We start from the raw sequence: 72,089 nt of genomic DNA, 5'->3' as shown, positions 1-72,089 counted from the left end.
TACTCTTAATTGTTGTACTCTTTTTCCTTGCTCCTTATTTCTCTACTAGTAGACAAACTCTCTTGTTCAGATATGACACCTTTCCTTGCTTGCTTCTCTGGTGCTATCTTAGATTATCCCTTTTCTTGTACTAGTCGACCTTATATACATACCATATCATCTCCTTTTAATTCTTTGGTCGGACTCCTTAATTCCTTACAATATCATCATATTCATATTTGAACTTTTCCTTCAATTTCTTCTCCTCCAATCTTAACATAATCACAATATAACTCATAAACATGGGACTAAGGTAAAATCTTACTTAATCATAGCTTCCTTTCAATACGAGTATGCTTCCCTTATTAAGTCCTTGGTTCTCTTATACCAGTGATTATTTAAGACTTAAATTAGCCTTCATTCTCCTTGGCCCCTTATCGTCGTACTTGCACCATTCTACTGGCCGTTTCATTACGGCGGTTGTTTATATGGTTCTATGTCATACACTCTCACAATTGATATAACTGGCGACTTGGAACATCACAACTTACGAGGTACTTTCTAATCTCAGGCAGTACTGCTGTCTTGTTATCCATAGGCACATTATCTTCCTTTCCTTTGAAGATCATTGAACTTCCTATAAATATTCCTCTTTTAAAGCTTTCATCTCTTCTAATGCTACAAGTTCTTGTTAGTAGTCCCGATTGTCCCTTATACTTATTCCTAGTCAGCTTGCAGGCCCTTCTTACTCCTCCTATTACCTTTTAGAGTATGTTATTGCATATTTAGTTGTAACCAAAATTTCTCCGATGTGAGTGATTCGAATCATCCCCCGGAACACAACGTATCGCGTTCTGAAACTTATTCTCTTTGATTCGCTGAACCTTCATCATCTTGTCATGCCTCCTTTTCCACATTTGTCTCATAATATACTTGCATTAGTCCATTCTCACTTTTCTTTAGCGCGTTCTTGATATATCGGTTCATCTCGAATTTTGGCTCCTTCAAGCCAGTACATTTCCCTCTTTTGAACTTGGGAATATTGTAGTTCATCTTAGAACTGAATTTGTTCTTCCCCCCTTTTAAAGGATGTACTCATATACCAGTAACATTCGAGTATTAACCGTCTTTGGTAGTCATCTGGCCGACCTTAGCGATCCTTCAACTCCTCTATTCCATATAATGCCAGAATTCTTTTCATCGAATGGTTTAACTTATTTCCTTTTTGCTAACTGGATTCTTGTACTAAGTCAAATTTTTACACATATTGGATATAATTCAGATGGTTTCTTTATTGATCACCCCTTCCTTTCATAACTAACAGTCCCCTAGGCTAATGAATCAATGACGAAACCAGAATTCGTTAGACTCCTTATGGAGTGTCCAACCTCCAGCCCTAATCTTCCTTCATAACTATCTTTTTACTAATATCCTTGAGATTCTTCTCGCTCTTAGTTCCCAATTCCGATTTATATCTATACTATACCATTAGAAGTTGGTACTCTCTACCATTCATTCCCACGACTCATCCTTTTATTAGCTTAGCTCATATTGTCCCGTAGTTCTCTTAACTACTTGTTTACATCATAGACATGCATCATAGTCCTTCTAATATTCTGCCGGTTCCTGTTCTTATCATGAAATCTTCACGAAGCACACCTTTTTCTTTCTCCTTGCGTCGAGTCCTCATCTCCCTTATGATACTACAACTTGTTCGTATTTATGCATACCCCCCCCCCCCCGGCGTAAATTCATCCTGTTTCCTTTATGGTCGAATTTCTGTACTCCTTATCAAGACACTTATCCCATGTTACCGATGTTTTGCCTCTTGGCAGACTTGTTAGCTTATTATCTTTCCTCTTGTCCTTATGGCTACACAACTTCCTTTGCCAATTCATTAGTCCACTTTTCTTACTTTTGCCCTTAGGGTCTTTCTTGACTTCCCTTGCTCATAAAGCGCTCTTCCCCATTTGCCATTCTACAGCATTGGCCCTGGAATTCGTAGAATATTATATTAGACTTACGAATCCTTTCTATTCCTAAGATCGCCTTTTGGGGGGAGGGGGGCTTTTCCGCTTTCTAAGTGAATGTATCAATATGGCTTCATATTTATCCTCTCGGATGTACCTTAAGAGTCAAAAATCCCTTGACACTTTTCATAAAATCTGATTATTCCCTCTCAGGTTATATCCATGTCCATCGTTATTATACTTCAATCCTGTTTATCAAGATCTGTTTCGGAATCTTCGCATTCGTCTTTTATTCCATATTGCCATACTCTATCCTTCCTGCTTACTTACTTTAGAAATTTATCCGGATGGCTCTTCGCCTCACGAGTCTCTAAACCCTTTTCTTGGAAACCTTACTTGACCCTTACTAGCAACATGCTTCCTTGCTTACCCTTCTCCTCTTCTCTGACATCATAATCTTCTTACTCTTATATACACATATTCTTCTTCTCCCCGATATTATTACATCATGATTATCCTACTTTAACATTCGGAGAAAACAATATCAACCTGCCCTGTTGCATTTGCTACCTTAACTTCAATACCCAACTCAATCAATACCTTTAACATATCGTAAGATCGATCATAAGGGCATGCATAATATTTAATGTGACCACTCATGAGTTATCGTTTACATCGCTTATTAATACCTCACTTACGAAATATCCCAATACTATTTAAGATTGTCCTATTTCCTTTGTAATCGTATCTCTATTTCAAGTCCATTGTCTTATGATATCAATGTCTACCTTTGGCCAACCTTACTAATTTATTAGACTTCCTCTTATCGTCGATGGTCACATAACTTCCTTTAACCAATTCATTAACGTAATTTCTCTTACTTTTGTCCTCAAGGTCCTTTTTGATTTCCTTTGCTCTTAAAGTACTCTTTTCCCTTTTTCCATTTTATATTATGCCTAGAAATCTGTAGAACATTCCACTATAAGTACAAACCCGTCATCAACCCGTCTTGATCTTATGTATATATATATATAAACTTCTAGAGTAAAACTTTCCCCTACTCGTTAACTTCCTTTCCCATGTCAATATCTCCTCATTATCTCTTACTCACCAATCTATAAATTGTAATATTGCATTTGAGTTCTTAATGTCAACGTTCCCTATATCTTTAATAAATCTCAATTCTCCGAAATCTCGAATGCAACTCATTCCAGTTCCTTTAATTACTAATCATTTTTGCCGTCCAAGGTTCTTCCCTTAAATTAAATTGAAATCATTCTAAAACTTATTTTTGAAAGCATCTCATAATTTTTCATTCAATCATGACTTACCAAACATCCGATTGTCACATTTTTCCTTCATTCTTTCTCTATAGCATAGACATTCAAACAATTCAATTTGTAAAAATTTCGGCAGAGTTTCCTCTATATTTCTTCGCCTCATTCCCTTACACAAATTTTAAAACACATCCAATGCCTCACAGGGCGATCACAAATACCCGTAACATTTAGCTCATATTCTTATATCAAAGTCTATCAATATCAATAAGGCAGGAATACCTTTCGAAGTAACAACTTCAATTCTCATCAATTACCTCATAGCGGCATAGTCAACTGCTTATCCACAATCAAAACATTAGGGTTAAAAGCAGGGACATCATAATACTATAATTTAGCTCTACGGTACGATCTAAGATGAGAAGGAGGGGTCAATGGTTCCTAAATGCCTTGCAGCCTCTTGTTTATAAGTGTGGCGCGCTTCACACCCATAAACAAGACTCTACTGGACACAGCTCGTAGACATTCCCTAGGACGAACTGCTCTGATACCACTTTTGTCACGACCTAACTCGAGGGCCATGACGAGCACCCGACGCTAACATACCGAGCACCTCTAAGCATACATCTCATAATCATTTTTGGGTGGAACATAAAGATAGCTCATGGATATCATAACCTGTAAGGACATATATCGCAACATAACAGCACATCTCTATATAATCCTCAACAACTATGCCCTTCATCACCAACCGACAAGGCTACTAAAATATTATGCAACAATATGAACTGGTAGGGTTATGAAATGTCTAACTATACACACATGTCTACAAGCCTCTACATAGGATACAAGTGACCATAAAGACCAATACCAACAGACTACAGCTCCGAAGTAAGTGGAGTGCTCCTGAGAATCTGTTGATAAAGCACCTACGGATCTGATCTGTTTCCCTGCCTACCTATAGGCATGAGCGTAGCGTCCACAAGACAGGACGTCAGTATGAATAATGTACTGAGTATGTAAGGCATGAATAACAACATAACAAGAAATATGGAATATAACAAGAGTTAAAGAGATAACTTGTACATTTGATTGCCTCTTGAGGCGAATATTATGCATGCTTAGCTTTTGTTTTAAAAAAAAAAATTCATACATATATAACCGAATAGTCTTTGTGGAACGTGAAGCCCGATATATATATCATATCATCATTACATATGTTGCCGCGGAACGAACAGCCCAATCCATTTATCCATATATCCCGCATTCGGGCATCTCGCATCCGGGACGATGTCATAGTATACTAGCTGATCAGGTGGTTATGCGTATATAATGCCTCACCTTTCCCCATACCCCATATATACACATCTAATGTACATATATAATATAAGTAGCATGCATGAGAGCCCAAATAAAAGCTATTACTTTATCGGAGTGACGTAAGGTCGGTAACCTCCGATTTGTATTATGGAACAATCATTATCGCTATATCTCACCTTGAAGGAACAAGTAACATAAGGTGAGATCAACAACAATGAATAAAATCAAGAAAATCATGAAATAAACTCAATAATCTCATAATAGCATCAAAACCATAAGCTTTGGAATTTCCAAAAATGGAATCATAATTATCATCATAGAAAACATCCATTTTAAACATCACAAGAACTTGAGAATCATGAACTTTTAGCTTTTTAGAAATAAGGACGTTATGGAAAACATGTATGGGTTCATAAGAAAAGAGTCATGCCTTTAGAAAAAAAGGGACTAGCCTTAACATACCTTTTCAGTCGCCTTACTTAACGCTTATCCTCCCAAGCTCGTAAATCTACATTCAAAAGATTTCATAATATTGTTAGGCTTATCGTCACATGCTTGTCTTAAGCCTTCAAATTAAATCCTCTTAGAATCTCCCGAAATTCGGGCAGCATCTCCCCTGTATTATTTAATTCCTCCAAATTCCAAAACAACTCCCAAACATCATTAACAACATCAACTATAACGTAATCAAGATACTACATGACAAACGTATACAAATCCATCCGAAACTTCCTTCGAAAATCAATCCATAAGCCAACAACATCAACATATCTATCTACGACCTTTATGCCATGTTTTCCCTTGCTTTAAACCATTAAAATCCTCAAAAGAAACGACTTAATATCAAACTCAAGATGAACATCATACCTTATAACTTGAATATCTTTACCTCACACCATTCACCCAAAATCTTATCCACCACAACATCAATTAGAAGTACGAACAAGCTCCTTCCATGAACTAGTTAAGGATTTTATGGTTGATCTTCTCTTGATTTGATTTGGAATCATTTGGAATGTTGGAGAGAGCTCATAGGGTCTACAAGGTTTGATTTTTTGTGAAAATATAAGCCCCAAATTCGTGGCCCTTCTTTGATTCGTCGAGATTCGTTTTTAATTTTACAAACCCGAGCTTAATTTGATGTAGGAACTCCTAAATTTGCTATATCTGGGGGTAAGAATGTTGGATGAATGTTGTGGGAGCTTCTAGAGAAGTGTGAAGATGAGAAATGGTGAAAAATAAGGTGATTTAGATGACTTAAGAGGGTATATATAGTAGTCCAATTCGGTTTGGGCTGATGGGCCGAAATTGGTGGGCCTTTTTAAGTGGCTTCTAGAATTTCCGCATAGGTTCGCGGGCTTCTGGCAATCCATTTTAAAATGCCCATAACTCCTACTCCGATGTTGTATTGACGAACGGTTTGTTGCGTTGGAAACTACACTCGACGAACTTCATTTTAGGCTCTTGAAACACCTCAAAACTCCTCATATACCAGGAGATATACCTCTCTGAAGTTGACCTAAAATTCTGCCAAATTCTTTTCCAAATTTTCGACAAACTTATTTTCTTCGATTTTCTTGATCCCGGAATCTTCCAAAACTTTCCATACATGATTTTTATCATTAATTATGCTTGATAAGGGTCGTATCCTTTGGTTCCAAGGTTGTCCTTTCCGGTTATGACTTACGAGATCGTAATTCATCCTTTACTTCATTGTTACGTACTTCCCATGGCTTGCACCTTCAGGACGTCTCCGATGCTCCATTAATACGGTGAAATACGTGGCGTGCTCATGCTCTAAAAGTGCGAGATGTAACATTTCTTCCTCAATAAGAATGTTCTGTATAAAAGGACCCTAGATTTGGGTTTGCTCAGATGTGTTGACTCTATTAGAACCATAAGATTGATTGAAGAAGTGCATGCTGGAACCTGTGGGCCTCACATGAATGGGTTCGTGTTAGCGAAGAAAATCTTAAAAACAGGTTATTACTGGATGACCATGGAGAACGATTGTAGCAAATTCGTCCAGAAATGCCACAAGTGTTAAATTCATGGAAACTTGACAAAGGTCCTTCCAACAGAACTGAATGCTATGACGTCGCCTTGTCCATTCGCCGCTTGGGGCATGGATGTCATAAGACCAATTGAGCTAGCTGCGTCGAACAAGCATTGTTTTATTTTGGTCGCCATAGGCTACTTCACCACGTCAGTGGAAGTGGCGTCTTATGCGTCAGTAACAAAGAAAGTAGTAACGGATTTTGTGCGCAATAACATCATATGCCGATTCGGCATCCCAGAATCGATCATAACAGACATTGGGGCTAATTTGAACAGCCACTTGATGAAAGAAATGTGTGCGCAATTCCAAATCACTCACCGGAATTCGACCGCATACTGGCCACAAATGAATAGAGCTGTGGAAGCCACCAACAAAAACATCAAGAAGATCCTCAGAAAGATGATTGATAACTACAAAGACTAGCATGAACAACTGCCATATGCATTACTGGGATATCGCACAACCGCCAGAACTTTAACCGGAGCCACCCCATATCTGTTGGTCTATGGCACTGAGGCGGTGATACCAGCCGAAGTAGAAATCCCTTCTCTTCGAATCATACAAGAAGTAGAATTGGATGATGCGGAATGGATCCGTAAAAGGCATGAGCAACTAGCTCTGATAGATGAAAAGAGGATGATCGCTGTTTGCCATGGTCAGTTGTACCAACAAAGAATGGCGCGAGCTTTCAACAAACATGTGAGAACTAGACTTTTCCAAGTAGGGCAATTGGTGCTCAAGCGGATATTCCCAAATCAAGAAGAATACAAAGAAAAGTTTGCACCAAACTGGCAAGGGCCCTATATGGTGCGGAAAGTATTATCAGGAGGAGCAGTTGTCCTCGCTGAAATGGATGGTCAAGAGTGGCCAAGAGCAATAAATTCAGACGCCATCAAGAGATACTACGTTTGAGAAGAAAACGACTTCAGAGATTCGTAGCTTTAGTTTTATTTGCTTGTAATTGCATTTCCATTCCTTGTAATTTTGCATTTTTTAGTAGAAAACCAAAAACCAAATCTTATGTACGAACTACGCGAGGACCTGATTCCCTATACTTATAAGGGGATACGTAGGCGCTTTTCCAAGCTCGGTCGCTTTAACCCAAAAATCCAAAATTATGTATTCTGAACTACGTTTATGATTCCCATTAGGCGCCATTGTGGAACTACGTTATGACTTGATTCCCATTTGCGATACGTAGGCGCTCTTTGAGTTCAGTCTCACCAATAAAATTCCAATATATTTATCTCGCACTACGTTTTGACCTGATTCCCATTTGGGATACGTAGGCGCTCTCCCGAGCTCAGTCATTCCAAACAAAATTCCCAATAAACCTTAAGCAAACCTCATAAATGCTTTGGCAAAAGAAAGACAAAGATAACCCCACATGGAAACTGGGGAAAAATTTTTTGAGAGGACCTCAAAAATTCTTTTGATATACAAGTTCAAAGGAACGAACTGATTAGAACTTCTACACTGGGGCAGAATTTTTGAGAAGGATCCCAAAAATTCCTTCGACGCAATAAGATCCAGAATCAACTAGTACACCCTTACACTGGGGCAGAATTTTTGAGAAGGTCTCAAAAATTCCTTCGACATGGCGAAATCCGATTTTGTACAAAGATGTATATAAACTGGGGCAAAATTTTCGAAAGGGATTCGAAAATTTTAGTGCAAGACAAGATCAAGACGAAGAAGAAGTGATAGAGGACTTTGTTCGAGTAACCAATGTCATGACATTAAAAGGTCGATATAAAATATATCATTTTCAAATATATATATATATATATATATATATATATATATATATATATATATATACACACACACACACACTACTACTAATAGATTTATTACTACAAATATATATGTTTTCAAAAATCATCGCCCAAAGAATTTCCTCTTGCGAAAACAAAAGATTTTCAAGGAAAATGAGCATTCTTTCCTGCCAAAGTGTGAACGGTAGAAATCCACATGCAGGAAGAGCGGTCGACCATATAGGAAACTCACAAATTTTTCTGTGGATGCAGGAACAAACAAGCAAGGATATTTACACTAACTTGTTTGCTAGAAATGTTTGAAACAGGGATAACAATGACAAAACAAAAACAGAGAAGAAATTTCAAGAAAAATGATGAAAAAAGGGTATACACAAAAAGGGTAACAAAATCCTCCCTAAGTAAAATTGTTTTACGCTAACAAGTTTTTCATTTTGCAAAGCACAAAGATTTCTATAAAATTTATTTTAAGACTACTGAAAGATATAATCACGGCTTACCAAAGCCTGGTCTCCACTAAACAGTATTGTGTCAAGGTATTGAGACCCCGACCTAGACGTCGCATGGCTTGCCTTGATACATTGACTGATTAGATGTTTTAAATTTGGTAAGCACAGTTCTCACCTGAAATTAGGTGACATAATTCTGACATCAAATTTAAGATCGTCGACATAGAGTGTCAGCAAAAGATGGATTAATCCTGGCCCGAAGGGTGGTTACAGTTTTTTTTCATCTTGACAATCTATGATTTGAAGACAAAGAGTTGACATCGGCATTGTAGTGTCGTATTCACTGAGAAAGAGTCTAGTCCTTTTGGAAGATGTGAACCCTGTCGACGGGCGGGTATTCTTCCCCGGAGTCAAAAAAGGAAAGTGTCAGTCTTACCACCGAGGTAAGCTTCGTTCCTCAAAATGACGATATGGATTAAACGACTTCGTGCCGAAGGGGCTATAGTCACCGTATATATATAGCCAAAAATAGGTAGCATAATTCCGAGGTTGATGTCCACAATCGTTGAAATACGAATGTGATTCCTACATCAAGATTTGCGGTCGCTACTGCAGTTTATCTCAAGTTAATGTAATTCTGGTTCAGGGATAGCGGTTGTCATGAGAAAAGGCCCGCACTTGAGTATGCAGTCGTTAACTTGAATATTCTGACTAAATGTTGTAATTCTGGACACAGAGGTTAGTAGTCATCATGAAAGGAATATGATACTGCACTTTGACGTGCAGTCTTCATTTGGGTATTTTTGTCTATAAATGATGTAGTCCCGAACTGGTATACCACAGACTTCGTATGAGGATAACGATGCAATGAAAATGACACCCAAATTTTGCGGATGTCATGAGAAACAAAAATAACGCAGACCGCAGTATGTGAAAATGATGTGATCCAAATTTTCCCAAATTTTCAATGGTAGCGGATGTCATAAGAAACAAAAATGACCCCGCACTTGAAAACATGGTCTTCATTAATAGCATCCTGCTTACGAAAATAAAAAATCAGACTGGGGTGTGAAGGTTTCGCAAGAATGCGGTATAGCCCGACCCAGATCCTAATGGAAGTTCTTGTTGAACAATAAAAACATCTTAAAATAATGAGAAAAGAGCCGGCCAAAGTGTCGTGATCATTATCCAAAGTAGTCATAAAGTTATTTTTCAAAAATAAACAAAAAGCACATACACGAAAGAAGAAAGAAAACGGACAAGCATTTACGAAAAGACGGACATAATATCGGAGGATGACAAGTCAACATCAACAAAATGGCAAAATGCCGCTCAGGTATGACTACGTTAAGATCAAATTTTCAATTAACTAACACGCAGGACTCAGCATTTGGAGACAAGCTAGAAGCTACCGAGGACGGAAGCAAAAAGCCGGATTCAGAACATGCGGAGCATACGTGGAACTTTTTCTTGGGCAACCGGTCAAAAACCGTGTACGAGAGTCAAGCTTTCTACACCAGGGATTGAAAAATCACTTCAAGCACCAACACTAATAAATCCTTTTCAAAAACCGCCTCCGGTTTGGATTTTCAACCGGAAATAGCCAAAGGGATTCCCACATAAAGGGATATTCCTTTTCGGGCTATCGAGTCGAACTACAATTGGCCTAATTCCCAAAGTCAGGGATATGTAGGCTACTCAAGTTTCGAGGATCGGCCATATTCCTATAATTATCTCGGGACACCTCGAGATAGTTTAACGAAAATTCCTTACTTTATAGTCCTCATAGAGTCAGAACTACAAACGGCCTGAATTCTCATGTAACCTGAGATATGTAGGAAGCCCAGAAACCGGGGTCCGGCCATACTTTCGAAATCTTGCGCAAAGAAAGCTGTAATTTCTATTATTCGATAAAAATTAGGTTTGTCAAATTCGTAGCTCAAGGATGGCTTTGCCATCCTCGAACTCTGAAGGGGCAGTTGTTGACACTTAATTTTCACCTCATAAGATGCGTATTTTAATTTTCAAAATTCCCAAGTCCAAAATAGAGTAAGGATACACCCTTAAAAATTAAAATTTTAAAAATCCCGAGAAAATTGCAAAAACTGACATTTAATTATTATTTCATAAAAAATTGACAATTACGAGTTATTTACTTTCACAAATATGATTTGAAAAGAAGATATGTATCCCCTCCCGTCTAACTCATGAAAATTATTAATTAAAACAACGTATGAATTGCGGCTCATTTTGACTGCATTTTTCGTATTTTTTAAATATTGCTCGGAACTATGTCAATATTGGGATCGTTTTAAAGCTTGCATTTTAACTTTACGAGTTTTAATTTTTTTTAGTTTTTTTAAATAATTATTATATTTAGCTATATATACATTGCCTTTATATTATTAAGTTAATATTTTGATTTTTTCAAAAAAAAGTGGAGGGGGGGATTTATAAAAAAAAAGGGTGTGGGGGGGTGGGGGGATGAAAGTTTATTAAAATAAACTTTCCCCCCCCCCATCTTCATTTTCATCACCCCCACCCTTTTCTCTGGAAGAAGGCGATTTGGGGCGTTTTCTAGGGTTTGGCGCCAACCCATGACTATCCACAGCCATTTTTGTCCAGATTTGAGAGGGCTTTTGTGCCCTACGATGAGTTCTCATGATTTTCAGATTCAATTTCATGTAAATTTTTAATTATTTGTCCCAAATTGAGTCATTTTTGGGGATGTTACTTGGGTTGTCTCAAGTATATGGTTGCCATGGGCGGGATCTAGAGCCCTTAGCCAACTTGTGCACCATATGCACTTAATGAGAGAACCTAAGGAAATTTCCTAGAAGGTTCTTTGGGTGAGTACTAATGTTGGGGATTTTATCTTGTTTGTACGATTTAGCTACTATTGTACTGTTGGAATGTGATAAATTTGTTATTTGATGACGAGGCGTACTATCCTAGTATTTTTTTATTTTTGTTTGTATTTTTTGGGTACAATTAGTTGGCATTTTAGTTGTCTTATATGATTATTGTGAGATTTTTGTTGGATAAGGTACAAATTGGTACAATTTGCTGAAATTCGTTTTTGTCCTTTACTAAATTTGAATTTATTTAGGATAGGGTTTTTGGAATTGGGGGGAAATTCGGTTAAGTGACCTAAAATCTTTCCATTTCTATCCCTAGCATCATTTTGTGCTATAAATAGAAGAGTTGATTGTCATTCGAAAGGGGCTTTTTCCGAATTTTTTTTTTGGAAAATTTCTAAGAATTGAAAAGGTTCTAAACTCTCATTACTAAAATACTAGCAATATATCGAATATACTATATATACTATAAAAAATACTACAATATACCAATATACTATATTATTATTCAAAAATACTACAATATATTAGAAAAATCAAAAACAAAGGCTTATTTTTAAAGGATCTTGGGTGTTGGTGTTGAAGTCCGTGATGATCCAATTCCTCCCATTTGATCTTTTGGTTGCCCCATAAAAAGGTATTATCCTATTCTAGTGCATTTTTATCTATTTAACTTATTTGATGTATTATCTTGCCTATGTTTGATTTTAAAGCTATTTCAAGTTTGCTATTTGAAGAACCTAGTATTTATACATGTTTTAAGGTTATTATGTTAATAGAAACCTTGTTTGGCTATTGTTTATTAAAGTTTTAAGTTTTAGCTATGATATAATGAAAGTAGAATGAAGTTTAAAATAGAGGTTTTAAGCATTTCTTATTAGGTTAAGACTATTAATAAAGATTTTAAGAGATAGAATGTTGTTTTTTTTACTAAAAAATAAAGATTTAAGAGAAGTATGTTGGTTTCTTTTTTTTCCTGATAAAGTTTGTTGTTTCATTGAAGTTCTAAGGCTGCTATGAGGACCCTTAAGTGTTAACTAGTAGGTTTAATGTAAAAATGAAGTTGGTATTAATTTGGTTTTTGGGGTTGTTTCATTTAAAGTGGTTTTGGGGGCGGGGGTGTCCTTTCATTTTGGAACTACTTGGACATTTAAGTTCATTTTTGGTTTGTTAAATAGTTTGTTTTTTATATTAAATAAGTCCTTGTTGATTGGTTTGACCGTTTTGACTTGATTTATGAGGTTTAACTTGGTTATCATCTAAAACTATGTCCAAAAATCTTAAAAAATAAGTTTGTGTCCTCATATTTTTTCATAATAGTTGGGACCTAGTCTAAAAGACATCTTAAAAGGACTCAAAAAATTGTTAAGTGATCTTTAAATAGGAACTGGCCTTAAAATGAACTTAAATATTTATTTCCTATTAAAAGTGACCTATAGTTGTGATCTCTCTGTCTTGATTTGCCTTATTTAAACTTGAATCTCTAGGATTACTTTGGTTTAAAAAATGACTTTGAAACCATAGAATATGATGCTTATTCTTTTATTTTTTGAATATTTGAACTTAGACACTAAAATCTCTATTGGCTTTGTGTTCTATGTACTTGGAACTTGTTTTCACTCTTTTTGAATTAGTTTTTTCTTTCAAAATCCCGTAAGAAATGGTTTCAAATCCCCCCCCCACCCCCACCCCCCCGAATCTCCTATTTTGAAACTAAATGGTTGTTAAGACCATAAAAAGGGATTTTTACTTGTTTTAGTAACTATTCTTCCTACTTATATGTGTTTGTCATGTTTGAACCATGTAAGCATTTCAAAAGGGTGAAAATGACTTGTGTTCTTGAACTCGAAATTGCTAAAAATGGCCTGAAATTCTGAAATTAAGCATAATGATAATTCATGTCTTTCATTCCTTCCTTCTCTGGGTTCTTAGTCTTGAAACTTGCATGTCTTATTCCCTACCCATTATCTGAACCATATGTGCTCTTTGATACATCATCATTCAACTTAGGATTAGGTATTATGTACCTTGTTTCCTTGATTATAGCCTTAACAGATCACCTTTCCCCGCTTGAATTCTCAATTGTTGTGACCTGTATTTACACTTTACCTTTTCATTTAGATTGTTTGGGCATTATGGAGAACCAACTTCTAACTAAAACAATGTTTTGACCCTTCCTTGTGTCATGTTTAAACTGATTAACTGTTAAGCCATCTTAGGTTGGTTTTGGAATCAAACTTGTAGGATTTAGAACCTGAGGATCTGTTGTACTTACAGAACTTACATCCTATCTATCATTTTGACCTTCCTAGTTTTAAAACTGAACTTTTGATTAAATCTTCCTGCCTGAGGCTATAATGTGAAAGTTAGATCTTAAATGAATTTAGCATAATGTAAAATTTGAAGCTAAGTGGCCTTTAAGGAAACAGATATAGCACTTGCATACTTGTGCCCATCTTGTAGTTTGATTGGGAATTTCTGAGGTTCTCCTATATGTGATTCCTACTCTTGCCGACCTGCTTGACTCTCTTTTGCTTGACCTAAGATATGTGGTATGAGCCTTTTCTAGTTATGATTTAGATTTTCATGGACCTATAACTTTTCTTATATATGTTTCATGCCATTAGTGACTTGATATGACTGCATTTGAATCATATTTGCACCTAGGGTAGTATCATGTTCCCTTCATCTTATTGTGGACTTGTTGAGGGTCTTGCAATCTCCGTAGATCCTTATACTTGTATAAGACTTCTATGTTTAAACTTTGAGAGTAATATTATGTGTATGCTATCATTTTGAGGTTCTAACAATGCCCTCCCATGAGGTTGCTTACTCAGAAAATCTCTTTGTGATTAACTGAACCCTTTTGACCTATGAGTGAACCTTAAACTAGTGTTTGCGAACCTATGGATCATCTGCAAAACCTGCACTCTGAATATGCTTGATACTTAGACTATTTTGAGCTAAAATTGACACAAAAAAAAGAATCCTAAAACTTGCTTGTGACCCTTCAAAGTAGTGAATGTTAGAAATGTTTTCTAGCCTTGTTTCCTTTACTCTTGGTCCTAAAAATGAATTCTTTGACTAGATAATGCATCACTATTGTTTCTTTATTTACTAACTCTCTTAAAACAACTAGAAACTAAATTCTTGGGTATGAATTCGTGACTTTTGCCTTTGTCTTTCTCACTTGTTTGCCTTGACTCTGCTTTTGCTTTATTTTCCTTATTCTCCCATTGTGGTTGTAGTTTGTTTAGCCATTTGAGACTTGCTATGTTCCTTTTGATTGTGCTATGGTTGTGCTTTGTACCACTTTGCTTGAAATCTGTAGAATCACTGATTGTTTCTACTAGTTTTCTCTAAAGTTTTGAGTATGTTAAAACTAGTTAGAAATCAAAGATTAGCTAAAAAATGAGATGTTGAGGGATTGTGGTTAGAGTTTTGGTTCTTCTTGAAGTAACGATTAATTGAGAATAAGTATATATATTAGGTATATTTGAGGGTATACAAAAATGTTGACTTACCTTTCCATTAGGTGGATAAAGGGTATGCCCTTCATGGAGTTTTGCTCTTTGTCTTGGTAGGTATATTAGTGGTATATCATGTATACCGCAACTTTGACACTTAGAAAAGTTGAGAAAAAATTGAGTAGTATACTAATAGTATGTCATGCATATCACACTTTGACCCTTAGAAAAACTTGAGGAGAAGAATAAGTTTCGGGCCTGTTACTCGTTTTTTGGCACCCGAGGTGTTAGCGTTATTGTCTTGGGCCTATCTCACATCTGGGCCATCTCGTTACCTGTTGTTGCTAGTTACAATATATGGGCTTGGCCCAATAATGTTGTAATTCATTTTTAGCTATGTAATAATTATTGTAGGCTTTAATTTTGTATTAGCTTAATTTGTGAAAGTATTCTAATGTCATGTATACTCGTTTGTGTTTTTGTCCACCCAACCCCGTTGGTGGGCCTAACTTTTCTAGATCGAGTCAACCTCAACCATGGACGAGCCTAGCATTGGACCAAAAAAAATATTGGAGCGGAATAAGTCAATTGCATTATTTTATTTTTCTGTTGGGCTTGGTCGGCCCAATTTCCCATCTCTTTGTTACTTATGCCTTTGAATTCTTATTTGCGTATTTATTTATAAATTGGAACCCTCAAGATTATCTCACATTCAAAATCGCATAAACTTGATTTTAAAACTGTACAAAATCGATTTTGAAAACTTTAATATAACTTGTGACTTTAAACGGACTGATTTAGTGTAATTGTGACTAAAAATGATCAATTTCATAAATCATGGGGCTGATTTGAACATTTTGAAACCTGTGGACTGATATGAACATGTGGACTATATGGACTGATTTAAAGACTTTATGGATTGTTTTAACCATCTTAATAACTTGGACTATTTTGGACTAAAATTGGCTAAAAAACTAAAAAAATATAAAATATGGTTAAAATATGGATAATAATAGTATGTCAAAAATGGTTTTATAAAACTTAAACTGAAAAACCTTTTTCTAAACTCAGGTGGGCTTACGTAGTTTTCTACTTAGGTTAACGCCTTTGGGTTTTAACCTAGGTGTTCTAGTCTGAAACCCAAAACGCCTAATTTTGTGCAAACTCTACCATTTTCATTTCTTGAAAGGTGAGTATTTTTGCCTAAATGATACATCTTGATTTGCGAAAGTATAAACAAAAGCAGTTTTTATCATAAACAATTTATATTCACAAGGCATACTATTAGAACCCGTAGGTCAACCATATTTTACAAATCCTTAATACCGGGGTGCCTAACACATTCCCCGGGGGATCACCAGAACCCTTACCCAAACTTTGGTACATATTGGTTTCTTTTAAAACTTAACCGTTTTAAATGAACCCTTTCGAACTGGTTTTCCTAACTTACCTATAAGCTAGGTGGCGACCCTAAAAAATAATGTCCATTTAGAGTACCATCCACGTAGAAGTATATTTTTTCCTTTTTCCCGGTAGATTGACAACCGTACTTCCCCGAGACACTTTCCTTTTTAAATGAGGCAAGTGCAAATCCGAATCGAAAAAAATACGAACAAGCTACAATGATACTTCATCAGAGTTATGGCATAGAAGTATGAGTCATATGAGCGAGAAGGGGATTGATAATTTGGCTAAGAAGAATTTGCTTTCTGGAATGAAACAAGCAAAGTTAAAGAGATGTGTTCATTGTTTAGCCAGGAAACGGAAAAGAGTTTCCTTTTAAAGTCATTCGCCTTCAAGAAAGCTTGATTTACTGGAGTTGGTACATTTTGATTTGTGTGTTCCTTTTAAGGTAAGCTTTCGTGGTGGTGTACTTTATTTTGTGACTTTTATTGATGATCATTCTCGCAAACTCTGGGTATTTCCTTCGAAGTCCAAGGATCAAGTACTTGATGTGTTCAAGACTTTTCATGCCTTTGGTGAGAGACAGATAGGGAAAAAAACTAAAATGTATCCGCTCAGACAACGGTGGTGAATACATTGGTCTTTTTGATAATTATTGTAGACAGCAGGGTATTCGGCATCAGAAAATTCCTCCAAAGACTCCTCAATTAAATGGTTTAGCAGAGAGAATGAACAAAACTCTAGTTGAGAGAGTTAGATGTTTGCTTTCAGATACTAAGTTGCCAGATTCATTTTGGGCAGAAGCACTTAATACTGCTGCTTATGTTATCAATTTATCTCCTACTATTGGTTTGGATGGTGATGTCCCTGATAGAGTTTGGTTTGGTAACGATGTATCTTATGCTCATCTGAGAGTCTTCGGGTGTAAGGCCTTTGTACTTTCCTAAGGATGAGAGGTCAAAGTGGAAGTTAAAACTAGGTAGTGTATCTTCATTGGTTATGGTCAAGTCGAATTTGGCTATCATTTCTATGATCCAGTTGAGAAGAAACTTGATAGAAGTCATGATGTTGTGTTCTTTGAAGACCAGTGTTACATATCAAAAATTTTCCGTTAACGTACAGTGAATAGACTAACGAAGCGTACGACGTATACGATGTTTTGATAAGTAAGAAATAACATTTGATGATTCTAAACGAGATTTCAAAGACATTTAAGGTAGGAGACAAAAGTTGTTAAGGAAAGTAAGGTATATGTTGTGTGTCGGGTAAGATTTACGATTATCGAATTAATGATAGCTTAAAGATGTTTTGGAGAAGAGTTATAATGTCCCTTAGATTGTTAACGAGGTGTTAAACAAGTGTTAAGAAGGTTCCATAAGGATTGGAGACCAAACGAACGACGGAGATCATTTCAGCGAAATGGGGTTATACGACCGACTTATACGGTCCGTATAACATTACACGGTCCGTATAAGGGTCCGTATAACACCCAACAGGAAGATGTTTTCCCTGATGGTGAACCACGGACACTTATACGGACCGTACAATGTTATACGGACCGTATAAGTGGTCCGTATAATGCCCGACGGGCTGATTAAGTTGCAAATATAAATACATGTTCCCACTTCACTAATTTCATTTCCCACACTTCTTCATCTCTCTCAAGACCTCTAGAAGGTTCTACATACTTCATCTACAAGAATACAAAGGAAAGCAAAGATCAATATCAAGAATTCAAGTGAATCAAGTGCATGAAGCTTACTAGGGTCCATCCAAGTCAAGAATTCTCTTGGAAGTGAAGCTAGGATTTTGGCTCAAGTGAAGTATTTCAACTCAAGGCTTAGTCCTACACTATCTAAGGTAAGTTTATGGTATTTTCATATTGTTTAAGGTATTGAGAAGTTGAAACACTTGGATTGTAGAAGAACATAAAAAATAGGTCATGAATGTAAGAGTGGTGACATTTTGAGTAGTAGTTTGGAGTGAGCCATGAATATTGACATGTTGTGATTGTAAGTATGTTATAAGTGGCATTTAGAATATGGGATAAGCATTATATGTGAGAAAACGCAATAGTGAACTATGACCATAATTATGGAGGGATTGAAGTGAAATTGTGGAATGTGGATGGTGTAGATGAATGTTGCTTATAATATTGTGAATGATGTTATGGATATTTGGGAGTTGATATGTAAGATAAGGAAAGTTATATAAACAAAGGAAATGCTGCCCAATTTTCTCTAACTTTAGTAAGCACGTTCGTATAATCGATTAGCTAATGTTAATACGAATTCTCTTGAAGGTAGAACGTGGGCATTGAAGGAGAACGAGCAAGCGATAGAATAGTTAAACGAAAAAGGTATGTGAGGCTAGTCCTTCCTTTCTAAGGCATGAATCTTATAGCACGATTTTCCCTCCCTTTCCATGAATCTCCTACATTCTGGAAATTAAGAGTCTATGTTCATGAATAGCCATATGAGATAAAGATAAGAGATACATTATGAGCACGTTAATGATGATGATGAGCTTAAGTACAAAGATTCTAGAATTCATGATATGATGTTCCTATAAAGCTAATGATGTTGTTTATTGTACACACTCACCTTATATGCTAATTTCTTCAAGGTGAGGCAGAATGCTTATGAACGTCCCATAATGGAATCGGGGGTTCACGACCTTATGTCACCCTGATAAAGTATAGTTGTCCTTGAGTTTCTATGCATGCATTATGATGAGTACATGATGATGATATTACACCGCGCCTATATGGCCGGTCAGACACCGCTAAGGCGGGCAGCGTATACACCATGTCTAGATGGCATGGGCAGACACCACTAGTGGGCGGCATGAGATGGTACCCGGACGCGGGAGGCCTGGACGCAGGCTAATGATTATCACACCGTACCTATATGGTCGGGCAGCTTACACATACATGCATACATGATATGATGATGATTATGAAGTAAGCCAGCATGCATTGTTTCTTTTATGATTGACAGTCAGTTACAGGTTGCTCCTTATATGATGCTTCCTCATTTCATTGATGTATTATTATTGTTAATGCCTTACATACTCAGTACAATGTTCGTACTGACGTCCGTTTTCTTTGGATGCTATGTTCATGCCCACAGGTAGACAGGGAGGTGATCCAGACTCGTAGAAGCTATTAGCTGACTTGAGAGCACTCCATTGTTCCGGAGGTGCCATTGATTATTCTTTTGTGTGTGTGTGTGTGTATATATGTGTGTGTGTATATATATATATATATATATGTTTTGGGCATGATGGGGTCCTGTCCCGTCTTTATGTCTAGTACTCTAGTAGAGGCTCGTAGATGCGTATGTGAGGGTAGGATGGTCTCACAGTTTCTCATTCGTATGTATATACGTTATGTTGATTTTAATAGCCGAAGGGCTTATGTATATAAAGTAAATATGTATCAAATGAAAAATGGTTTTACTATGATTTAAGTATAAGATTAACGAATGAATGCTTGATGTGTATGATGAGTAATAGAATGAGTGGTGCTCGGTGGTTAGCCCCGGGTACCCGTCATGGCCCGTAGGCGGGTCGTGACAAAAGTGGTATCAGCCGATTCGGTCAGGAAGTGTCTATGCCGTGTCTAGTAGAGTCTCGCCACACTAATAAACAGGAGGCTACAGGGCATTTAGGAAAAATGACCATTCTTCTTCTTATGAGATCGTGCGATAGAGCCGTGTATAAGATTTTCTCCTCCCTAATAGTGTGCTATGATTTCAGAAATGCCGCCAAAGGGAAAAGCTAAAGCCGCCCAGAAGGGCAAGACTAGGGGTGGGCGTTCGGTATTCGGTTCGGTATTTTTAAAGTTTGGGTTCGGTAATTCGGTAATCGGTAATTGAAAGTAGATACCAAATACCGAACTTTCGAACTTCGGTTTGGTAATTCGGTAATCGGTAAATCAAACTTCGGTTCGGTACGGTATTCGGTAATACCATATTAAGTCGAGTTCACTGTATTACATCAATGGTTAGATAAAAGCACAGATTTGGGGTTTCTTAATTTTTTTAGCTATAAATTTGGATACCCAGATTTGGGCATTTTGAATGAATATATGTGATTAATAGTGACAGTTGATTTGGGGATTCAACTTTCAAGATTTGTTATGAGTAAAAACTCCATGTCCTTAAATGATGAAGTTGTATCACTAACACATAATTAGTAGCCTCCTCAATGTTTTAGTGCCTCTAAAGCTTAATATTTATACATTAAATAAGAAAAACAGGAAATTGAAATGCGAAACTCACTCATGGTTTTTCACTTTCAGTTGCCTTGTCCTGTTGGAACTACAGTTTTTGATAAATCATCTGCAACAACTATAAGATGTAAAAGATCAGAATAACGGAGTTTTCGTTTTTCTCAACAATCGGTGCTCAAATGCAATTAACATGATCTACGCTAACGGTTAATAATATAAGGAGAGAATGAGAACTTTCACTATCAAAGAAATGTATAAGCTAAGGACACGGGCTGATGGGGCGGTCCGCGGGTTTGGACTATTAATTTAATGGCCCTCTATTTAATAACTATTTCGGTATTCGGGAAATACCAAATTACCGAACTTATAATTACGAATACCGAATACCGAAACCGAATACCGAACTTTTTAAATTTTATTACCGAAAATCGAAAACCGAAATGCCGAATACCGAAATACCGAAACCCTCGGTTCGGTTCGGTAATTCAATTTTCGGTGTTTTATGCCCAGCCCTAGGCAAGACTACGATGAAAAGGCGGGTAGAAAGAGAGCCGCCAATGAATGTAGAAGAGGGTGAATCACATAATGAGGCTCCGTCTAATGCTTCTTCCACTCCGCTTATTATAGAAGAACAAGAAGGGGTTTCAGCTCCAGCTCCTATGCCTCCAGTTTCTCCACCGGCTACTTCGGGTCAACAAGTGACCGAGGCCATTCATCTACTGACGCAGTTAGTTGGCGCCCAGGCACAGCGAAAGAATGCGGGTCCAAGTGATCGGTCAGCTAGTACCAGAGCCCGTGATTTCATGAGTTTGAATCCTCCGGAGTTTTTCGGGTCAAAGCAGGATAAAGACCCGCAAAGTTTTATTGATGAAATGTTGAGGACGTTGAAGATTATTCATGCCTCCGAAACTGAGTCTGTGGAGTTGGCATCTTATAGACTTCGAGATGTGACGGTTTTGTGGTACAATAATTGGATATCATCAAGAAAAGAGAACGCGTCTCCTCCCATTTGGCAAGAATTCGTAGATGCCTTCATCTGCCACTATTTGCCAACCGAGGTCCGCCGAGCTAGAGCGGATAGGTTTTTAAATCTAAAGCAAGGAAATATGAGTGCCCGGGAATATAGCCTTCAATTTAATTCTTTGGCTAGATATGCTCCGACTATGGTGGCCGACATGGGAGATCGGGTGCATAGATTTGTGAGTGGCTTAGGGCCATTTGTTCAGAGGCCTTGGCGATGCTTCGTTGCAAGATGGGATGGATATTTCCCGCATTCAAGCCTATGCCTAGAACTTAGAAGGACAACAACATCCGCAAAGGGGTGATCGTGATACTGATAGAGGGCAAAGCAAGAGGGACAGATCTATGGGAGCAGGTAGTAATTATAGAGGGGGACCAAGGCAGTCATATTCTAGACACTCAGGCCAGTCGGTGACTAGTGCACCTCCACGATTTACGGGTAGGAGATTTGATCGCACCTTTCGTTCAGGACAGGGTCAGAGTTCGAGGGCCCCAGGTTCTCAGTTTGGGGAGACTATAGCCAGAGGAGACCCCCGCACCGCGATGCGGCCCAGTGCGGTAGATTACATTCCGAACAGTGTCGCCAAAGTTCAGATACTTGCTATGCCTGTGGTCAGGTTGGGCACATAATGTGAGATTACCTGTCGATAGGTGGTAGAGTTGGGGTTCAGCCCACAGGATCAGCGGCTGGTTCTTCTTCAGTGTGCCGGTAGGCGAACTCCCAATTCCGACGGAGACAAGAGTAGAGGCGGAAGGGGAAGCATCTCGCCAACGGTGCCACTCGGCCCGCATGTATGCTTTAGCCGGACGATAGGATCTTGAGTCCTCCCCGGATGTGGTTACAGGTATATTGTCCATACTTTCCTATGATGTATATGCATTGATAGATCCAGGTTCTACCTTATCTGATATTACTCCATAAAACCCAAGCCAATTAAACCTTTTGAGGTATCTACTCCGGTTGGTGATCCCGTGATAGCTAGACAAGTGTACAAAAATTGTGTAATTGTGATATGTGGCCGCCAGACTAAAGCTGATTTAGTTGAGTTGGAAATGTTAGATTTCGATATGATTATGGGTATGGATTGGTTGGCCTCATGTTATGCTAATGTTGATTGCTGAATGAAAGTAGTTCGATTTCAATTTTCAGGAGAGCCCGTGCTTGAATGGAAGGGTAATACAGCATCTCCAAGAGGTAGGTTTATTTCCTACCTTAAGGCAAGAAAGATGATAGCTAAGGGTTATATTTATCACTTAGTCCGAGTTCATGATACCGAAGCAAAGTTGCCAACTTTCCAATCCGTTCCGGTAGTGAATGAATTTTCGAATGTATTTCCAGATGAACTTCCAGGCCTTCCTCCGGAAAGAGAAATTGATTTCGCTATTGATGTGTTGCCGATACCAAGCCTATTTCTATTCCTCCTTACCGAATGGCTCGGTAATTAAAAGAGCTAAAGGCACAAAATTTTCTTGAAAGATTCGCTCGAGAAGGGGTTTATTAGACCCAGTTCATCATCGTGGGGAGCCTGTCCTATTTGTAAGAAAGAAAGATGGCTCCCTACGAATGTGCATCGATTATAGGCAGTTGAATAAGGTGACAATAAATAACAAATATCCTCTTCCAAGGATTGATGATTTGTTTGATCAATTACAACGTGCCAAGTGGTTTTCCAAAATAGACTTGAGGTCGGGTTATCATCAAGTGAGAGCTAGAGAAGAAGATATTCCCAAAATAGCTTTCAAAACGAGATATAGCCATTACGAATTTCGGGTGATGTCATTTGGGCTAACTAATGCCCCGGCAGTGTTCATGAATTTGATGAATAATGTATTCAGGCCTCTCTTGGATTTATTCGTAATAGTATTCATTGACGGCATTCTGGTATACTCTCGCACAGAATCAGAACATGCTGACCATTTACGTATTATTCTTAGAATTATTCGAACTCGAGAATTGTATGCAAAGTTTTCAAAGTGCGAGTTTTGGCTGAATTCTGTGACATTTTTGGGTCATGCTATTTCAGATGATGGCATTCGAGTTGATACTCAGAAAATTAAAGCTGTGAAGACTTGGCCAAGGCCTACGACGCCTACAGAAGTCTATAGTTTTCTAGGATTGGCAGGTTACTATAAAAGGTTTGTAGAAGGATTTTCCTCTATTTCAGCCCTGTTGACGAAGCTAACCCAGAAGTCAGCTAAATTTCAGTGGAATGACGCTTGTGAACGCAGCTTCCAAGAGTTGAAGGACAGATTAACCTCAGCCCCAGTCTTGACACTCCCAGAAGGGCCAGATGGTTATGTTGTGTACTGTGATGCTTCTGGTGTTGGATTAGGATGTGTGTTAATGCAGCACGGTAAAGTCATCGCTTATCTTCGAGACGACTACTTTTTTTTTTTTTTTAAACATGAAAAGAACTACCCGACTCGCTGATCTCGAATTGCTGCACATGCTATTCATGTATTAAAGATGTGGAGACATTACACAGCCTGGTGTTCATGTTGATATATATACGGATCACGAGAGTCTTCAATACATTTTCAAACGAAGGAGTTAAATCGAAGCGGCGGTGGTTAAAATTCGAAAGATTACGATGTGAGTATTTTATACCACCCCGGAAAGGCAAATGTAGTAGCTGATGCGCTTAGCCGCCGATCAATGGGCAACCTATGTGAAGTTCCTTCGGAGAAGAAAGAATTAATTCATGAGCTCCACCAACTAGCTAATCTTGGAGTACGTCTAGTTGATTTGGGTAGTGCAGGAATTGGTATCAATAATCCCACAGTTTCGTCCTTGGATATGGAGGTGAAAGAGCATCAATATGAAGATTCTCAGTTGAGCCATTATAGAGACATATTACATGAGAAAGAGAAGTCTCTATTTGAAACTTCTATAGATGGGATTCTTAGATACCGAGGCAGGCTATGTGTCCCAAATGTTGCAGAATTGCGTCGTTGAATTTTAGAAAAAGCTCATTATTCTCGGTATTCTATTCATCTAGGAGAAACAAAGATGTATCATGATCTTAAGTTGATTTATTGGTGGGATGGAATGAAGAAAGACATAGCCAAATTTGTAGCTCAATGTCCAAATTGCCAGCAAGTAAAAATCGAACATCAAAATCCAGGAGGATTATTGCAAGCAATGGAAATCCCTACTTGGAAATGGGAAGGGATCAACATGGATTTTATTATGGGATTACCCCGTTCCCAAAGCAAGTATGATTCCATATGGGTGATCATGGACAGACTCAGTCAGAACCACGTACTCAGCAGAGGATTATGCAAGGTTGTATCTCAAGGAGATTGTGCGACTCCATGGTATTCCGATATCCATTATCATAGATAGAGGAGCGCAATTTAAAGCTAAGTTCTGAAAATATTTCCAAGAAGGTTTGGGTACTCAAGTAAAGCTCAGCACGACATTTCATCCGCAAACTGATGGGCAAGCCGAACATACCATTCAGACCTTGGAGGATATGCTAAGAGCATGTGTTCTAGATTTTGGTGGTAGTTGGGATGACCACTTACCTCTTATTGAGCTTGCATATAACAATAGCTACCATTCCACTATCCAAATGGCTCCGTATGAAGCTTTATATGGAAGGAAGTGTAGATCCCCAATTGGATGGTTTGAAATAGGAGAAGTACAACTAATAGGCCCTGAGTTGATTCAACAAGCAGTAGAAAAAGTCAAGGTGATCCGAGATCGATTGTTGACAGCCCAAAGTCGCCAAAAATCTCATGCGGACAACCAAGGTGAGATTTAAATTTCAAGTTGACGGTATTTTTGAAGGTGTCGCCAATGAAAGGGGTGATGAGATTTGGTAAGAAAGGAAAGTTAAGTCCTCGATACATTGGACCCTATAAGATTATCCGCAAGATGGGTCAAGTAGCTTACGAATTGGACTTTTCTTTAGAACTTGAATCGGTCCATCTAGTTTTTCATGTCTCGATGCTCCGTAAGTGTGTTGGAGATCCTATGAGGATTGTTCCAGTAGATGATGTCCAAGTGACAGAAAACCTAGTTTATGAAGAAGTGCCCATTGCCATATTAGACAGGCAAGTACGGAGACTTCGAAATAAGGAAGTAGCCTCAGTTAAAGTCTTGTGGCGGAATAACAATCGAGAAGAAATGACTTGGGAGGCGGAAGAGAAGATGAAATCCACATACCCGCACTTGTTTCAGCTCCCGGAAGAGATCCATGAGGAGATATCGAGATTATGAGGTATGTATGCTTCCTTTTTATGCTTTTGGGTCGTGTGTGGCCAAATCCTATTGTTATTGTGATGTGGCCCTGTGAGTTAGGTTTATTGTGGGCTGTTGTGACAGGATGGTAGTGCTATATTACAGGGGAAACTCTGGCAAAATTTTCGTAGAATTTTCAAGTGTTTAACATTCGAGGACGAATGTTCCAAAAGGAGGGAAGAATGTTACACCTCGAAAATTTCTCGTTAACGTACAGTGAATAGACTAATGAAGGGTATGATGTATACAATATTTTAATAAGTAAGAAATAATATTTGATGATTCTAAACGAGATTTCAAAGACATTTAAGGTAGGAGACGAAAGTTGTTAAGGAAAGTAAGGTATATGTTGTGTGTCAGGTAAGATTTACGATTATCGAATTAATGATGGCTTAAAGATGTTTTAGAGAAGAGTTATAATGTCCCTTAGATTGTTAAAGAGGTGTTAAACAAGTGTTAAAAAGGTTCCATAAGGATTGGAAGCCAAACGAACGACGGAGATCATTTTAGGGAAATGGGGTTATACGACCGACTTATACGATCCGCATAACATTATACAGTCTGTATAAGGGTCCGTATAACACCCAACAGGAAGATGTTTTCCCTGATGGTGAACCACGGACACTTATACGTACCGTACAATGTTATACGGACCGTATAAGTGGTCCGTATAATCTCGACGGGCTGATTAAGTTGCAAATATAAATACTTGTTTCCACTTCACTAATTTCATTTCCCACACTTCTTCATCTCTCTCAAGATCTCTAGAAGATTCTACATACTTCATCTACAAGAATACAAAGGAAAGCAAAGATCAATATCAAGAATTCAAGTGAATCAAGTGCATGAAGCTTACTAGGGTCCATCCAAGTCAAGAATTCTCTTGGAAGTGAAGCTAGGGTTTTGGCTCAAGTGAAGTATTTCTACTCAAGGCTTAGTCCTATACTATCTAAGGTAATTTTATGGTATTTTCATATTGTTTAAGGTATTGAGAAGTTGAAACACTTGGATTGTAGAAGAACATAGAAAATGGGTCATGAATGTAAGAGTGGTGACATTTTGAGTAGTAGTTTGGAGTGAGTCATGAATATTGATATGTTGTGATTGTAAGTATGTTATAAATGGCATTTAGAATATTGGATAAGCATTATATGTGAGAAAACGCAATAGTGAACTATGACCATAATTATGGAGGGATTGAAGTGAAATTGTGGAATGTGGATGGTGTAAATGAATGATGAATGTTGCTTATAATATTGTGAATGATGTTATGGATATTTGGGAGTTGATATGTAAGATGAGGAAAGTTATATAAACAAAGGAAATGCTGCCTAATTTTCTTTAGCTTTAGTAAGCACGTTCGTATAATCGATTAGCTAATGTTAATACGAATTCTCTTGAAGGTAGAACGTGGGCATTGAAGGAGAACGAGCAAGCGATAGAATAGTTAAACGAAAAAGGTATGTGAGGCTAGTCCTTTCTTTCTAAGGCATGAATCTTACAGCATGATTTTCCCTCCCTTTCCTTGAATCTCCTACATTCTGGAAATTAAGAGTCTATGTTCATGAATAGCCATATGAGATAAAGATAAGAGATACATTATGAGCACGTTAATGATGATGATGATCTTAAGTCCAAAGATTATAGAATTCATGATATGATGTTCCTATAAAGCTAATGATGTTGTTTATTGTACACACTCGACCTTATATGCTAATTCCTTCAAGGTGAGACAGAATGCTTATGAATATCCCATAATGGAATTGGGGGTTCACGACCTTATGTCACCCCGATAAAGTATAGTTGTCCTTGAGTTTCTATGCATGCATTATGATGAGTACATGATGATGATATTACACCGCGCCTATATGGCCGGTACCTTCTATAAGGCGGGCGGCGTATACACACATGTCTAGATGGCATGGGCGTACACCACTAGTGGGCGGCATGAGATGGTACCCGGACGCGGGAGGCTGGACGCGAGCTAATGATTATCGCGCGTACCTATATGGTCAGGCAGCTTACACATACATACATACATGATATGATGATGATTATGAAGTAAGCCAGCATGCATTGTTTCTTTTATGATTGACGTGATTAGTTACAGGTTGCTCCTTATATGATGCTTCCTCATTTCATTGATGTATTATTGTTGTTGATGCCTTACATACTCGGTACAATGTTCGTGCGACGTCCGTTTTCTTTGGACGGCCGTGTTCATGCCCACGGGTAGACGAGGAGGTGATCCGGACTCGTAGGAGCTATTAGTGACTTGAGAGCACTCCGTTGTTTGGAGGTGCCATTGATTCATTCTTTTGTGTGTGTATATATATATATATATATATATATATATATATATATATGTTTTGGACATGACGGGGTCCTGTCCCGTCCTTATGTCTAGTACTCTAGTAGAGGCTCGTAGATGCATATGTGTGGGTAGGATGGTCTCACAGTTTCTCCTCGTATGTATATACGTTATTTTAATTTTGATAGCCGAAGGGCTTATGTATATAAAGTAAATATGTATCAAATGAAAAATGGTTTTACTATGATTTAAGTATAAGATTAACGAATGAATACTTGATGTGTATGATGAGTAATAGAATAAGTGGTGCTCGATGGTTAGCCCCGGGTACCCGTCATGGCCCGTAGTCGGGTCGTGATAACCAGACAATTGAAGATTTTGACCAAGCTGAGAAGGTTGATTCTCAGAGTAGTGAGAGCTTAGTTGATATTGATCAAGTTCGTGTGACTATTGCACCTGAAGAAAATCTTCAAAATAATGAAAATCAAGTTGATAATGAAGATAGTGATCATGTTCAAAATGACCAGCATGATGTTGTTGATGCTCCGGTGGAAGATTATGTGGTTGGTCAGCAACCGTACTATTATAATGCTCCAGAGAGTTCTCTCAGAAAATCGACTAGAGAGAAAGTACCTTCATCTCGTTATTTTCCCAATGAGTTTTTACTCTTGGCTGATGAGAAGGAAGGTATGAAGAAAGTTCCTTATGCTTTAGCCGTTGGCAGTCTGATGTATGCGATGATTTGTACAAGAACATATATTGCTCATCTTTGTTGGTATTGTTAGTCGTTTTCTTTCTAATCCAGGAAGAGAGCATTGGAATCTTTGTGAAGTAGATTATGAGATATCTTTGTGGCACTTCTAGTCGAGTTTGTGTTTTGGGACGGCAAGCCTATTCTTTGGGGTTACATTTGATTGGATATGGCCCATCTTGTTGATACTCGTAAGTCTACTTGGCTACTTGATTACTTATGCGGGGAGGAGCTGTGTCTTGGCAATCTAGGTTGCAAAAATGTGTTGCTCTCATCTACATACAGAAGTTAAGCTTATTGCTGCCGTTGAAGCTTGTAAAGAGTTGCTCTGGATGAAAAGATTTATAGAGGAACTTGGCTTTGCTCAAGAGAGGTATGTGCTTTATTGTGACGGTCAAAGTGCTATTCATCTTGGCAAGAACTCTACATTTTATGGTAGGTCGAAACATATTGATGTGAGATACCATTGGATTAGAGATGTGTTGGATTCGAAGTTGCTTGAATTTGAGAAGATTCACACCGATGACACTGATGATAATGGTTCAGATATGTTGACTAAAGCTTTGCCAAAAGGGAAGTTTGAACAGTGTTGCTTGATCGCCGGGATGGCGGTCTTCTCCACATAGTCGGGAGGGGGAGAATTGTTGGGTTTTTGGATTTTCCCTTCCTAATTGGATTAATAAAACCCAATCCAATTTGGACCAGGCCACTTTTGCCCTAAAATTCTCCATATATAGGATCAACTTAGGTCTTATTTTCATAACACAAGAGTGAATTCATAGCAGCCATATAGAGAGAAAAAGTGAGAGAGAAGTGCAGATTTTCGTCCAGAAATTTTCTGCTACAGCAATCCGCTTCAAATTGCGTTTTTGGATTCGTTAATCGTTGGATCGTTCTAAATTTTGAATTGAGGGTTCTCAACATCTGGTTCTTCGATTTCAACGGTGAAGATCGGATTTTGTGGTCTGTAGCTCTAGTTTTCTAGTACGAACAGTAGCTCATTTTTGGGGGTGATTTCTCTCTTTTCTTCACTAGTTTTGGTGCTATCTTTTATGGATTATTGCTTCGTGATTGGCGTTGATGTTGTAGCCATTTGGAGAACATTATTGTAACTGTTGTTGATTATTAGTGGAGCTTTTGTGGTGGGAGGCCGTGGATGTTTCCTCTTCACTTTGAAAGGGTTTTACCATGTAAATTTGGTGTCTCTTGCAATTGATTTATTTTGCTTGCTTTGCTATTTTGTTGTTGGTATAGTTGCTGTCCGGATTTCCATTTGTGCTAGTGCTTATTGTCTTCTCTTGGTTCAAATAGTGTGGGAAGTTTTAACTTGGGTATTTCTTCCGCTGTTACCTCGTCGTGCAATTTGGATATTGCTTTGATCTGTTGTTTCAGCCACTATTGTTCGTAGAGTAAAATTCAGCTTCAACTTATGTTTTGTCGTGTTAAACTTCTCCTTATTTGGACAAACAATAAAGTTTTCCTTGTGATATAATCCAAGCTCATTAATTTTTGTTTTGAAATTATGCGCCACTGACTTCCCAATAGTAGCGTGTATCCGACCCCCTTACAAAAAAATCACATTAATTTCTAATATATAGATGTGCGAAGAGGAGGACGACCAATGACAAAACTAAAAATTTAGCTCAGTTAGTGCAGGTCAAATGATAACTTTATTATTAGATATCATAAAAATTCTTACGTATTCACTCAGAAGCATCTTTCATCTCTCATTCCAGAAAAGCTTTTGTTTCATCTCTCCAGGTCCAACAATTTAATCTACTACTAGGTGTTAACTCTAGAAGCTATTCAGTTTTCATACTACATTCTTTAGACATTCAACACTACTCTTTTCAGTATTCTTCTTTTATTAGGCTGGGTGTCACCATTCAGGTAGGCCTTTATTCAACTTTTGTACTTTTATTCTTCCATTGTTTGCATATTTGTCTATTTCATGGTTGAAGTTTGGCTGATTTTGCAATTATTCTGCCCAACTCTGTTGTTATATCCCGTATTTTGTACATTGGGACAATCCGAGTTAACCATGATAAGTTAGGGACAAGACTATTCTGGGATACGAAGTAGAGACTTTTAATCACGATTTTGTTTTAATACATAAGTTACTTATGATTTTGTTGGCATGGAACATTAAGGAAAATTTGGGGTTAAAAGTTAATTTTAGAAAGTTGACAATTCATGATATTAAAGGGCCAAGTGGCCGGCCATATGGGGGTGGGCCAAGGTCCACATGGAAGCTTAATATATGTGCATAAAAGATGACTAATTAGTCATAGTCTTCATCTTCACCACTTAAGAAAATTGTAGAACCTTGGAGAAAAAGAAGAAGGAGCATTCAGCCATAGCTTGCAAAAATTGAAGTCCAAAAATCCTCTTCAAAAAAATATTTTCTTCTAGCAATTCAACCAATTGGAAGGTCCTCTTTAACGTGAGATAGTTGTTGGAGCAATCAAACCATTTGTTTGTGCCATTTGCAAACCCTAGCCAAGTTGTGAAGTTAAGTGGAAAAGGTAAGGTTTAATCTTCTTTTTCATATGTTATGGATGGTTGTACATGTTGTAGTGTGTAGAAATGGATGAAAATCATGAAACTTGTGTGTGGTGGTGGTGGCCGAAAATGGCCTCCCTTGTGTAGCAAAGAATGAATTAATTTTATGTGGTATTTTGGTTGTTGTTGTTATGGGTTCTATGATGATAATGAAAGTTTAATGATTCAAGTTGATGTTGTAATTGTTGCGGGCTGTTTTGGAAGTTAACGTGATTTTAATGTAGTTTTCATATTTATGAGTATGGCATTGTTAATGTGTGGATTGTTGGTGTAATTCATGAATTTGGGAGGGAGGAATGTGTTGTTGTTGTTGTTCTCGGGTTTGGGATGGTTTCGGGTGAAATGGAGTTTTGGTTGGGTTGTCTTGAATATTGTGTGGGTTGTTTAAAGTGTTCTTGAATCTTGTTTGAATACTCTCGGATTAGTACTTGGACTTGTGAGCATTGATATTGGTTTGAATGTATGTAGTTGAATTGAATATGATTGGAATGTTGTCGAATGAGGTAGAGAAGAGTCATTAGCATTATGATGCATTTTGAATTGATTATTGATGCTATTAGTGTGGTTGTTGGTATTGTTGTTGATGATTTGGCCAAGTTGAATTCTCGGGGTTGTTGAATTTATAGGGGAAATGCTGCCCAAATTTCTGTAGATAAAGTACTAGTTTGGAATTGAATTCTTAAGTGCCTATAGCTAATGTTTGGTATCAATGATGTTGTTATAGATCTTGGGAAGCCCGAGACTTGAGTTTGGATTAGCTTTGAGAGCGGACGAGGTATGTAAAGCCTAACCTTTCTTTCTTTTGGCATGTCTTAGTGGTAAGTAGGCTATGATACCAGCCTCGGGGTAATTCCATTCTTAAGATCCGAGCTTGTATACGATTCTTATTCGCTTCTTAAAGTTGACTCTCTTAATGTAGTCGAACTAAGGTCCTTACGTTTTATATGATTGGATTTCAAAAGTTGCATAAAGAATTTTGTTCTTAGAAAATTAAAGTAACTACGAACGACCGTAACTTTCATAGACGAGCTCGGATCGCTTCGAAACGTTCGCAGGAGATTCTATAATGAATAATGTCTCCAACTTTCATAGGCGGGCTCGGATGGGTTTGATACTTGTCCGTGGGCTCCGAAACTTTTCTATGTTTGGTTCTAACGACTTTCTGAAAGAACTTAATGTGACTATCGTCTTAACCCTCGAGCGACGATTACTTGCTTATCTTTTGAGTCTATAATAATGATTTTTATGCATATGGTTACTCACGACTCTGCTCGTGCATATGATTGTTACATTCTTTCGCAGAGTCCCGGGCCGGTTATGTTATCGTGCACACTATGCTATGTTCCGGAGTATGATGTGTTATGGTTCGCCGAGTCCCTCGCTATAGGGCCGGGTTCCATTTATATTCTGGTGTTATGATGTGTTATGGCGTTATGATGTGTTATGGGATATGTCGGGTTTCGGAGATATGAAATCTTCTGGTGTTATGCTGTGTTATGGCGCCAATGACGGGTGGGCGACCATATTCCCTGAGCCCCATGCATGATTTGTGTTTTAAAAGTAAATATTTTGGTATTCTGGATATTGTACTTATTTTCTGTACTTCTTGTTTCGATTATGATTTTGTTTACTGTATTTCATGCTTTGCATACTCAGTACATATTCCGTACTGACCCCCTTTCTTCGGGGGCTGCGTTTCATGCCCGCAGGTACAGACGCCCATCTTGGTGATCCGCCAGCCTAGGACACCTATTCTGCTACTTTGGAGTGCTCCTTTGTTCCGGAGCCTATATTTTGGTACAGACTCTCCCGTTGTATATGCATATGTTTATTCAGGGGTACGGCGGGGCCCTGTCCCGTCATATGATTCCGTTGTAACTCTTAGAGGTCTGTAGACATATATGTGGGTTGTGCATATTACTGTTCAGTTGTGTTCGCATGATTTATGTTTTGGGCGGTCCCATTCGCCGTGGCAGCCTTGTCGGCTTGCGTTTGTATATATTTTGGGACGCTGTGCTTATGATAGCCTTGCTGGCTTCTGTGATATATATGCTTGTCCATGCGACAATTTGGAGACTACGTATGATCTTTGTATATGTGTAAGTATTTGTATGCTGATTCTGATTGTGGGGTATGTACGGGTGCCCAGCTCGGGCACTAGTCACGGCCTACGGGGTTGGGTCGTGACATCTGTTTTCAATATTCTCCCGTTCTAATTATTATTTATTTGATATCTCTGTTTTACTCTGAATATGTTTCTTTTTCATGATATTACTTGTCTTTTGACTTTCAAGCGCTAATTCATTATTTAGACTGAAAATTTTTCAATACCATTCTGAAGCGACAAATAAACACCCCTATCTAAAAGTATTGTTACAGCATATCGAACCATGGGGAAAATCTTTGAATGAAGATTAGGCATTTAGGATAACGGAATGTGGTTAGGCATTTCGTAAAAACAGATGTTACATACAACTTCTTTTTTAAAGAGATTCAGGAATTTAGTAACACCAAGCGAATGATCGACTATTTTGAGTAAAGAAGCAAAATAATTAACATATCTTTGAAGAAATTATTCACCTTGCAACTGAAATGCTACAAAAAGTAAATTTTGTTCCATATACATAACTATTAGATGTAGAAATGTTTTATATAACCTATCATACTTGGTAATCACTCTCCAGTGGACTATAAATATATTAAAAAAAAAAATCACAATTAACCTTAAAACCAAAGTAATTTAATACAAAAAATATTACATATAAGTGAGACCTTCTCTCCCAATTTGGCTTCGGTGTTTTAGGTTATAGCAAAGTTGTTAAATACATACATATAGAAATTAAGAAATTGTATGAAGAATACAACAACTAATGCAGATTTGCAACTTAACAAACAAAGGAGCAAAAGGACTTACCTTTTCATCTTGTAGTACCAATTCAATGGACGAAGTAGTTCCTTCATTGTAATGATCTGGTACTTCCCACATACAGACAACCCTAACCTTCAGCTTCCATTGCATTTTTGAAATAGTGATATCCTTGATGAAGTCAGCCATACTTTGCAGAAGCCGTATATTGATAGCAGTAGCAAAATTTGAAGATGGTTTGGAATATGGGTGTATTTGATAAATAGAAGTTGGTTTGATAAAATAAAAGATGGCATCGTCAGTTTGAGCAGTTTCTGAGCAGCTCTAGATGGTTACCCACTGAAGTGAAAAGGGAGAACGTGAGTTGTGATGGTTGAGCGACGTGAGTTGCTTAGGTTTTGCAGAGGAAATTTAGGGAAAGTGGGATGTAAATTCTGCATTTTTAAATTTTTAATTAGGATAATTTGTGAAAGGAAAGGAGTCCAGAAACTTATACATATTAGTTTTAATTAATTTCATTTTTTTTTTTTAAAGGAGCCCAGCTTTGAAACGTGGAGGACTAAAGTTTAGCACCATCCGTGCAAATCTGATTGGTTTTTTTTTTTTTTTTTAAAAAAAAAAGAGGAGTTCAGCTTTGAAACGTGGAGGACTAAATTTTTGCATCATCCGTGCAAACCTGAAATGTGGCTCCCGTGCAAACCTGAAATGTGGCTCTCCTTTTTTTTTTTTTTTTTTTTTTTTGCTTTTTAATTTTTTTTTTTCTTCCAAATGTTTTGGAGCTTTGTCTTAAAATGTGACAGATGTCAAAGTCTGCTTATGCCACTTGGCTGAATGTAGTGCTTTTTTCCTTGGCTTTTAATAATAGATAGATAGATATTCACTCATTGGTAATAATATTCCCTAAATGTTTTACCATGTCTTTTCAAATTCAGTTTTAAACTTGCATATTTATATTTCTATGTTTAATTTTGAATTATATCTTGGTCATAATATTCCTTTCTAAATATATCTCATAATTGATAATTGATTATTGACTTGCCAACTTAAAAGAGTATTCTTGACTATAAATTAGAACAAAAAATATCAATTAATTATATTTCTCCAATCAAATTCACATATTAGGTGAGTACATTTAATAATGTCAATTAATTTCTTCTTAAAATTAATATAAATAGAATTTGTTGCCAAGTGGCTTGTTCATATTACGCCACTTGGCTTAATATTAAGCTAGACTACTCTCCTTTTATATATACTAGTATACGTACCCGCGCGATGCGCGGACAACCAATTCAGACAGAATAACATGAAGTCCATCAAGTTGTTAATCAATTTTAAATCTAACTACTTGAAACTGATAAAATATCAATGCACTCAAAATACCTGCTGCTAAACACACATCAAGTCTATCATTCAAATGGTCCTAAGACAAATGTGTGTTTCTAATACTAAAGATAATGCCGTCAGATGCAGCATTGATTTCAGTCGCATGTATTCAATGGCATAATATAGTGAAGGAAGAAACATAAACGGGAAAGTCGCATCTCCCGCCAGCCACTGTGCGCACTCATATGCCTCTTAAAAGAAAGAGTAATAGAGTATCAGACCAAAAATATATGTCTATATCTATCTGCGTACTATGAGTTCTCTCATCAATAATTCAGAATTGACTCAAACAAATAGCTACAGGTCCAAGTTGAGGGCTTATAAATGAAAAATGTTGGGACTTCTTTTCCAGACCAAATGAGCCCATCTGTAAAATTGTGACATAGCATTATGAGGGTGGGGTTGTGGAGGCTCGGGCCTACGTAAATGGCTTTGAGCAGGAGCAGTTGTATAGTGATTTTCTTGGCATGCAATATTATGTACTGAATTATATTGATTCTTCGAAAACAATGTGCCTTCATGAAATGCATCTATCTTGAACGTTCTGAGAAGAGCCCGAAACCCTCAAGTCCACTCGCCTCTCTGAGATTGCAGCTTTTCAACTACCTCCTTATCTACATTGGCCCTAAAAATAATAGCAACAACATAAAAGAATTGTTGGAGCACAGTGGTATAGGTTATTTCATTTTCATCGTCATCCTGATAAAACAGATAGGACCGTACAGAAACGATGGTAGAATTCTTGCTGACACAATCGTCAACTCATAGATTTGAATAGAACAGGGAAATAAACCCGATGCCATCCATAACTCGCACTCGGTATAATCAGCGGCATCAACAGTCTAAAACCAAAAGTCATATTGTAAAACATACGACGGAGATTTAAATCAAAACAAATAATATACCTCGTCAAGTTGTCCTTTTAATTGAGTCGCAGACTTCCCTATGAGCTTCGTTGCTTCACGATCCCAAAGCAACAGAGAAATAAACCCGGTGCCATCCATAACTCGCACTTGAAGCTTATACCTGAAATTATTTTTGCTATACAAACTTCGAATTTACAGTTTAATCTATCAATTAGAATATTCATGATTATGATCAAACCTATGAACAACAGAACTATCGACCCGATCACATTTTTTGCAATAAAACTTATTCCCAATTTTCTCGACCTTTTTAGGGCACCTCTTGCAACCCATGTATGACCCCTGGTTTTAAAGTTCTAGTAGAACAATAGTGATAGCAATCCAGAAGTTCCCTTCCTACGTTTAAAAAAAAAACAAAAGAAAGATAACAAAAACAATGCAGTAATAGATTTTGCTGAGCTCATAATTTGAAAATCACCCCAAAAAAAAAATTATACTCACATTAAGACACTCAACCAAATCCGCAACAGTCTTAACCTCTACATTGCCAGAAGTTAACTCGTCCGAAACATAAAATGTACGTTGAGTGGAAATTTGGCTTATCCTCTCCGAGTTATCACCAGGAAGAGAAACCAATCTGCAATTTATTCAAGTTTGTAACAGATTTAAATATAACAAATTCATAAATTATTACGTTAAGCATATAAATGGAATATAGTATATGAACCTTGATTTGAAGTTAGTCATGATTTTTCGTGTTTTTAGTTTTTAGTTTGACAGAGTAAAAAAAACTAAAATACTGCCAAAATGAAGGACTTACCTTAAAGCAAAGAGAATGTTAGAGATTACCTCAAAACCATTGTAGAACTTCTCCTCTCCCACAAGTTCGAGGAGAAGTTCATTTTCATTATTATTATTATTATTATTATTATTATTATTATTATTATTATTATTATTATTATTATTATTATTATTATTATTATTATTATTATTATATTAACAACTCTACTACTATGTGTCGATAATATCGTATGAGTATATTAGGTGAGTTCATTATTATTTTCATTATCATTATTAACAACTACTACTACTATGTGTTGATAATATCGTATGAGTATATTACGTGAGTTCATTATTATTATTAGTAGATTATTAAATTAGGTAATATTTTGAACTATAATTAATAACTTCTTTTATAATCAATGCAAATAGAATTTGTTGCCAAGTGACTTGTTCATATTAAGCCACTTGGCTTAATATTAAGCTAGACTACTCTCTCTCTCTATATATATATATCTAAACAAATTCTAATAATTCTACACTTATTTATTATACACGAAGATTTTACATAAGATTATATTTATATTTATATAGAGAATCATATATCTTTCAATTGAATATTAACTTAATTTATCGTTATTAAATGAAATAGAAATTATATGTAGTATATATCATTGGATATGCTATTCTTTGTGATAATAACGGTGACATTATACGCATAAACATTAGGTAAAATACATCAATAACCTCTTAAATTTGTCAATAAAATTTATAAATTCAAAGTATGACTTTTTCTGATTGAGCATCTTAACACATGATAATTTTTCCTATTAGACACTTCATACTCAAATTTTGAAAAAGCTTCGACGCAGGTTCGTAAACGCCCATTATGTAGGTAAGCACTTAAGCTAATCACTTAAAATTATATCGCCTCTTTTAGTTATACGCATTAGCCTTAATAAGTCGTAAAATTTGGTCCTGTTCCAATTGATGCTGATGGTCTATAATTAAAGGAGGCAATATTCATTAAATTATCTAAAATTTAAGTAAAAAATGTCTAATAAAAACACTTTATTATTTGTTTAAATACTTAATATAATTGAAATATGTCGCAGTTCAGAGTATGCGAATGAAATTTAGTACTTATGTGAGCACTTTTAGGAGTATGCATGTTTTATCCAAAATAGTTGAGCATTATAGGAAAATGCTGTTAGCTAGAGATTTTAGCTAGGAAATCAAATCCCAAATTTTCCAAATCCGATTTCTCCGCCAATTCCCCAAAATCCCTCTCCCCAAATTCCAAATTGTTCCATTTGGGGTTTCTCTTTCAGTTACCAACTTCTGTACTATACTCCCCCTTTTTTCAGGTGAATCCACAATACTCTCATTAGCTTTTAACTAGCCCACTTTGGAGCTGCTAAACTTACTGGTGTTGTTAAAAGGTAATCACCACTTAAATATTTTTGTTTGTAGTCTCTCTCACTTATTTTATTCTGCTTCCGGCTATTAGTGTAGACATTTTCCTATTTTAACTCTTTTTTTCGGTTTGTGATATCTGTGTGCTCTTTGGTGATTCATAGTTCCAATCTTATGATCTTTGGCATTTTTTTCTTAATTGCATTTAATTAGTGATCTCCCAGTGTTTTTTTTTTTTGGGTTTTGGTTTTGGTGTTTTTGTTTTGGGCGGGGGGAGTGGGTTTGGTAATAACTATCTTTTAAGAAAATACTCCAGTGACTACCCATGATTCTTGTGAACGCCTCCTAGAATTTAATGTATGTAACATAGAAACCCGCAGCGCGTGGGCAAAATAATCAAGTTATTAATGACGGGACGAAACCAAGAAATAACCGTTCGCGTGCTAAATTATAGAAGATCCCCTTTAAAGTCAAACAATTCCATCGAATTGATATCCACAAAGTTGTAAGACCGTGTATGGGGATGATGCCTGTTGGTGCCAAAAGGTCAGGGAAGTTGGTGACCTGATGACATGATGACAAGAGAGCTGGCCACCGAAGCCCCGGTGAACTTTTTTCAATTTTTGTTTTGAGTGTTTTTTGGATTTTGATGAATTGCAGGATAGAAAGATCGACTGAGACTCCCTTCATGGTCCCGCGAAATCTCTACGTACTCGAATGGCAATAGTGCAAGGTGTGATGTGTGGTTTAGGCCCACATCACGTGTTCGAACCCTGCCACAAACAAACTTGGTATTTAAGTGGAGAAGGGTAGAGGGGCGAGCACATTATCCCGAATCTTGCGCCACTAGCCCTCGAGGATTTCTCGGCTACCAAAATTAAAGTAGTAAGAAATGGTTTTTGGCCTCTTCTGTGGGAGTTTGATGGGAAAGGTTTATTCATGCTAGTTTGTTTTACTAATTTAGATTCTTGATTGTAACTGGTAAAGTTGTACGCCATGTGATCAAGAGGTTACGGTTTCGAGCCGTGGAAACAGTCTCATGCAGAAATGTGGGATAAGGCTGCATACAATAGACCCCTGTGGTCCGGCCCTTTCCCGTACCCCACACATAGCGGGAGCTTAGTGCACCTGGCTGCCCTTTAGATTCTTGATTGTAATCCATAAAATGAGTTACTTTTTAATGTGGGGGATACAATGCTGTGTCGCGAGACCACTCCTCTTTTATATTGGATGTTATAATCTCAGATCCTTAATTGTTGTAACTAAAATGTGGTTACTCTAAGAATTTACTTATTCAAGATTAACTTTTATGTCATTCGACATCTCTCTTGAAACCAAAATTTATTTTGCATGGGTTCATCCTATGTAGTATGACTGAACAACTTTCAGCAGTGCAGTAGAACAGTTTGTGCAACAATTATAATAAGTTCTTCAGAAGAAAGTAAAGTTTGCAAGCCAATTATATCTCTGTCTTCTTGGATCAGCCATTTGTTCGCATTGAATCATGGTTTAAATGGTTCAACAAAAATGAGTCTGGTAACTATCCTCTTTTTAAAATTAAATAAACCTTTGCCTCCAAGATTTCAGAAATTTTATTTTGTTTCTTCGCTAGTTGATAATCAAAGAAACTGGGTGCTGTGTTGCTACAATATCTGTTTACCTTCATTTTGGGATATAAATATTGCGAGTAGAAGATTTTAGAGTACCAATATGTTATCATCTACTAGATGATTTTATTGACTAATTAGGTCACACATTGGGTCAGTAAGCCACATTGGGTCAGTAAGCTATGTCTAGATGTAATGTTTGGTTTGACAATTAAAAAAATTGGATTATCATAATGGCATACGCCTTATTGAAGCATCCATTACCAGAAAAAATGTTAGTTATTAATGTTGCCTTTTTGGTGGGGCTGTAAAATAAATGATAATGGGTTTTGTTTTACATGTTATAGTTGTGGGTTTTAGGTGTTTTTTTTAATCAAGTAAATGTAATTTCATTCATAACATGGCCAAGTTCGCTGTATACAAGGGAAATACCAAAACTTAATGAAACTTTTAAGGTGCATTTCTAATTCAAGGACTTGAGATTATGTTTCACTTCATTTTTTTGATAACCAAAGAGTTCTAAAATTATTATGTTTCACTTCAGTCACTACAAGAAAAGCCTTTCTCAATTCATGGATTTGAGATTATGGTTCAATTCATTAACTACAAGAAAACACCATTAAGTTCGGAACAAAATCCCCAGCTAGCTTGTATAAACCCCTAGCTTAACGTCATTTAACTTGGAAAATGACCCAGGCTAACTTCCATAGCTTGGAAAGCCTTTCTCAATTCAAGGACTTGTGATTATGGTTCAACTCATTAACTACAAGAAAACAACATTTAGTTAGGGACAAAATCCCTAGCTAACTTGTATAAATCCCTAGCTAATGTCATTTTAGCTTGGAAAATGAGCAAGGCTAACTTCCGCAGCTCAAATGAGGGTAGCTAAATTTAGCTAGAAAAGTTTTTCATGTATCTAAATTCAGCTAGGAATGTTTGCTAGGCAATGTATCCCTAGCATGATGTTAGCTAAGTGATTCCTAGCTAAAATTATCAAAATATATTTAGAGAATGTTGACTCTAGCTAAAAATAGCTTGGAATAAGCTAAAAATAGCTAGAGTTTTTCGTTAGGATTTTCCCAAGCTAAAAATAGCTAGAGCTTTTTGTAGAATTTTTCCAAGCTAATTTGAGAAATCTACTAGCCATTTTGCACATTTGGCTTGAGATGTTTCTTGGTTAATGCATGGCTGTATAAATTTAACTAGGTACAAATCCTAGCTTACACAAAGAAGATAATCATAATTTCCTATACTAATTGAATCCTTTTCAAGTCCCACCAATCATACACACACACACACATTCAATGTATCTTGCACAAAAATTTCAAATAGTGTAATTTGTCCATAAAAGTACATATTTACAAGCGGGAATCTTTATGCTGACCTGGTTTGCAGACATGGTGCTTTTTTCATTTGTCTGCTCTTGTCTGTTCGCATTTCTACCCTTATCTTTTTCGCACCATTGCTTCCGATTCAACTACATATGATAGTATGTTTCATCAACAAAAATGAGACTAGACAGAAGAACTAAAGATTTATTTGAGAGACGAAAGCTAGGGGAACGAATGGAATTAGATACCCAATAGTCCTAGCCGTGAACTATGGATACTACACGCTGTGCGTATTATAAGTCTGATTACAAGTCTCTTTGGTTGGCCAGTCGTCTCTTGATCTTTAGCTTTTTACTGCGGTCCCCAATGCAGTTGCGAATATTTGAATTTACTATGTTGTGTACCTAGTAATTACACAGCCTATTGATTATATTTTGGTGTCCAAAAACACCCTAAAAGCAAGCCCTTGGTATCCTTTCTAGTTGTACCACTTCTTACAAAATCCCTTTAAATCCTAAACATTTCAAAACAGAGCAATCAAGCACCCCCACAAGTTGTGTCCATCCCTCTCAAAATGCCGTCTGTCCTTACGCTTCAAATCCATGAAACACTCGTGGTGACCCAGAGCTCATTCTCGTCTGACGTCAATGTTTCATGATTCTTGTCAACTGGTGTGCAGTGCTCATCTTGATGAATTACTTTTATATTTTGGTTTTATCAGGTTAGGTAGAAGTTGATTTCAGTGGGATAGACATTGTGTTCATTCTCTTAGAGGTATTTAATTGTATGCATTATGTCATTAGCAGGGCACCCCCATCGTTCTTGATCTAGTACAAACAATGTTAATGACAATGATGCTGGCAAATTTGGATTCAGTACTGGCTTCGAATAGCCATTTTTCCAAGATCCCATTGTGTCCACTGTTTTGCACTTGGCTTAACCTCCTGCATTCCCGCTCCCATGAATTCCCAGTGTGTAATGCCGTCCTTAAGCTTCCTGCTTGTTCTTTTCAAATGCTTTCACACTTCTGCTCCTTCTGGTGCATACAACCATCCAATGTATTGTTTAACAAAAATATACATGAGTCTTCGCCAAGGATGTTATACCTTTGCAATTTAGAGTCTATAAACAGTGATGGTAAAAGCTAAAAGCAGGAATTAATTTTTAGTTAGTAGAGATTTTTGCTCCAAGTTTTTTGCTGTAAGTTCTTAAATATAAATCTCTGTGATGTCACTATTGTGCATAGAACAGTTAAACTAGAAAATTCTTTTATTTGTTTCAATCCAGTGAACTATTGGCTGTTACAGTTTCCTTGTTTAACTTGTTCACTTGTTGAAACGCTTCCAAGTTGTCAGTGATTTGAAATAATTGTAGTTCAATCTGAAAGAAAGGTTCATACATTGAAAGGTCATACATTTCATATACTGATATAAGGTTTGTGAACATAAATTTCTAGTCATTATTTAATGAATATACAATTTATCTGACCTCTTTTTATGCTTTTATGCTTTCTATTGAGCCGAGGGTCTTTCGGAAACAGCCGTCCTACCTTGGTAGGAGTCAGGTCTGCGTACACTCTACCCTCCCCAGACCTCACGTTGTGGGATTTCACTGGGTTGTTATTGTTGTTGTATTTAATGAATATACAATTTATAGTTTGACATATATGAAAGGAGTTCAAAATTTTGCTTGACATTGTTGGTTTGCCTTTTCTTACGTTCTGTAGATGTCTATCACATATGATTTTAATGATCTTTTCCTTTTATATAATAATGGAATTTCAATCTATGCTATATCTTTGAACATGGTGCCGGCTCGAAGTGTTATCGTACTATTAAAAAGCATGATTCAGGAAATTTCATTTTTGAAACTATAGTTAGGAAAGGGATGTGACTTTGCAGGGATTTGTCTTCAAGTGCCATAAATATGGTATTTCAAAACCAATTTTTTTACACAACAGAAATCTATGGGATTTGCCACTTTGTTAGATAGCTTCACCACATAATTCATTAGTTGTGTTTTAGAATACTGTTAACTTTCCTTGAACAATTGCAGCTGGGCTTATTGCCTTGTGAATATAACCATCTTCTGTTGAGTGTATATCCGTGTAACCTATTTTATCCGTGTAACCTATTTTGCTTTTAGTATGTTACCCAATCCTTCACAATTTCTATTGTCAATATTTTCTACATAAAGCTAATGAATACACACAGATGAGTTGAATTGCTTTATTTGGTATTTTCCATAGTTCTTTTTGATATTTAATATTGCTCATCTATATGTATGTTAGTTTGTTGTGTAATAAAGTACACACAAAAAAAAAAAAAAAAAGAAAAAAAAAGAAAAAAAAAACTCTCTCTCTCTCTCATGCTTCCCATTCACGTTAGCTAATATGCGCAGGTTCGTCGGCCATGGCGAGAGGAAGAGGCCGGGGTCGTCGAAGGCCTAGGAAAGTTCCCCTGACTTCGTTTGGAAGCTCTGTTGGTGCTCAATTGGTGGTTGACACACCAAATCAGTCTCATGCAGCTGCGGAAGTTACTCCAATTCAGACTGAGGAACCAAGTGTGGAGGATGTTGGTCCATCTGAGAGAAGACCTGATCTGTCGAGGAAGTTGTATATGAGCTCGATTCCTTCCAAAGTCCCAAACTCAGATCTGGTTGCAGATCCTGTTACTGAGCAAACCAATGGAACAGTAGCAACCCCTGTAGCTGGAATTACTGTTGCTGCCCAATCCAATGGAACAGTGAATCCATCTGTGAAGGGTAACGAATCACAAGATGTAGATCCACCTGAAGAACCATGGGTTAATCTATTCAAGAAGAGTCGTGTAGCTGCAAATGGTATGAATCTCTCATATGTTACCGCACCCCCAACCCCCCCCCCCCCCCCCCCCCCCCCCCCCCCCCCACACACACACAAAAACTGTTTCTGGACACGTTCTTTGCACGAGCATATCTTGTATAAGTTATGAAAAAAGTAATATATAAAATAAAATTCTAGTTGTATGCAATATGTATTGAAAGGTATCTCCAGAGTGTTTAAGCAACGGAGCCCCCCGGGGGGGGGGGGGGGGGGTGCAGCATTTCAAGCTTATGATTGTAAAGGCAACAGGAAAGTTGTGTTTAGCATTGCTTAGTTTTGTAACGTTCTTGTAATTAATATAATGGTTAATTTGTAGAGGAGCCTTGGAGCAATGGTAAAGTTGTCTTCGTGTCACATATAGGTCACGGGTTCGAGCCGTGGAAGTAGCCGCTAATGCTTGCATTAGGGTAGGCTGTCTGCACACCCCTTGGGGTACGGTGCTACCCAGACCCTGGATGAATGTGGGATGCTTTGTGCACGGGGCTGCCCTCCATGCCCTTTTTAATACAATGGTTAGTTACCAAAAAAAAAAAAAGAGGTACAAATACAAGTATTATGAGATGCCTGGAATACCTGCGCAACAGTCTTTGCTTTTTGTTTGATAACTTTGGATTCCATAATGCTGTTGGTTCCTTAAAGGTACCTATGGATCCTAAAGAACTGGATCTAACAACAAGAACTCCATTACTTCTGCAGAAATATCTCAACTTCCTTTGCTGCCAACATGAACTTTGTTTTTTTGAAATAGAAGTACTGGATAAGGACTGATTTCTACCTTTCAAATCAAGTATAGTAATAGCTTTTCACAGATGACATATCTTTTCACAAGATTACTTTTCACTCAATTTTATTTTATAATTTTTGTAACTGCTACTACTTTTCAAGTAAGTTTTGTACATGATTATGATTCTCTGCATTCTGAAATCGATCCACCAATGTTTGAAATTCTGAAATCGATCCACCAATGTTTGAACTTTGAACTGAGGCTAAAATATCTAGCCCTCTTATTTTAAGACGTTTCATTTATTTAGGAAAGAGATGATAAAATTGAAGAAAAAGAAATTGATATAGGATATTATCATACAGTCATATTATATGAAAGTGGTCTTTGCAAGAAGCATACTTGATTGACAGCTGGGAAATCTTGGCAGTAGCAAGAACGTCAGCAAGCTTCTTGGAGAAAAAGTTGCTAAGTCAAATGGACTTGGTTAGTCCAAGTTTCTGGCACTCTTCAATGGCAGAAATCCATGGGAAGAATGTTCTTTTTTTTTTTTTTTTAATTGTTACTCAATACTCATTAATCCTGGCTTAGAACTCACAGGCCTGTGACTTTACCAGATTTCTTTTGTCCCTTTGTTGAGTAATTATTCAACAACAACAACATACCCGGTGTAATCCCACAGTGGGGTACACAGACCTTACCCCTACCTCTGTTGAGTAATTGTTATTGCAAAAACGATATAATTTAACAAGAAAGTGGTGATGGCTTGATAAATTTGATACAGGGTATGCATGTGTATTGAAAAACCTCTTCTGTATCTATATATTTTTTTTAGTTCATAGTGCTTACTCTGCTTGTCAAATTTTGGTAAGGGAATATGCCTAGGGGAAAAGGCCATAAACGTAGTTTGGCAGGTCGAGGAAGCATAGCCAACAAAGCCCGGATAAATTCCCAACAACTAGAAAATATTTCTAAGACAGATATTCCTGAAGCATCAACTCCTTCATCTCAAGGTGCTAATTCTTACCAATGTGCTGTTTCGTCTCGTGAGAATGGTTTTCAACAGGCTGCACGAGTTCATAGTGCTTACTTTGCTTACCGAATTTTGATCAGGAGATATGCCAAGGGGAAGACGCTGTAAACGTAGTTGGGAAAGTCAGGGAGGCATAGCCGACAGTGGTGGACAAAGTTCCCAACTACTACAAAATATCCCTCAGACAGATATTCTTGAACCATCACTTCCTCCATCTCAAGGTATTGATTCTTACCCATGTGCTGTTTTGTCTCGTGAGGGTGGTTTTCAACAGTCTTGTTCATAGTGCTTACTGCTTGTCCAATTTTGGTCAGGAAATATGCCAAGGGGAAAAGGCCGTTTACGTAGTTGGGCAGATCAAGGAGGCATAGCTAGTAACAGTGGAAAAAGTTCCCAACAAGTACAAAATATCATTCAGACAGTTATTGCTGAACTATCACCACCTCTTTCATCTCAAGGTATCGTGTCTTGCCAATGCTCTGTTTTGTCTTGTGAGAGTGGTTTTCAACAACCTGAACGAGTTCTGTCCTTGTCTTGTCGAATTTTGATCAGGAAATATGCCAAGTGGAAAAGGCGGTAAACGTAGTTCGGCAGATCAAGGAGGCATAGCTAGTAGAGGTGGAAAAAGTTGCCAACAACTACAGAATATCTCTCAGACAGATATTCGTGAACCGCCACCTCTTTCATCTCAAGGTATTGATTCTTACCAATGTGCTGTTTTGTCTCGTGAGCTGAACGAGTTCATAGTCCTTACTCGACTTGTCGAATTTTGATCAGGAAATATGCCATGGGGACAAGGCTGTAAACGCAGTTGGGCAGTTCGAGGAGGCACAGCTAGTAAAGGCGGAAGAAGTTCCCAACAACTACAAAATATCGCTGAGGCAGATATTCCTGAACCACTACCTGCTTCATCTCAAGGTATTGATTCTTACTACTGAGCTGTTTGTCTCGTGAGAGTGGTTTTCAACAGCCTAAACAAGTTCATAGTGCTTACTCGGCTGGTCGAATTTTGATTAGGAAATATGCCAAGGGGAAAAGGCCGTAAACGTAGTTGGGCAGATCGAGGAGGCATAGCTAATAGAGGTGGAAAAAGTTCCCAACAAGTACAAAATATCATTCAGACAGTTATTGCTGAATTATCACCTCCTTCATCTCAAGGTGTTGATTCTTACCAATGCGCTGTTTCATCTACGGGGAGTGGTTTTCAACATTCTCAAGATGTTGAGTATCAAGTGATGCCTCATGCTGCTAAAGATGTTTCATCTCAACAACCAGCACTTGCACATCAAGGAACTACCGATCCGCAGGAAAGACAACACATTACACGTGAAATAAGACCCTTGAGAGTAAATGGTGATACGTAAGTAATTCTAATTACACAGTGAGGGTTAAATGACTTTTCATTTAATTTTCATTATCTGAAAATCATATTATTCACTTTGTAGGTTTTTCCCACATGACGCTGTTCGGGATGTAACAGTAGCCTTTAAGAAAAGCTTTAATGGTTCGTGGTATTCTTGGAGCAAAGTTCCTGAGCTTGTACGAGATCACTGGTTCAACGACTTTGAGGTACTTATATTTAATTGTAATGTTATATGACTAACTTATTTAGTTAAAATTTTAAATTGCATTTTAACTTGACAAATAAATACAAAATGTGATGTTTTTGTGTTGATTGTAGAAAAAGTATTCTTTTCGTGATGCGGATAAACATTTAATTCGGAAGACATTTGATCGAGTCGGGAGTGAAAGGTTGAGTGACACCTTGGCAAAAGCAAAAAAAGAATTTGCAAAAACTTGGAAAATACCAAAGTGGATCAATCAAAGTCATTGGGATGGCTTGATGCAGCATTGGAATTCTGATGATTTCAAAAGAATTTCAGCCATCAACTCCAAGAATAGAATGTCATGTAACAATGGAGAAGGTCCATCCTTACATACTGGAGGATCGGTTCCATTTGCTGAATACAGAAGAAGACATGTAATTATTCATCCATTTAAGTATTAAATATTATTTGTCGAGTTTTGTTGTTTATTTTTATCAGTATATGAATATGATCTCATGATTGTAGAAGGAGCTAACTGGGCAAGAACTTCGAAATGAAGAGCTATTTCTGAAGACCCACCAGACCAAAGATAAAGAGTGGATCGATGAAAAGTCACAAAGGGTGTGGGTACGTTTCTATCCCTCATCTCTTAATGTGGTACATAACATGTTCTAAAGATGTATTGCAACTAGCCTTGTCAGTTATATTGGTAGACTCTAGTTGTGTTTTACTTGCAGTGTGATTATTGCTATGAGTTGACCATGGCTTTTGGGTTTAGTTTTGTTTTCACTTGTGTTTCTTGTTTCTTGATTTGGTGTGTTTCCTTGTTTAAGTGTACCTTACTTCCCATTCTGCATATTGTTGTGCTAAGAGGGGGAGGATGGTTGTGTTGGATTGGCTAGGATCTGTATGAATGCAACAGATGGTGCATGTCAAATTTTGGTGGTAGCACTCTATTAGTGTGTTATCATTTTGTATATGTGGTACTTTTACTTTTTGTAATAGCAGAGGCTTTTCTTGTTTCACGGGGGGTGGGGGTAGGAGAGCAGGTACCGGGGCAGAGCTTCAAGATTTTGAGGCCGTTAAGGAAAAAGAATAAGCTATACCATGAATTAGATTAGAAAGAAAATAAATGAAGGGCCTGTGAACTGTTTGTGGAGCTAAGATCTCTCTTTGATCTTCGTCTGTGACTACACACTTGATTAAATTGCAGAGAAATCAGTCAGCCAAGACTGGTTTTGTGTTTTCTTATAAGAAATTTTCTTCACTTGTTTCTACTTAGTGCCATCTTCCATTTTTTTTTTTTTTTTTTTTTTTTTTTTTTTTTTTTATAACCGTGATGTTCAGGCCCGATTACGCGCACATTGACTAATTCAACGGGATACTTGTCACCTTCCACCAGCAACATGTACCGGACAACTCTGCCCACCAAAGCTTCGACAGATGGGAAGAAATCACCTCGTATTTTTGTCTTCGCTGGGATTTGAACTTGAGACCTCATGGTTCTCCTCGCACCTCATTGACCACTAGGCCACACCCTTGAGTCCTTAGCGCCATCTTCCATTCACCATCATATTTGCCTCAAATTATCAACAAATAGATCGTTCTATATTTTCTCACCGTCATATAGAATTTGAAAACTAGGACAATTAATAATTCTTTTCAACATTATGAGTTGAAAGGGTAAGCATAATGTGGAACCAATGCAGGTTTTCAACTGACTGTTCTGTATAATTTTTAGTTTCTGTTACTGACCTGCAGCATTTTGGTTGATTCACTGTTTCACACATACATCGAATTTAACAAATTGTAGATGGATGATTTATTTCTGGTTTCCCTAATGTAACTTTGGACCTGTCTACAGTCTACCCTGTTCTTTAATGTATAGGTGCAGGTTATTTGTCTGTTTAGCTTTTAGGATTTTGTAATAAATAACTATTAAATGAACTCTTTTTTTCTGGTAACTTTTTTTTTTTTTTTTTTTTTTTTTTTGTGATTTGATGTTTCTTTTTACTTTGAGTAACTAATTACCTCAAATTTTCTTCAGGATATGTTTACAAAGAGTATCAAGAATAATGTGGAAGGTACTTCTGCTCCTAGGGATGAAAATGGTGGTGAAGCAGGAGCCATCAATAGTGGAGATGATGAAACAGAAGAAGCTAATGAAGATAATATTGTAAATCTATTGCAAACTGTATCAGATAAGCAATTACTGAATACATGGATAGATGCAGTTGGGTTACCAAAGAAGAAAGGAAAAATATACGGTCTTGGTTTGGAAACCGGTTTTCGAGGAGATCCATTGCGTGTTAGTTCTGCTTCCTCTGCTGCTCCTACTCCAACTGTCACTCCTCAACAGATTGTTGAAACACCAGAGTTTGAGCAGATTCTTAACCGTGTACTAGATCAGCGAATGGGGGATATGCAGGCGAGTTTGCAAGCGAGTATTCAGACAGTTATGCAAGAAGAGATAGAAGTCGCGGTTCGTGCTGTCATGAGTCGTATGCTTGGGTTTCCAGCGCCACGATCAAATGGCTCTGGTTCTACTTCGGGCTTACCTTAAGAGAACAGGAGTTTATGATATTGTTTTTTTCCAAGTTTGACATGATTTATTTTACTTTTATACATCCACTTCACCTTTTAAGGAATAATGATACCGTTTACTTATATAAATATATATCTATAATTTTGATCTAGTTTAAATGATTCGTTTATTGATTACATTATATGTCAAATGGCATAGGAAATTCTAATTGGTTTATAGTTAGCTAAACGTTGCTTTGCATTTAGCTAAAATATCCCACCTGCTTGCTTTTTGGGATTTTTTTCGTTTTGGATTTCAATTTTGTTGGAGTTTTAAGGTGTGAATGGAAAATGAATAGGTGTTTTCTGAAATGACACAAGGAGAAATGATGCAATTTGAACAATATCTTTTCATATTGAATAGGTTGTGACTTTTTCCATGAGGCACAATAGCACCTGTTCACACTACCCTTTGTTGGCTATAAAATTGTTGGCTATAAAATTTCCGGCCCTTCCCATGGATTTTCCTTACGAAATTTCTGAAATACCCTCCTTTCTAGATATTACTTTCTGCATCAAACTGTAAGTTCTAAGTTTGATTTGGCTGATCTTTGAGTTTGCCGAACACTGGTATTTTTGGTATTTGAAGTCCGTTTTATCCTGTGAGGAAATAATCATAAACTGCGGGTACTAGGAAGGGATTAAGTTCCTTAAGGAAACACTGTGAAGTTAGTGGGCTCGGATTAATTTATGCTTTCTTCTCCATTTCTGGTCTTAATTATTGTTTTCAGGATATATTTTCCAATACAGAAAGATAACAATCTTAAGGAACCTACTTTTACTGTATTTTTCTGTGTTCTGCTCTGTTGCAGACAAAGCGAGAAAGAGTTGGACGGTAAAGAGAGGAAAATTGGATTGGAAATTGTCTGTTCTTTATAACCAAACAACACAACAGAAAGATCCGGTTTGAGAAAAATCGAAAAGATTTTCTGTTATCATATTTGCTGTTAATTGTGGAGAACATTTACTTGAGTATTTTCAACATCTAATCCCTTTGCCAGTGTTGACGTTGGTACCGTCGGACACAGCATGAATGAAGCAACAGAAGCAATTTTGCACTGGGAATACCAGCGTGCCTAGGAGACCTGAAGGACAAGGTACGCTCGTCTTCTTCAGACACTCTGAAGGGTCAACTAATTCTTCTATGCAGATAGTAGAAGCAAGTTTGCACTGGGAAATTCAATAGTATGATGCAGTAGCAAACTAAAACATTTTATTTGTATAAAATTTTGGTCTCACAAAATGTTTAAAAGTATATTGGTGAGAACAACTATGAAGTACGGACTAAAATCATGAAAACCAAATGAATTGCTTGCACCAAGTGCTGCTGCTACATCTAATGAATGACGCCACCCCAAGACACCCAATGGTATGTATGTGGAAAATATTCACAATAGGTGAGGCACAACCAACGAAAGATGTGAGAGACTCTGTTACTTTTTTGACACTTGGATCAGTGGGCCCATTTTGCTACTTCAAGCTAGAATAAAACTAGCAAGAGAGAGAGAGAGTATATTTATAATTGGCCAAATGGAAAGGAAGAAAATCCAATTTGAATTACTTCAAAGTATGGGAATGTTTGGATAAAGTGAAAGTTCCTAAAACCAATATGGTAAAAATAGGACTGAAAACCATTGATTATGTTTCTCTTAGGATATGCCACCGATAGTAAAGGATATGAATTTCTGGTTCATGAATTAGAAAATTGCAACATTCATATCAATACAGTGATAGAATCAGACAATACTGATTTATGTCAACCCATAATATATGTCGTTGGTGGATATTGATATGGTAGTTAGTGAAATTTTCACTTAACTCATTCCGTCTTGGTGAGGACTAGTTGGTCGAACTACTCATTTGATGGTTGATTATATGTCTTTTTATTAAAGATCGTTGTCTTTAATATTGTGAAGGGATGTCACTTGAAATATAATGTACGTTCTTTCATGAACAGATGTCACTTAAAATGTTGTGACTTTTTTCATGATAAGATGTGTTTTTTGAAAGACAATCCTTTGTAATGACAAGACGCTTCATTAAATGTATGAGTTCATCGTTATATAAAGCGAAGAACCAATTAATGATAATGAGAAAAATCTCCAAAAGTTGGATTTCACATCGGCGAATGTGCTATTAGTTGGGTGTTAAGAAGTAGACTTACAAAAAGTGGAAGGGTTGAGAAATATATATTGGTTAAAAGGTTGTGGCCAGAACTGACGCCAACCATCCATGCGTATTGGTATAATGATGTCACTTTAAGAGTAGTCATCAATCTGCGATATTTCCTAAGCTACAGTAAGTGTCCTGCAGTTATTGAGGGGGTATTGTGATGCAACTTGGATCACCAGATCAGCTGAAACTAAATCAACAGGTGGATATATTTTTCCCATTTTTAGTGGAGCAGTGTCTTGGAAGTCATCCAAAGGCACATGCATCGCTCGCTCGTCAATAGAGTCTGAGTTTATAATGTTAGATTAAGTCGGTGAAGAAGCTGAATGTACATTCCATTTGGCCCAAACCATTGGCTCCAATATGCACACATTGCGATAGTCAAGCAATAATAAGAAGGGCTAGGGGCGTTATGTATAACAGAAAATTTCATCACATACGATGAAGGCATAGTACCATTAGACAATTGCTGTCTAGTGGAATTATCACAATTGACTACGTAAAGTCAAGAGATAATGTGTTGGATCCATTTACAAAAGGCCTAACTAGAGAGGCGGTTCATCAAAGGGAATGAGACTTTGGCTAAGGACAAGTCATCGTGGCGGTAACACTGTGTAGAAGACTGGAGATTTCAAGATCGAGGTTTAAGGAGATCAAACAAAATCATTGATGATGGTTCAACATTGTCAAAATAATCATTTTTTTGGTCCATTCTCGTGTGAGACAATGTTCAGTAACGAGGATAAGTTGTTAATGCATTTTAATGATTTTTAAGTTTGATATGGGATTGTATCAAATAGTATATCTACAGGAGTACACGTTTAGGAATCGCCTATGCAAGTGTGAAGTGTAAGTCGCTTGAAGGAGAATTTTGTAAGGCAAATTCTCTATGCACTACTTAAATCAGGTGGTGTTTATGGCTGAAACAAACACAACAATGAGAACCAAAGATCGCTAAGGGTTAATTGTGTGACGTATTTTGTCTAGGTTTACACTAAAGCTCGAAGTTTCAAAGATATCAAATCTATCAATTGACCGAGTATATCTGATAAACGTTCACTACGGAAAGTTCAAAGGGAAACCTACTTATATATCCAAATGCGATTAATCTTCACTTGCGAACCACAGTGTTTTTCATGCATTTTTCCATCATATAGCTATCCACATTCATGTAGGGGATTGTTGGGTTTTTAAGAAGTGAATGGGAAATGAATAGTTGTTTTCCGTAAAGGCACAAGGTGAAAGGATGCAATTTGAACAACTACTTTCCACATTGAATAAGTTGTGACTTTTCCGATCCGTCACAATAGCACTTGTTCACACTATCCTTTGTTGGCTATGAACATCTGGACATTCCCTAAGATTTTCCTTGCAAAAAATTCGGAAATACTCTCCTCCTTTCTGCATATTACTTTTTGCATCAAGCAGTAAGTTTTAAGTGTGATTCGGTCGATCTTTGAGTTCGCTGAATACTAGTATTTGAAGTACCTCTACACCAGTGACAATAATCCATTCTATTCCAGGAGTAAATAATTCTAAACCTCGGGCACTAGGAGTGTAACGACCAGTTTGGTCGTTTAGGCTTTTTGGTAAACCAATCTTTTTGGGAATTTAGTCGATTCCATGAGGTTCGGAGAGTCATTTATAACTTGATGTGGTGATTGGTTCGGTTCCCGAGGCACTCAGGAGCGTTTTGATTCTTTGGCTGTAAACTTGACTTTGGGAGTTTTGGGGGTTGACTGGGTCAAAATGACCTCCGTCGGGGATTTTGAGGGTACGGGTGGATTTGTAGCATTTTTTTATGTTGGTAAGCATATCTGGTTTGTATCCGAGGGGTCTCGGATGAGTGTCAGGTTTTGGGTTGAACTTGGTGAAAAAATAGATTTTTGCTGGTGTCTGATGTCCCGCTTCTGCGGGTCCTCCCATGTGAGACTTGGCCTGCAAACACGAAGTGCCGACTGTTTAAGTGACTCCGCGGATGCAAAGTCTTCTTCGTGGAGGCAAGTCCGCATCAGCGGACAAGGTGTCCGCGGATGCAGACATCGCTAAGCATAAACTTTCCCTGTTATTTCCCAACTTCGAACCATTCCTTGTTATTTCCCAACTTCGAACCATTCTTCCCATTCACTAAATTCCTAACCTAGAGAGTATTGTGGGTGATTCTAAAGAGCTTTTGGGTGAAATCATCTTGGGCTAAGTTTCCTTTACTTTATCTTGTGATTTATTTATGGTTCAAGATTAGTTTCCATGCTAGTTTCATGAATTAGATTGGGGAAGATGGGTTAGGATCCCTAATTTTCTTTGTTGATTTCTTTGCAATTCTAATGAGTTTTATGGGGAGATTTCTTAGATTCTAGGCTTCTAATCATTGGGTAATTAGATATTAAGTTGAACCACTTTCTAAATTCTAGGGTTTGATTATATGGAATTTGGGGGTTTTCCTTATTTGATGAAATTAATACTAACTGAGGACTAATTGATATTGGTAATTGGTGATTAGACTTCTTGAACTTTGGATTGGCTTTTTTCATCCCATTGTTTCTCATTTTAGCCTTATGGGTCCTGGGGTCTCTTTTATGGTTGTTTTAGGTTTTTTTTTTAAAGTATAACAAATATATATATATATATATATATATATATATATATATATATATATATATTTATCGTTAGATTCGTAGTCTAATGTAGATCATTTAATTGTTAGACTTTGAGCGTTCAGAGGCTATCCGGAAGGGGAAAGCCCAGGTTTGACGGTTCGAGGCTCGTGTTCGGCAATCGAGGTAGGTTATGGCTTACCTTTATTAGACTTTGATTAGCGATTCGCATGTGTTACGTAGTATTGACTGGGAAAGCATGATAGGCCTTCGGGCATGGTGTGGAGTGGTGATCCAATTAGGTCGGTATGATTTCTAATTATACAGGCCAGGCGCCGTTATTTATGCAATGATTGACATGTGGTGTACTTGACTACGTGATTTTGGTGATGTGGGATGTACTAGATGTATTGTGGTAATTGGAATTGAATATTTGATGAGTTTCCATGATGGTTTGATAATTCATGCAAGAATTGGATTGACTTATGGTGCTTTGTGATTATCATATTCATTGGCATTTATTGCATTTGATTACCTCATTTTTACATTCATACTTTCATTCATGATGAACGAGTTGTGGAAACAGTTTGATGAGAAAGTTATGGAAACGTTTTGAAAATGAAAGAAAGGGAAAGATGAAAGTTGTATTGTTAATGCTATCGATCCGAGGTATGTGCAGATGTATAGTTGCAGAGTCAAGATTCGAGGTATGTGTGGAGTGGGTAGTACATGGACGCCGCGGGTCCCCCATGGGTCATGACCATTGAAGCAACAAATGCTTATAGCATGTGTGTACAGGTTTGAGTTATTGGCCGTTGCATTGCATTACATTTCATCTCATTGCATTGCATTCCTCATTATCACATCATATATTGATCCATTGTCTTTGTTGATTTGTACTGCTGTTGTGGCTTATTTTGAGGAATTACAGAGGACTTGGCAGACTTGTGGTATAGAAGCTTAACCTTAAGCTATGGCTTGGTTTTGTGATATTTTAACTCTTGATGGTTATTGTTTGCTTATCTATTTGACTAATTATACTGCATGTTCCATATTTATGATATGACTTAGAATTATAAATAATTGTTCATATAATTGATGTTGATTCTTAAATTAATTAAGTAATTTGATTAAAGGGATGGTCCATCCACTTGGGGGGGGGGGAGGGTTAGTGTTGGTGCCATCATGACCTGTGGTTTGGGCCGTGAAAAGTTGCTATTAGAGCCCTTGGTTCACCGATCTCACAAGTACAAGAACATGTCTAGTAGAGTCTTACGGATCGGTATGGAGATGTCTGTGCTTATCTTTAAGAGGCTGTGGGACACTAGGAAAATTCCATTCTTTCATTCCTTTCGTCCTACTTTGTTCAAATTGGTATCTAGCTGGTTCAAATTGGTATCTGATCTTTTCTTCTATTCTCTCACAGATGCTGAGGACTTATGCTAGAGTAGAGGTTGATGAGGTACCAGTGCCGGCCACCGGGGCCGCGACACATGGTAGGGGCCGAGCTAGAGGCCGTGGATTGGTAAAGGCAGTTGGGCAGCACCGGCTAGGGGCAAGGCACCCGTGGCTGGTCAGGCCCAAGATAGATCCATCTCTCCTGAGCCACCTATGGATTATCATGGGGAGGTCTTTGAGGAGGAGGAGTTGGGACCAGCACCAGCTCAACTTGATATTATTGCTACTCTAGTTTTGTCTGATGCTTTGGTTCGAGTATTGAACCTGCTTGAGGGTTTGACTCAGGCGGGTGTTCTAGCAGCTACACTGGATGGTCAGAGAGTGAGATTGGCTGATCAGATTCCAGAGAGGTTCCGTGCTCGAGGGGCACAGCCGATTCTTGCGGCTGTGGCACCCCGTATAGATAAGGTGGCCGGACCAGATTTTGTTCCTAGACCTATGGCAAGTCCAGGGACGACCCACTTGGAGAAGGACTTGTTAGGGAGATTCGCTAAGATGAAGCCTCCTTGTTTCTACGACACTCGCAGGAGGACGCCAATGAGTTTATTGTCGATTGCCATGAGAGGCTCCATAAGCTGGGGTGGTGGAGACATACGGAGTTGATTTTGTGCCTTCCAGTTGATGGGTGATGCCAAGCTTTGGTGGAGGTTATATGTCGAGTGTAGGCCAGCTGGGTCACCTTGGTTGTCATGGACCAGGTTTTAATAGATCTTCTTGGAAAAGTACGTCCCATGTACTTTGAAGGATAGGAGATGTGATGAGTTCAGTCACTTGGAGTAGAGACGGTCACCCGTTGCTGAGTATAAGGCTCGCTTTCATTCCTTGTCTAGCTATGCGCTTCAGTTACTTCCTACAGAGACAGAGAGAGTGAGGAGATTTGTCAAGGGTTGAATACTCCTTTGAAGTTGGCAGCTCTTTTGTTGGTGACCACAGGGGCTTCGTTTCCGAATGTGGTAGATCATGTTACTTCAGTTGAGTCAGTGAGATAGGACAATTATGGTAGGGTTGAGGATAAGAGGGCTCGCAAAGGGGGCAGTTTCAGTGGTACAGTTTCCCGAGGGCAGGGCCATTATGGACAGAGTTCCCAGTTCTACAGCGGTCACCGGATTCAGTCAGATATTCAGACATCGTTTGGGGTTCTTTAGGGCCCAGCCGCTACTCTTCGGGGCAGCCAGTCCAGGGTTCGTATTCCAGGTTCTCAGATCGTGGAGGGCTTTCCGGTTTTTCAGCTTTAGTTTAGCAGCCCGTTCTCAACAGAGTCTGTTATGGGTGTGGTGATCTGGGGTACATCAAGATGTATTTTTATCGACTCAGTCAGAGCTGTCAGAGTACTCCGTATCAGACCCCAGGCCCTCAGCGCCATCTTTTAGAGGGGTGGGTCTTCTGGTCGAGAAAGTGCACAGTCTGGTAGAGGTGGTCACTCATCTGGTAGAGGTGGTTCCTAGCCTAGCAGAGGCGAATCTCGGTCTAACAGAGGTGGAAATCAGAGTGTAACACTTCATACCTTAACCTAGGCTATGTTCATGATTCGGGACTTAGAAACCAAGACGGAGTTTATTGAATGAAGAAATCCCCTGGAACGGAAATTATACGGGCTTGCGACCATTGTACGGGACGTACATCATTGTATGGCCCGTACCTTGGAGCCGTAAATTCTAGGGGAGAAGTCAGAAGCCACTGGAAATTCATGTCCAAGTACGGGCAACCAAGTACGGCCCGTAGATCAATGTACAGGACGTACTTTGAAGCCCGTACTTTTCCCGTTGAGCATTGTTGCTCACTGGAAATTTAGCCTCAGTATGGACAAAATGTACGGGTTGTACTTTGAAGTATGGGCCATACACTGAGGCCGTACTTCTCCCGTGTTGGTCAAAATCTATAAATACGAGGGGTTCAGTTCTAATTTCACTTTTCACCAATTTTCTAGCCCTAGAACGAACAACTCTTCTTCTCCATTACCAAGAATACTAAGGTAAGAAACCCTAACCTATTCCAAATGGATTCTAACATATATCTATGAACATTCAGCAAGAATTCATTGTTCTTAACCTAGGGTTTTCAAGAAAACCCAATTAAAGGGAATTCAAGTTTAAGCTTTGGGATTCTTCTTCAAAGTTCAGATTTTTACTACAAGTTTGAAGCTTACCACGTATGTAGAGTTTCTATCTATGTGTGGGAACATCATTGTTCTTCCCCACGCCACGTTCTTCCATGAAAGTATGTATTATACGAAGGGTTCTAGTTATGTTCATGATAACCCTAAGTCTATATACTATGATATACTATGTTTCTATGAATAGTTCATTATTGTATTCTTGATATTCCATTTTGGTTATTGAGAATCTGTCCGTAATCCATGAAAACCCATACTTTGTATTTCATGGGTTCTTACAAGCAAGTTATTACTTACTATGTTTATTTTCATGAAATACTTTACATGTTTACATGTTTTCATGCAAGTATATTATGTAACTATATCCATGTATAATGCAAGTCATGTCTTATAGAAAATCATGGGCTCAGATGCCACCTATTTTCATGTTCATGTTTTTGGGAGTTGCACAGATTACCGAGAAGGCTTAAATAGTCTGAAACTACGTTAGCCACCATAGGATAAGGATCGCTCCGCCCATGTTCAGGACGATTCCTTAATATTGATTGGATCCTTTCGTGATATATTTATATCTTATACCCCTGGCAAGGTATGAGAGCTCTGCTGGTCTAGTCAGGTACCAGACTCCACGTATCCACGTGGTGATTCTTGTTGTCGGTTATACTTATGCGCTCCCCACTTAAAATGTTTTTACTCATGATTATATATATATATATATATATATATATATATATATATACACACACACACACACATACGACTAGGTTTCGGTTTCTTTCGCTTTCATCATGTTAGTTCACGTGCCATGTTTATTTCATTCGATTGCTTTACATGACGCACATTCAATGTGCTGACATCCCATTTCTATTGCCCAGGGACCTGCATTTCACGATGCAGGTACGGATTTACAGGACGACGCATCTGCTCAGTAGGACCATCCACGTATCAACTTTTCCTGAGCCCTATCTTCTTCGGGGTTTAGTAATTTATCTATGTCCTATTAGTTATGCATTGAAGGTATTTTGGGGGCTTTGTGCCAGAAATTATGTTTAGCAGACTTATGTTCATGTTAGAGGTTTCATAGACTAGTCAGTTATTTTATGTCAGATATTCGGAGTCGTTTAGCCATTTTGGCTCGTTATTATTATGTTTATTCAGACTATTCTGTATTATGATATTTTTAGACTTGTGATTTATGGTTCCACACTTTACTTAAATTATGTGTGTTCATAAGTTATTCCGCATCAGTTCATGCCCATGTTGAGTCAGCAAGCCATGTGGTTCGTTCGATCACATGCAGTAAGACATCTAGTACCATCTTACACCTAGGCCATGGTTCAGGGCGTGACAAAGCTTGGTATCAGAGCACTAGGTTCAAGTGTCTTAGAGAGTCTATGAAACCGTGTCCAGTGGGGTCACTTTTATATGTGTAAGGGCCCCACATATATAAACAGTTGACTACCAAGACATTCAGGATTGTCTCGCTTCTTTCATACTCTAGATCGTGTAGTTGAAGCAGTACTTTCAGGAATTCTTGTAACTCGTGCCAATTACGTATTTCAGAAAATGGCTCCGAAAAGAAAGTACACGAAGAGTAACTCAGCTACTAGCCAAAGGGCTATCGATCGCCGATGCAAAAATCATTCGGACTCGGACAACATTGCTATAGGCTAGCCCCCAACTCGTTGCTCGCGGCTACTCCTCCTAATGCTTCAGACATAGATGTTAGGAGAGCTATTCAGTTGCTCACCCAAATTGTGGCTAATCAGGCTCAACGCCAGGAAATGACTCCTAGCATCGTAGCTAGTGGAGGATCTACTAGTTCCAGGACTCAGGAATTCATGCGGATGAAACCTCCAGTGTTCACAGGGACTAAGGCAGAGGAGGATCCGCAGAACTATATAGATGGGATGCAAAAGGTGTTCTGCATTATGCATGCTACTGAGATAGAAGTAGTGGAGTTTGGAGCTATTCAGTTACAGGATGTGGCCTATATCTGGTATGAGTCATGGGAAGAATCTTGAGGGGAAGATGCACCTCCTGCTACTTAGGATGAGTTTGCAGATGCTTTTCGTAACCACTTAATGCCAATTGAGGTCAGGGAAGCAAAGGCTATTGAATTAGAGAGGCTAAGGCAGAATAACATGATAGTCCAAGAATATTATCACAAGTTCGTTTTATTGGCCAAGCATGCTCCCCATATGGTTCCCGATATGAGGGCTGTAGTTAGGAGATTTGTGCTTGGACTCAAATCTAACTTGCACGGTGATGCAAATACGGCTGCTCAGAACGAAAACATGACCATTGCCAAGATGGTTGCTTTTGTACAAGGTAATGAGGACCGAATGAAAGAAGAAAAAGCTCTTCAGAAAGAGAAAGAGAGGGAAATCAGTGAAAGAGCTAAGTCTGCAGGTAACTTCAGTTATGGGGAGGTGGAAGCAGAAAATTATTTAAGACTAGGTCATCAGGACCCGCTCCATCGGTAGCCAGTGCCCCAGTCCCAAAGTTCAAGAATGATCAGAAGCAACAGAATTCTAGGCCGACTCACTCCTATTCTCAAGCTAGTATGGGTCAGAAGAATTATGACATTCCGGTTTGCAGCAAGTGTGGTAAGACACGTGGGGGTGTCGCATGGGTATGGATGTTTGCTATGGGTGTGGCCAACAGAGCTATTTTCAGAGAGATTGTCCATTGATATTTGGCACAAATATCATGTTTTGTGTCATTTTACATCCTACTCTTATGACTTTTATCACTTAATTCATGATGCAATCGTCATATTTGAACTTATGTCGTTATATTTCATGTGTATAGGTACGATGATGACAAACAATGAAAAACTGTGCTTAAAGTGATTGATTTTGAAGCATATGACGATTAGACGAGGTGACGAGTCGAAGACCACAAAGGACGAACTAAAAGGAAAATAATTCGGCGAAGGGTCCGCTTTTCTTCCGCATCGCGTGAAGAAAGCGGACAAAACCAGCTCCAGGCATTACCATCAGGCTTTCCTTCCGCATCGCGGAAGGAAAGCGGGAGGCCTCAGTACATTGCGCGATCCTTCCGCGATGCGGAAGGAAAGCGGGGTTCTGCGCAAGCTTTCCCGGTTCGACTAGGATTAGGTTTACTTATTTTTTGTTTTTACCCTAGACTATATATAGACGTTTTATTAGCTGAAAACAGGGTGCTGGGATTATTCAAAGACTCGTAAGCCACCGTTCTATTTTCTCTCTCTAGGTTTATTTTATTTTTCTTCTTTTTCAACCCTAGATTATTCATGAATTCTTTTGTCTATGATCGAATCATGAGTAGCTAAACTTCTTAATTCTAGGGTTGTGGCGAAAGACTTGAAAGTTGGTTTGATGACAATTATTATCTATTGATTTTCCATATTTTGGGTTGCTTATTTATACTTGATCTTAATTGTTTGATTATCTGGCCAATAGTTAGACACTATCTGTGGTGCGCGAATTGGACTTGAGAAAGGGAATTCACGTACGTAATAAGAATAAATAGAGTTTGTTCGATTTAATCGTTTCGCTACTGAGGATAGAGATATACCCTTTATCCGTACTTAGTTGAATACGGAGAAATAAATGCGTTCTTGTTACCTCTGATGACCATAGAGATATAGGCGTTATAGTAACATCTACAGGCTTGTGAGTAGTTCGAGAGAATATCATAAAGTATAATTAACCCTTCAACTAGTAACTCAGGAAATAAAATAGTTGGAATTGTCCGAAGATCAACTGGATTGTCGAAAGCCATGACCCTAGATCTTTCTCTCATCTGATAATTCTTACAATCTTTGTCAAGATATTCTCAGTCACAAAAACACCCATCTTGATTTTCACTTTCTTGAATAGTTTCATCCGAATTTGAATTAGCTTAATAGTAGAATCTAAGTCTCTGTGGGATCGATATCTAGACTTAACAGTCTATATTACTTGTACGGCCACGTATACTTGCGTGTGCATTTGGGAGCAACATCCATCAGCTAGAGAAGGTACCTGCGGTAATGTGGCCCAGTCTATAAATTTAGCAGCTCCTCGTAGTTCTCAAGCCCAGCAGAGGCGTGGAGTTGCAAAGTTCAGCAATACGGGCGGTGGTTAGAACCGTTTTTATGCGTTGACAGGTCGTCAAGATATAGAGACACGTGCAGATATTGTCACAGGTACACTAACAATTTTCACTTTAGACGTCTATGCCCTTATTGACCAAGGATACACCTTATCTTATGTAACCCCATTTATTGCTAAGAAATTTGGGATTGAACCAGAAAAATTGCATGAACCCTTTGAGGTGTCCACTTCAGTTAGGGAATCAGTTATAGCTAAACGTATTTATAGGGTTGCCCAGTTTTAGTTTATCATCGCAGAACCATAGCTAATCTAGCAGAATTAGAAATGGTAGACTTTGATGTAATCATGAGTATAGATTGGCTATCTTCATGTTATGATACAGTGGGTTGCAGGACCAAAATAGTGAGATTCGAGTTTCCTGACGAACTAGTCATAGAGTGGAAGGGTATTGAGTGGTACCCAAGGGTAGATTTATTTCCTATTTTAAAGCCAGAAAGATGATTTCCAAGGGGTATATCTATCACTTATTTCGAGTCAGGGATTTAGATGCCCAGACCCCAACTCTCCAGTCTGTACCAGTCGTTAATGAATTTCCAGAGGTCTTCCCAGAAGATCTTTCCGGAGTCCCTCCTGACAGGGAGATTGACTTTGGAATTGATCTACTTCCCAACACTCAATCGATATCTATTCCGCCATACAGAAGGGCTCCGGCAGAGTTAAAAGCCCAGTTGAAAGATCTTCTTGATAAAGGATTTATTAGGCCTAGTGTCTCGCCTTGGGGTGCGCCAATCTTGTTCGTCTGAAAGAAAGATAGTTTCTTACGCATGTGCATTGACTACCGCCAGTTGAACAAAGTCAACATTAAGAACGGATACCCTCTTCACAGAATAGATGACTCGTTTGACCAACTTCAGGATGCTCAATGTTATTCCAAGATTGACCTCAGATCCGGCTACCATCAGTTAAAGGTTAAGGAAGTTGATATTCCTAAGATTGTTTTCAGGACCCGTTATGGTCACTTTGAATTTCTTGTTATGTCTTTTGGGTTGAAAAATACGCCAATTGCTTTAATGGATATTATGAATAGGGTCTTCAAGCCTTATCTCAATTTATTCATCATTGTCTTCATCGATGATATTTTGGTGTATCCCCGTAGTGAGGCTGAACATGCAGAACATCTCAGATTAGTGTTGCAGACACTTAAGGATCGCAAGCTTTTTGCAAAATTCTCAAAGTGTGATTTTTGGCTTAAGTCAGTGGAGTTCTTAGGCCTTGTGATCTCAGGTGAAGGTGTTAAAGTTGACACTTAGAAAATAGATGCCGTAAAAAATTGGCCCAGATTCACTTCAGTTTCTGATATAAGAAGTTTCTTGGGTCTAGCGGGTTATTATAGATGTTTTGTGGAGGGATTTTCCTCTATTTCTACTCCGTTGACTAAGTTGACTCAGAAGAAAGTCAAATTTCAATGGTCAGATGCATGTGAGTAGAGTTTTGAGGAGATTGACTTCTGCTCCAGTTTTGACGCTACCAGAAGGAACCGAAGGGTTCGTTGTTTATTGTGATGCTTCGGGAGTTGGTCTCGGATGTGTCTTAATGTAGCATGGTAGGGTTATTGCTTATTTGTCTAGACAACTTAAGACTTATGAGAAAAATTATCCGACTCATGAATTAGAATTGGCAGCCGTGGTTTTTGCACTTAAGATATGGCGTCATCATTTGTACAGAGTGCATGTTGATATTTTCACGGATCATAAAAGCCTGCAGTATATTTTCAAGAAAAGAAAGCTGAATCTTAGGCAGAGAAGATGGCTCGAATTGCTTAAGGATTATGATGTGGATATTCTCTATCATCCAGGGAAAGCAAATGTTGTAGCCGATGCGCTTAGTCGGCGTTCCATGGGAAGTTTAGCTCACGTTGAGGTAGATAAAAGAACTCTTGTCACGACCCAACCCCGTAGGCCGCGACTAGTGCCCGAGCTGGACACTTGTATACGTACCTGTTAGCTATAATCAGCCCATAACTAGCATGATGAGGAACTTATATAAAAAGGCAAGACGTCGTCTCAAAACTGCTACATATATATATATCACAGCAACCTGTCTCCTGAGGAGTTACAACTCTCAACAGATAACATCGTACATGTTTGGCGAGGCTATCATAACATGTGGGAACGCCCCAACTATATACATGCAAGCCGACAAGGCTGCCACTACATACAGTATCCCAAAACATATATACATACGCAAGCCGACAAGGCTGCCACTACGAATGGGAACGTCCCAAAACATAAGTCGTATATACACAACTAAACGGCAACTATGTACAAACCCACACATATGTCTACAGACCTCTAAGAGTATCAACAACAACATAGGATGGGACAGGGCCCCGCCGTGCCCGAATGAACACATATATATAACGAAAGGATCTATACCCAAAAGGCTAGGCTCGGGACAATGGAGCACTACCGAACGAAATCCTAAGCCGGCGGATCACCAAAGCAAGAATGCACCCTCGCGGGTACGAAACGCGACCCCGAAGAAAGAGGTCGATACGAAATATGTCCGAGTATATAAAGCATGAAATACAGTAAACAGGATTATAACCGAAATAAGAAGTACAGAAAACGAGTACAATAACCAGAATACCAAAATACTTGCTTTGAAACACAATTCATGCATGTCAATATCATATATCATATCCGGCCCATTATAGGACTCGGTGAACATGGTCGCCACCCCGTCTTTAGCGCCATAACACAGCATACTCCAGAACACAGCATAACTCCGTATCACAGCATACTCCATATCACAGCATACCTCCGTATCACAGCATAGCACCATAACACAGCATAACACCATAACACAACATAACACCATAACACAGATTAAAACCATAATATATATATACCGTACCCGGCCCTCTAGTGAGGGACTCGGTGAAAGATGTAATAACAGTATGCACGAGCAGAGTAGTGAGTAACCATATGCATATAAATCATCTTTTTGAGACTCAATAGATAAGTAGACTAACCAACGCTCGAGTATCAGGATGATAGCCATATTAAGTTCTCTCTAAATGTCATTACGAACTATATTAAGGAAAGTCTCAGGGGTCATAGTCATGTATCAAACCAATACGAGACAACTTATGAAAGTTAAGGACGTTATTCATTATAGAATCCCTTAAGAATAAGAACTCTGTATGCATCATTTACTATCCAATCATATAAAAGACTCGAGGGCAATAGCTCGACTACATTAAGAATTTTAATATCAAGAAGTGAATAAGAATCATAAATCATACTCGGAACTTATGAATAGAGTTACCCCAAAGCTCATGTCTTATCTTACTTACATCTAGGACATGCCAAAAGAAAGAAGGGATAGGCTTTACATACCTTTAGCGTTTACTCGCAACACAACACGTATACGCTGCCCAATAGTACCTCAACCTATATTAAGACGTCAAGAACTACGGTTAAGCTACGGGGGAATTCAAAACGTATTCTAACGTTAGTGACTCCTTTCTAAATAATTTGACGACGTTTCCTTTACATTCAAACCAACCATATACAACTAAGCCAACATCAATGTTTGTACGTTCAAGTATCAATCCGAGACTATTCAAACAAGACTCGAGAACACTCGGGACAGCCCGTACAACACTCCAAAATAGCCCAACCAGCACACAATACAACATATAATCTTCCAAGTTCAACAAGAACAACAACAACACATTCCTTTCTTTCAAATTCATGAACTATACCAACAACCACACGTTAACAACATCATCCACATAAATGCAAGAAACTATATTAACATCATATTAACTTCTACAACAGCCCACAACAATTACAACTCCAACTTGAACCATTAAATCCTTTCATTTTCATCATAAAATCCATAACAATAACAACTAAAATACCAAGTAAAATCAATTCACCATCTCTTACACAAACAGCCCCTACACGGCTTCAACACCAACACACATTTCATTCATTTCTACAACTATAACACGTTCACAACCACCCTCAATATATGCAAAAGAAAGTTAAACTTTACCTTAACACTTGACTTCTCAACTTGGGTAGGATTTGTAAATTGCAAGAATGAATATTTTGATTGCTCCCAAAGCTATTTCACGTTACTAGGGACCTTCCAATTAGTTGGAATACTTGAAGAACATCAAATTTGATCAACATTTCATAAGCATCAAGCTCGGCCAGCCATGGCCGAGAGCTTCTCTCTCCCTCTCTAGGTTTTCTTAAGTTTGTGAAGATGAGAAATGACTTTCCTTGTCATCAATTTACTATTTATATCATGCCTATATGTTGGACACATGTCCCACTCATGGCTTGAGCCAATCAAATTTGGCCAAGCCATGGGTGGGGCCCACACGACCACTTATGGCTAATTAGAGAAATAATCAAACTTTTAATCCCACTTAATAATCTAATCATGGTTAATTAATCCCTAATCTTCATTAATATTTCCATACCAAGTAAAATTTATAAGCAACATGTGCATTAAAACAAAATCGGAGGTTAAAAGTCTCTACCTCGTATCCCAAAATAGTCTTGTCCTTAACTTGTCGCGATTAGCTTAAAATATCCCCATGTACAAAAATACGGGATATAACAACTCTGACCAAGGAAGTTTGCCGTTTAGCTAATTTAGGAGTTCGACTCTTGGACTCCAAAGATGGTGGTGTTGTTGTTCAGAACAGAGCTCATTCCTCCTTAGAGGTAGAAGTTAAAGAGAAGTAGTTTAGTGATCCCTTTTTATTGCAGCTGAGAGAGGGGATTCACAGGCATAAAACAATGAATTTTTAACAAGGGGGAGATAATGACACCTTGAGGTACCGAGGCAAATTATGTGTTCTAGATGTAGATGGGCTCAGAGAGCGAATTATGTCCGAAGCACACAATTCCAGGTATTTCATTCATCCGGGTTCCACTAAGATGTATCATGATCTTAAAGATATTTATTAGTGGAACGACATGAAAAAGAATGTAGCAAATTTTGTGGCTAGGTGCCCCAATTGTCGACAAGTGAAAGTCGAACACCGGCAGGTCTGGTGGCTTGGCTCATAATATTGATATTCCTGTCTGGAAATGGGAAGTGATCAATATGAACTTTGTATCAGGTTTACCTCATTCAGCTAGGAGGCATGACTCTATTTGGGTGATCGCTGACCAGCTTACTAAGTCGGCACACTTTTTGCCAGTCAACAACACAGATTCAACAGAAGATTATGCCAAGTTGTATATTAATGAAATGGTCAGATTGCATGGACTCCAATATCTATTATTTCAGATTGTGGTGCCCAGTTCACCGCCCATTTTTGTAAATCCTTTCAGAAGGGATTGGGTACCAAGGTAAACCTCAGCACAGCTTTTCATCCGCAAACAGATGGTCAGGCAGAGCGTACTATTCAGACTCTTGAAGACATGTTGAGAGCATGTGTCCTAGTTTTTAAAGGTAATTGGGATGATCACTTACCTCTTATTGAGTTTGCTAATAATAGTTATCATGCTAGCATTGGGATGGCACCGTTTGAAGCCCTGTATGGGCGAAGGTGTAGATCACCAATTGGTTGGTTCGAAGTTGGTGAAGAAGACTTGTTAGGACCAGATTTGGTCTATCAGGCCATGGAGAAAGTCAAGTTGATTCAAGAGTGTTTGAAAATGGCTCAGAGTCGCCAGAAGTCTTACACAGATGTGAGGTGAAGGGACTTAGAATTTCAAGTTAATAATTGGGTGTTATGAGATTTGAAAAGAAAGGAAAACTCAGTCCCAGATATATTGGACCTTATAGAATTCTGTGAAAGGTTGGTTAAGTGGCTTATGAACTTGAGTTGCCTCGAGTTGGTGTCGTTCGTCCGTTGTTTCATGTATCCATGTTAAGGAAGTATGTAGGAGACCCGTCGTTGGTTGTTCCTGTTGAGACTATAACAGTTAAGGATGGCCTCACCTATGAGGAGATCCCTGTATCCATTCTTGATCGTCAGGTTCGCAAGTTGAGAACTAAGGAAGTTGCCTCAGTTGAAGTTCTATGGAGGAGTCAAACAGTTGAAGATGCTACGTGGGAAGCCGAAGAAGATATGAAATCCAAGTATCCATACTTGTTTGACGAACCAGTGGAGAATGTCCAAGGTAACCTTACATAGTCCATGTCATGTCTCATGTTTCACGCTCATGTCATGTATCCAGTGCCCATGTTCCATGTCTCAGTATTCATGTTTCCATGTAACCATGTCATGTTAATTCAGCCTCCATGTTTCATGTCATGTTTTCTTCACGTTCATGTATTCAAGACATATCCAGTCCCAATCTTGACCATGACCCATCATTCGAGGACGAATGATCTCAAGGGAGAGATATTGTAACACCTCATACCTTAAACTAGGCTACGTTCATGATTTGGGACTAAGAAACCAAGACGGAGTTCGTTGAATGGAGAATTCCCCTGGAATAAAAATTGTACGGGCTTATGACCATATTACGGGACGTACATCATTGTACAGCTTGTACCTTGGAGCTATACATTGTAGGGGAGAAGTCAGAAGCCACTGGAAATACATCAATGTACAAGACGTACCTTAAAGCCCGTACTTTGCCCGTTGAGTATTGTTGCTCACTGGAAATTTAGCCTCATGTACGGCCAGAATGTACGGGTCATACTTTGAAGTACGGGCTATACATTGAGGCTGTACTTCTCCCACATTGTCCAGAACCTATAAATACGAGGGGTTTAGTTCTAATTTCACTTTTCACCAATTTCCCAGAGCTAGAACAAACAACTCTTCTTCTCCATTACCAAGAACACTAAGGTAAGCAACCCTAACCTATTCCAAATAGATTCTAACATATATCTATGAACATTAAGCAAGAATTCATTGTTCGTAACCTAGGGTTTTCAAGAAAACACAATTAAAGAGAATTCAAGTTTAAGCTTTGGGATTCTTCTTCAAACTGAAACTGAAACCTGGTCATGGACATGAATACATATACATATAATAATGAATAAAAGCATTTTAAATTGGGAGCGCATAAGTATAACCGACAACATGAATCACCACGTAGGTACGTGAAGTCAGGCACCTGACTCGACCAGCAGAGCTCTCATACGTTGCCAGAGGTATAAGATATAAATATAGCATGAAAGAATCCAATAAATATTAAGGAATCATCCTGAACATGGGTGGAGCGATCCTTATCCTACGGTGGCTAACATAGTTTCAGGCAATTTGAGCCTTCTCAGTAATCTGTGCAACTCCCAAAAACATGAACATGAAAATAGGTGGTATCTGAACCCATGGTTTTCCATAAGACATGACTTGCATTATACATGGTATAGTTACATAATATACTTGTATGAAAACGTGTAAACATGTAAAGTGTTTCATGAAAATAAGCATACTAAGTAATAACTTGTATGTAAGAACCCATGGAATGCAAAGTATGAGTTTTCATGGATTACAGACAGATTCTCAATATCCAAAATGGAATATCAAGAATACAATAACGAACTATTCATAGAAACATGGTATATCATAGTATATAGACTTAGGGTTATCATGAACATATCTAGAAATCTAGTTTTCGTATAATCTCATACTTTCATGGAAGAACGTGACGTGGGGCAGAACAATGATGCTCCCACACGTAGATAGAAACTCTACATATCTAGTATATGCTTCAAACTTGTAGGAAAAATCTGAACTTTGAAGAAGAATCCCAAAGCTTAAACTTGAATTCTCTTTAATTGGGTTTTGTTGAAAACCCTAGGTTACGAACAATGAATTCTTGCTTAATGTTCATAGATATATGTTAGAATCTATTTGAAATAGGTTAGGGTTGCTTACCTTAGTGTTCTTGGTAATGGAGAAGAAGAGTTGTTTGTTCTAGCTCTGGGAAATTGGTGAAAAGTGAAATTAGAATTGAACCCCTCGTATTTATAGGTTCTGGACAATGTGGGAGAAGTACAGCCTCAATGTACGGCCCGTACTTCAAAGTATGACCCGTACATTCTGGCCGTACATGAGGCTAAATTTCCAGTGAGCAACAATGCTCAACGGGCAAAGTACGGGCTTCAAGGTACGTCTTGTACATTGATGTACGGGCCGTACTTGGTTGCCCGTACTTGGACATGAATTTCCAGTGGCTTCTGACTTCTCCCCTATAATGTATAGCTCCAAGGTACAGGCTGTACAATGATGTACGTCCCGTAATATGGTCATAAGCTCGTACAATTTTTATTCCAGGGGAATTCTCCATTCAACGAACTCCGTCTTGGTTTCTAAGTCCTAAATCATGAACGTAGCCTAGTTTAAGGTATGAGGTGTTACAATATCTCTCCTTTGAGATCATTCATCCTCGAATGATGGGTCATGGTCAAGATTGGGACTGGATATGGCTTGAATACATGAACGTGAAGAAAACATGACATGAAACATGGAGGCTGAATTAACATGACATGGTTACATGGAAACATGAATACTGAGACATGGAACATGGGCACTGGATACATGACATGAGCGTGAAACATGAGACATGACATGGACTATGTAAGGTTACCTTGGACATTCTCCACTGGTTCGTCAAACAAGTATGGATACTTAGATTTCATATCTTCTTCGGCTTCCCACGTAGCATCTTCAACTGTTTGACTCCTCTATAGAACTTCAACTGAGGCAACTTCCTTAGTTCTCAACTTGCGAACCTGACGATCAAGAATGGATACAGGGATCTCCTCATAGGTGAGGCCATCCTTAACTGTTATAGTCTCAACAGGAACAACCAACGACGGATCTCCTACATACTTCCTTAACATGGATACATGAAACACTGGATGAATAGCAGCCAACTCTTGAGGCAACTCAAGTTCATAAGCCACTTAACCAACCTTTCACAGAATTCTGTAAGGTCCAATATATCTGGGACTGAGTTTTCCTTTCTTTTCAAATCTCATAACACCCATTTAT

The 72,089-nt window shown here is 38.0% G+C and overlaps 1 protein-coding gene across 3 annotated transcripts; it reads left to right on the top strand.

Moving 5' to 3' along the window:
- The first annotated feature begins 38,758 nt into the window (after positions 1 to 38,758).
- On the top strand, positions 38,759 to 50,807 carry LOC132059842 (uncharacterized). Of its 3 annotated transcripts, none has more exons than XM_059452644.1 (12): positions 38,759 to 39,022; positions 44,335 to 44,775; positions 46,391 to 46,531; positions 46,632 to 46,772; positions 46,866 to 47,009; positions 47,104 to 47,244; positions 47,329 to 47,469; positions 47,569 to 47,911; positions 47,997 to 48,120; positions 48,233 to 48,532; positions 48,624 to 48,725; positions 50,146 to 50,807. In XM_059452644.1, exons 2-12 carry the CDS (start codon positions 44,346 to 44,348, stop codon positions 50,659 to 50,661), a joined length of 2,523 nt encoding a protein of 840 aa, XP_059308627.1. In that variant the 5' UTR covers positions 38,759 to 39,022; positions 44,335 to 44,345; the 3' UTR covers positions 50,662 to 50,807. The 3 variants fall into 3 exon arrangements, with proteins under 3 accessions (XP_059308627.1, XP_059308626.1, XP_059308628.1); XM_059452643.1 differs by having other exon boundaries at positions 44,322 to 44,775; XM_059452645.1 differs by lacking the exon at positions 47,104 to 47,244 and having other exon boundaries at positions 44,322 to 44,775.
- Positions 50,808 to 72,089: the final 21,282 nt, after the last annotated feature.

Source organism: Lycium ferocissimum, chromosome 6 (genome assembly GCF_029784015.1).
Source record: "Lycium ferocissimum isolate CSIRO_LF1 chromosome 6, AGI_CSIRO_Lferr_CH_V1, whole genome shotgun sequence".
NCBI classification, from domain to species: Eukaryota; Viridiplantae; Streptophyta; class Magnoliopsida; order Solanales; family Solanaceae; genus Lycium; species Lycium ferocissimum.
The sequence above is the reverse complement of the archived record's forward strand: the minus strand, read 5'-3'. Positions and strand labels throughout refer to the sequence as shown.

Bases quoted from the DNA above. Each gene is read 5' to 3' on its own strand.
- LOC132059842 (XM_059452644.1), top strand. From the start codon at position 44,346: ATGGCGAGAGGAAGAGGCCGGGGTCGTCGAAGGCCTAGGAAAGTTCCC. The intron at 47,912-47,996 runs GTAAGTAATTCT...TTCACTTTGTAG, and splicing joins TTGAGAGTAAATGGTGATAC to GTTTTTCCCACATGACGCTG. The intron at 48,726-50,145 runs GTACGTTTCTAT...AATTTTCTTCAG, and splicing joins AAAAGTCACAAAGGGTGTGG to GATATGTTTACAAAGAGTAT.